This window comes from Ictalurus punctatus, chromosome 23 (genome assembly GCF_001660625.3).
Source record: "Ictalurus punctatus breed USDA103 chromosome 23, Coco_2.0, whole genome shotgun sequence".
In the NCBI taxonomy this organism is placed as follows: domain Eukaryota; kingdom Metazoa; phylum Chordata; class Actinopteri; order Siluriformes; family Ictaluridae; genus Ictalurus; species Ictalurus punctatus.
In genome coordinates this window covers 8,950,773-9,022,861 of record NC_030438.2, presented here as the reverse complement: position 1 = coordinate 9,022,861, position 72,089 = coordinate 8,950,773, and the positions used below count along the sequence as shown (strand labels likewise).

The following is a 72,089-nucleotide window of genomic DNA, read 5'->3' as shown; positions in this document are numbered from 1 at the left end:
AACAAGTAATGTCACAACCAAAGATACTACAAGAAAAGTTCCCCATAGTACAGCTTCAAATCCTTCTACTACTACCAAACTTGTTACAACTAGTAATGTCACAACCAAAGATACTACAAGAAAAGGTCCCCATAGTACAGCTCCAAATCCTTCTACTACTACCAAACTTGTTACAACTAGTAATGTCACAACCAAAGATACTACAAGAAAAGGTCCCCATAGTACAGCTCCAAATCCTTCTACTACTACCAAACTTGTTACAACAAATAATGTCACAACCAAAGATACTACAAGAAAAGGTCCCCATAGTACAGCTCCAAATCCTTCTACTACTACCAAACTTGTTACAGCTAGTAATGTCACAACCAAAGATACTACAAGAAAAGGTCCCCATAGTACAGCTCCAAATCCTTCTACTACTACCAAACCTATTACAACAAGCAATGCCACCACCAAAGATACTACAAGAAATGGTACCCATAATACAGCTTTTAATCCTTTTACTACTAAAAAAGCTGTTACAACAAGTAATGTCACAACCAAATATACTACAAGAAAAGGTCCCCATAGTACAGCTCCAAATCCTTCTACTACTACCAAACTTGTTACAGCTAGTAATGTCACAACCAAAGACACTACAAGAAAAGGTGCCCTTAGTACAGCTTCTAATCCTTCTACTACTACCAAACTTGTTACAGCTAGTAATGTCACAACCAAAGATACTACAAGAAAAGGTCCCCATAGTACAGCTCCAAATCCTTCTACTACTACCAAACCTATTACAACAAGCAATGCCACCACCAAAGATACTACAAGAAATGGTACCCATAATACAGCTTTTAATCCTTTTACTACTAAAAAAGCTGTTACAACAAGTAATGTCACAACCAAATATACTACAAGAAAAGGTCCCCATAGTACAGCTCCAAATCCTTCTACTACTACCAAACTTGTTACAACTAGTAATGTCACAACCAAAGATACTACAATAAAAGGTCCCCATAGTACAGCTCCAAATCCTTCTACTACTACCAAACTTGTTACAACTAGTAATGTCACAACCAAAGATACTACAATAAAAGGTCCCCATAGTACAGCTCCAAATCCTTCTACTACTACCAAACTTGTTACAACTAGTAATGTCACCACCAAAGATACTACAAGAAATGGTACCCATGATACAGCTTTTAATCCTTTTACTACTAAAAAAGCTGTTACAACAAGTAATGTCACAACCAAATATACTACAAGAAAAGGTCCCCATAGTACAGCTCCAAATCCTTCTACTACTACCAAACTTGTTACAGCTAGTAATGTCACAACCAAAGACACTACAAGAAAAGGTGCCCTTAGTACAGCTTTTAATCCTTCTACTACTACCAAAGCTGTTACAACAAGTAATGTGACAACCAAAGATACTACAAGAAAAGTTCCCCATAGTACAGCTTCAAATCCTTCTACTACTACCAAACCTATTACAACAAATAATGCCACCACCAAAGATACTACAAGAAAAGGTACCCATAATACAGCTTTTAATCCTTTTACTACTACCAAAGTTGTTACAACAAGTAATGTGACAACCAAAGATACTACAAGAAGAGGTCCCCATAGTACAGCTCCAAATCCTTCTACTACTACCAAACTTGTTACAACTAGTAATGTCACAACCAAAGATACTACAATAAAAGGTCCCCATAGTACAGCTCCAAATCCTTCTACTACTACCAAACTTGTTACAACTAGTAATGTCACAACCAAAGATACTACAATAAAAGGTCCCCATAGTACAGCTCCAAATCCTTCTACTACTACCAAACTTGTTACAACTAGTAATGTCACCACCAAAGATACTACAAGAAATGGTACCCATGATACAGCTTTTAATCCTTTTACTACTAAAAAAGCTGTTACAACAAGTAATGTCACAACCAAAGATACTACAAGAAAAGTTCCCCATAGTACAGCTTCAAATCCTTCTACTACTACCAAACCTATTACAACAAGTAATGCCACCACCAAAGATACTACAAGAAAAGGTCCCCATAGTACAGCTCCAAATCCTTCTACTACTACCAAACTTGTTACAACTAGTAATGTCACAACCAAAGATACTACAATAAAAGGTCCCCATAGTACAGCTCCAAATCCTTCTACTACTACCAAACTTGTTACAGCTAGTAATGTCACAACCAAAGACACTACAAGAAAAGGTGCCCTTAGTACAGATTCTAATCCTTCTACTGCTACCAAACTTGTTACAACTAGTAATGTCACAACCAAAGATACTACAAGAAAAAGTCCCCATAGTACAGCTCCAAATCCTTCTACTACTACCAAACCTATTACAACAAGTAATGCCACCACCAAAGATACTACAAGAAAAGGTACCCATAATACAGCTTTTAAACCTTTTACTACTACCAAAGCTGTTACAACAAGTAATGTGACAACCAAAGATACTACAAGAAAAGTTCCCCATAGTACAGCTTCAAATCCTTCTACTACTACCAAACCTATCACAACAAGCAATGTCACCACCAAAGATGCTACAAGAAATGGTACCCATAATACAGCTTTTAATCCTTTTACTACTACCAAACTTGTTACAACAAGTAATGTCACAACCAAAGATACTACAAGAAAAGGTCCCCATAGTACAGCTCCAAATCCTTCTACTACTACCAAACTTGTTACAACAAATAATGTCACAACCAAAGATACTACAAGAAAAGGTCCCCATAGTACAGCTCCAAATCCTTCTACTACTACCAAACTTGTTACAACTAATAATGTCACAACCAAAGATACTACAAGAAAAGGTCCCCATAGTACAGCTCCAAATCCTTCTACTACTACCAAACTTGTTACAACTAGTAATGTCACAACCAAAGATACTACAATAAAAGGTCCCCATAGTACAGCTCCAAATCCTTCTACTACTACCAAACTTGTTACAACTAGTAATGTCACAACCAAAGATACTACAATAAAAGGTCCCCATAGTACAGCTCCAAATCCTTCTACTACTACCAAACTTGTTACAACTAGTAATGTCACAACCAAAGATACTACAAGAAAAGGTCCCCATAGTACAGCTCCAAATCCTTCTACTACTACCAAACTTGTTACAACAAATAATGTCACAACCAAAGATACTACAAGAAAAGGTCCCCATAGTACAGCTTCAAATCCTTCTACTACTACCAAACCTATTACAACAAGCAATGCCACCACCAAAGATACTACAAGAAATGGTACCCATAATACAGCTTTTAATCCTTTTACTACTAAAAAAGCTGTTACAACTAGTAATGTCACAACCAAAGATACTACAAGAAAAGTTCCCCATAGTACAGCTTCAAATCATTCTACTACTACCAAACCTATTACAACAAGTAATGCCACCACCAAAGATACTACAAGAAAAGGTACCCATAATACAGCTTTTAATCCTTTTACTACTACCAAAGTTGTTACAACAAGTAATGTGACAACCAAAGATACTACAAGAAGAGGTCCCCATAGTACAGCTCCAAATCCTTCTACTACTACCAAACTTGTTACAACTAGTAATGTCACAACCAAAGCTACTACAAGAAAAAGTCCCCATAGTACAGCTCCAAATCCTCCTACTACTACCAAACTTGTTACAGCTAGTAATGTCACCACCAAAGACACTACAAGAAAAGGTACCCATAATACAGCTTTTAATCCTTTTACTACTACCAAAGTTGTTACAACAAGTAATGTGACAACCAAAGATACTACAAGAAGAGGTCCCCACAGTACAGCTCCAAATTCTTCTACTACTACCAAACTTGTTACAACTAGTAATGTCACAACCAAAGTTACTACAAGAAAAGTTCCCCATAGTACAGCTTCATATCCTTCTACTATTACCAAACCTATTACAACAAGTAATGCCACCACCAAAGATACTACAAGAAAAGGTACCATAATACAGCTTTTAATCCTTTTACTACTAAAAAACCTGTTACAACAAGTAATATGACAACCAAAGATACTACAAGAAAAGGTCCCCATAGTAAAGCTCCAAATCCTTCTACTACTACCAAATTTGTTACAACTAGTAATGCCACCACCAAAGACACTACAAGAAAAGGTGCCCATAGTACAGCTTTTAAACCTTTTACTACTACCAAAGCTGTTACAACAAGTAATGTGACAACCAAAGATACTACAAGAAGAGGTCCCCATAGTACATCTCCAAATTCTTCTACTACTACCAAACTTGTTACAACTAGTAAGGCCACCACCAAAGACATTACAAGAAAAGGTGCCCATAGTACAGCTTTTAAACCTTTTACTACTACCAAACTTGTTACAACTAGTAATGTCACAACCAAAGATACTACAAGAAAAGTTCCCCATAGTACAGCTTCATATCCTTCTACTATTACCAAACCTATTACAACAAGTAATGCCACCACCAAAGATACTACAAGAAAAGGTACCATAATACAGCTTTTAATCCTTTTACTACTAAAAGAACTGTTACAACAAGTAATGTGACAACCAAAGATACTACAAGAAAAGGTCCCCATAGTACAGCTTCAAATCCTTCTACTACTACCAAACCTATTACAACAAGCAATGCCACCACCAAAGATACTACAAGAAATGGTACCCATAATACAGCTTTTAATCCTTTTACTACTAAAAAAGCTGTTACAACAAGTAATGTGACAACCAAAGATACTACAAGAAGAGGTCCCCATAGTACAGCTCCAAATCCTTCTACTACTACCAAACTTGTTACAACTAGTAATGTCACAACCAAAGCTACTACAAGAAAAAGTCCCCATAATACAGCTCCAAATCCTCCTACTACTACCAAACTTGTTACAGCTAGTAATGTCACAACCAAAGACACTACAAGAAAAGGTGCCCTTAGTACAGCTTCTAATCCTTCTACTACTACCAAAGCTGTTACAACAAGTAATGTGACAACCAAAGATACTACAAGAAAAGGTACCATAATACAGCTTTTAATCCTTTTACTACTAAAAAACCTGTTACAACAAGTAATATGACAACCAAAGATACTACAAGAAAAGGTCCCCATAGTACAGCTCCAAATCCTTCTACTACTACCAAATTTGTTACAACTAGTAATGCCACCACCAAAGACACTACAAGAAAAGGTACCCATAGTACAGCTTTTAAACCTTTTACTACTACCAAAGCTGTTACAACAAGTAATGTGACAACCAAAGATACTACAAGAAGAGGTCCCCATAGTACAGCTCCAAATTCTTCTACTACTACCAAACTTGTTACAACTAGTAATGTCACAACCAAAGATACTACAAGAAAAGTTCCCCATAGTACAGCTTCATATCCTTCTACTATTACCAAACCTATTACAACAAGTAATGCCACCACCAAAGATACTACAAGAAAAGTTACCATAATACAGCTTTTAATTCTTTTACTACTAAAAAAACTGTTACAACAAGTAATGTGACAACCAAAGATACTACAAGAAAAGGTCCCCATAGTACAGCTTTAAATCCTTCTACTACTACCAAACCTATTAGAACAAGTAATGCCACCACCAAGGATACTACAAGAAAAGGTACCCTCAATACAGCTTTTAATCCTTTTACTACTACCAAATTTGTTAAAACTAGTAATGCCACCACCAAAGTCACTACAATAAAAGGTACCCATATTACAGCTTTTAAACCTTTTACTACTACCAAAGCTGTTACAACAAGTAATGTGACAACCAAAGATACTACGAGAAAAGGTCCCTATAGTACAGCTCCAAATCCTTCTACTACTACCAAACTTGTTACAATTAGTAATGCCACCACCAAAGATACTACAAGAAAAGCTACCCATAGTACATTTTCTTGTCCTTCTATTACTACCAAACCTGTTACATCAAATAATGCCACCACCAAAGATACTACAAGTAATTCTGCCCATAGTACAGCTTCTCATCTTTCTACTACTACCAAAGATTTTAAAACTAGTAATGCCAGCAATAAATATACTACAATAAATACTTCCAGTACTATAGCTTCTAAACCTTTTACTAAGACTAAAGCTCTTACCACTAGTTATGCCATCACCAAAGATACTACAAGAAATACTACCCATAGTACAGCTTCTAATCCTTCTACTACTTCCAAATTTGTTTAAACTAATACTGTCACCACCAAAACAATACTGAAAGAAAAGCTACTCATAGTAGTAGTAATGTCACCACCAAAGATACTACAAGAAATACTACCCATAATCCTTTTACTACTACGAAAGATGTTACAATTAGTAATGCCACCACCAAGGATACTGCAAGAATAGATTCCCATGGTATGGCTCATAATAAATAAAGTCACTCCAAGAATACTATCGATAGAACATCTTCTAATCCTTCTACTATTACCAAAGGAGTTACAAGCCATAATACCATTACAGTGCAAGTACTACCTCTACTACATCTGTTGGACTGAACCCTATCGTCTCTCTCATCATCATCACTTTATTTTACCTCTTCAAACACAAACATCACATCCGACTCCATTACTACCGCCCTGTCTCAATCACAAGTCGCAAAAAATTCCACGTCAAAATCTTCAACTGTGCTACTTCCTGCCACTGTCACAGCAACACAGAGGTTATTCCTGCGTTCAGCTAAATCCGTAGCTTTCTTTCCAGGTATGTTTGTTATTCATGCTTTTATTTTTTGTGCAGACACAACTTAGTTAAGCATAATTTAGTTTACTTGCCTGAGCAAAAAAATTTGTTTTTTCATGGTCAGAAATATAATTTCCTAAGCTGATAAGGAATATAACATTTAAAATCTGCTAGTAGTTGTAAACCAAATATATTGTTTTCCGAGAACCAGTATTATCATGTATGCAAGGCTAACTTAAATACTTTTTAACAATATTACAATAATGCCATTCTTCACCAGATTTACGCCAATTTACATAAAAATACAGAAAATATGCACCAGATTTATGTGATGATGTAGATTTTTCTCATAGACTTGTTAGTCGTGGAAATAGCCAACTATAACTAGCTGACGTAAACTGAGAAATCTGGAGAGTATAAAGACATACATGATACATTAACTTCATTGTACTTAGTTTAGTTGCTGTATGAAATTGTGTGAAAGTGGTTGTATTTTACTAAAATGTATTGTTGTTTTTGGACTCCTGGCTGGCTCACTCTTGAGTGACTGGCTGATCTGGCACAGACAAAGTTTCAGAACACTGAGACCTTAAAATCTTTTTTAAATTATTTGCTTTTTTCCCCATTTCAGTGCCAGTTGTTGTGAAGTGCAACTATTTGCAGTTATGTGCTGACAACAGTAAGCAAGAACATTCTTTTACTGCTAATTTTACTTTTGCTCTTTATATTTTTGTGTTGTTTCAAAATGACTTCGATATTCCTTTATATTCTCTTTCTGTAGCATGGCATTACTGGATGTTTTTCATTATCGAGGTAGAAGGAGGCACTAAAATTATACAAGATTATACAGGTATAACAACATACCTGGTTATGTACACACATACCGTATTTAATTAACGTTAGGGTTAGAGTTTAGGGTTTAGGGTTTTCTTACCATAAATTTAAACTTTCTGTAATTTAATTTGAATAAAAATGGTAAGAGTGTAAATATATATCAAAGGCTTGGACTGGAAAATACCGTCAGTCAAATCTGATCTAATACTAATCCAATGTTTAAGGACAGTATAAAACCCGATACCAAAATTCAGTGTTGGATCATCATATAGACCAAATAGACACTCTAAGCCCTTCTTTGTGCTGCTATGTAAAATATATTAGCACCCTTCTACCCCATCTCCCAGCAGAAATGAACCACCACTGAGCTGATCTGGTTGGGGGTTTATTCTTTACGTGTGTAACAATCCAATAGTTGAAATGGGTCTAGTATTATTTTACATTCTTTTATAAATTGTATATTATCACAACTGGTTTAAAAATAGTTAATTTTTTTATACCGACGTGTAAATAATTTTTAGCCGACTAGCAATGTGATTTGCCTGTAACTCTGAAATATTCCTTTTGTATGTCATCATCATTTGCAAATTAACATTAGTCCTACCCCAGAGTCTGAATAAAGTTGAACACATATTCTGAATAAAGCTTCTGAACACAGAGGCTACTAAATAAAATAGTAGCGTATTGTATTATATCTCCTTGTGTCATAGCCAATTCAGCGGTATGGAATTGTTGCCTTACCTGAGATATTCTTAGTATGCTAACCTCATTTTGTGGTGTGGTGCTGGTATGAGTGTGTTGTTATTGCTGTTGCTGGGTTTTAATTGCTCACATTTGCTTGAAACTCCAAACCCGTCATTAGTGGGACAAAACAAACAAAAGAATTTATTAATATAACTGTATACGGTATACTGAAAACTATACATACATTTCAAACCGCAATTACCACCAATGAGAACAAGACACAGATTAGTAAGCTATGGCCAGAATTCCTTCTTGGATTCTACACTACTAGTGGGGGAAATAAGTATTGGATGCGTCAACATGTTTTTCAGTAAATATATTTCCAATGAGGTTATTCACATGAAATTTTCACCAGACATCAGTATTAACTCAAGAAATCCACACATATAATGAAATCCAAACATTAAAGACTATAAATAAAGTTGTGTGTAATATAGCGGAATGACAGAAAAAGTACTGAACATGCTAATTGAAATGTATTTAATACTTAATGGAGAAGCCTTTGTTTGTAATGAAGCTTCAAGACGCTTCCTGTATGAAGAAATTAATGGGCCGCAGTATTCAGGTGTGATTTTGGCACATTCTTCTAAACATATTGTCTTTAAATCTTGTTCAGTTGGATTCGAGTCAAATGATTGACTGAAATTGAGTGTTTCCTTTGCTTTATGCTTTGGATCGTTGTCCTGCTGGAAGTCCACCTACGTCTCATCTTCATCATCCTTGAGGATGGCAGCAGATTCTTCTCAAGAATCTCCCGGTAAAGGGCTCCATTCATCGTTCCTTCAGTTATATGAAGTCTGCCAGTATCATGTGATGAAAAACAGCAACACCATGATGCTTACACCTCCAAACTTCACTGTTGGTATAGTGTTTTTAGGGTGATGGTGTGTACTATGACAGCCAAAATGGTAAATTTTGCTCTCGTTTGACCAGACTACACTCTCCCAGTATTTCATAGGCTTGTCCAGAGTTGTAGCAAACTTTAAACAAGCTTCAACATGCCTTTTCTTTAGTAATGGAGTCTTGTGGGGTGAGCATGAGCAGTGGGGTGCATTCCCTATTGTTTTCTCTGTGACGATGGTACCTGCTGCCTCCAAGTGTTTCTGGAGCTCTTTCTGAGTGGTCCTTGGCTCTTGAGCTACTCTTCTGACTATTCTTCTGACTCCCTGGTCAGAAATCTTGTGAGGAGCTCCTGTGCGTGGCTGGTTGATGACGGAGTGATGTTGCCTCCACTTGTGGATAACGGCCCTAATGATCCTTACTGGAGGATTCAAAAGTTTTGAAATACATCTGTATCCGATTCCATCAATATGTTTCACAACAATAGGTTGTGAATGTCTTGGGAGAGCTCTTTGCTTTTACACATCATGAGATGTTTCTTGTGTGACACCTTGGTAACGAAAAGCCTTTTTATAGACCATCAATTTACTAACCCAGCTGATATTAATCTGCACAGGTAGGAGGTATAATTACTTACAGGTTTCAGCTGGTTCCTTGCTTTACCTTGCCTTGGAGAACTGGTTTTTCTTACCATATTCAATACTTTTTCTCGTGTCATTCCACTTTATTACACATAACTTTATTTATGGACTTTAATGTTGTGAATTCTTTATGTTTCCAGAGTTCTTGAGTTAATACTGATGTCTGGTGAAAATTTCATGTGAATGTCATTGGAAATACATTTACTGAAAAAAATGTTGACACGTCCAATACTTATTTCCCCCACTGTTGAACAGGGAGAACAAACTCTGCGCACACAGGGAGGAGACAGATGTCATTAGACTTAGTAATTACAGTAATTGCTTCGAGTCATTGTACCAAATATCTGGAATTTTGTTATTTGTGCATGAGGTGTAACCATCATCTGTGCTAGCTGATAGTAATTACAGATTAGGAACACCAGCCAGTAACCTATAACATCAACAAATTCTACACTTCTATACTCACGGTCATTGACATGAAACAAGATAAAACACTAATTTGGGCATCACTCTTTATATCAGTTCTCAGATCTTTTCAGCACCCATACAAATTGAATATATATGCAATGCAATATCCATATATGCAAATGAGATGCCTAATGTAACTACAGCTGGCACAGATAATGGTTACACCTCATGCCAAAATAACTTCACAGCAAAATTCCAGGAAGGACTTAAGATATCAAATCAGATACTATAAGGGTGGTTCTGGCTCAGGTGGTTGAGCGGGTTGTCCACTAATCGTAGGGTTGGCCGTTCGATTCCCGGCCCACATAACTCCACATGCCGAAGTGTCCTTGGCCAAGACACTGAACCCAAAGTTGCTACTGATGGCAAGTTAGTGCCTTGCATGGCAGCTCTGCTACCATTGGTGTGTGAGTGTCCTTGTGAATGGGTGAATGAGACACAGTGTAAAGCGCTATATAAGTGCGCCATTTACCACTTACTATAGCTAGAATCTGATGCATTTACTAGGAGCAATTACTGTAATAACAAAATTGAATGACTATATCCTGAGTCATGTTGCTTTTATTCATTACAGGACATTAACCTGGACGGTGAAGATGCTGAATTTTATGTCAATCTCAAATATTCTGCTAAACGTAGACCCAAATGCGATTGCTTTTATGATTACATAAATAATAGCTAATTAAGTGCCATCTCCTCCATCACAGAAGCACTACCTGCACAGTGCTGCTTCAGTTAAGCCCATGTAGACCCGGCAGCTCCTACATCAGAAAAGCAGTAACAGCACTTTATGAGTTCAACTAATCGGGGAGGCGAAGAGAGTGGGTGAGTGAGAGACCAAACCGGATTTCATTATGATTAATTATTTACGGAGAAGTTTATGAAGTAGGATGGATAAGAAGTGAAATACCTTCTAGTAACCTCCGACAATATCTCTGGAATTTATTATGCATTGCTCTAACACTAATTTGTCTCTGTAGGAAAGGTCTGTGCTTGGACGATGCCACACTGCCACCTGGAGATGGTATTGTACATTACAGCTCCTCCGTACTCTTCTCTGAAATTTGCCAGGAGATGATGGGCAATGTCACATGGTATGATGTCATATTTACTCATTTTAGTGTACAAATATGATATTCTGGTTTGGTTAGAAATGTTACTCAAGACCTTCAAATTCCAAAATTATTCTAAGTTATGGGTGGTATTTAGCGCACTCATATGTAGAGAGTAGGAATTCTGGATACTGATTGGTATACTAACTTGACCCCGGAGCAGCCGGAGTAAACCCCCGAAGCACAGAGAGAACACGCAAACTCTACGCACACAGGGCGGAGGCGGAGGCGGATGTCATTAAATTTAGTAATTACAGTAATTGCTTTTAGTCATTGTACCAGACATGTGATCTGACCTCACACAGTGCTAATTAGCTAATGAGTTTAATCAGGGGCGTTGTTTAGACTAACAATGACAAATAACACACTGTATTGTAATGTTCCTATAATATATATATATATTCTCTCTCTCTCTCCCTCCCGCTCTGTCTTATAATCCACTAGATGCAACTAAACCATCATTCCTCAGTGAGTATATACATGCACGCACACACAGACCATTTAATTGAAAAGATTTCCTATGTTTAGGTCATTTTTTCGGTATTTATAATATATATAAATAGACACACATAAATGGTATACCCTTCCTCATACCCTTTGTTGTGTATAAAAATTGCATGAAATAAGCACGAGCGAGACCAAGTATGATTAACTTGTAAGTTTATTGAGGTTCACAGACTAAGTATGAACAGTATGTAATTTTATTGAGAATTCACAGGACTGGTGGGAGTGTATTCCTGAGGGGAGCGGTAGGGAGAAAACGAGTAATAAAATGGGGTGCGTCCTGGGGACGTGGGATAGCCAGCCGAGGTGTACTGCGGAGAGTACTCGGGACTGGCAGGTGAGAAAAGGGGAGAATGGTCAGAGCCCAGATTAGAGAAGGTGACATCATCCCCAGACTGAAAGCTGGAGGGAGGGTCAGACAAAGGGTCTATCTGTGTAGAGGCGTCAATACACACATTCGCGGGGCGGATTCTGTATCTGAGAGGTGGGGGGATCCCTGCATTTCCAGAGGGGGTGCGAAGAACGTATAGCATAGTGATGTCAGCAGTGAGATGCCCGAGCTGATAGCGAGTGTTCAGATCCAAATCCAGCCCCTCCAGTAAAGGAGAGAAGGAAAAGTGACGGGCACCTAGGCACACAGAAGCGAATAAACGGTATTAGGCGGATATTGATGAATTGGACTCACACTTTAAGATTAACACTATGATTTATTATTTACAGAGAAATATAAGAGCTGAGGAGTGCAGGCTGAGAAACACACACACACAGAGGCACACACTCTCACACAGTCAAGGTCAGGCATGCAGACATAACACACACACACACACACACACACAGAGGCCAATGCCGCCACGCACACACATATAGAAGGAAAGCAGAACATTATAACTTTATAAGAATAATAAAAGGAGTATTAAGATATTATAAGGATAATATAAGGAGACACTTGCAAGCAGTATAACCATATATGAAACAGAAATATAGAGCAAATATGAAAGGAAAAAGCATTATAAACCAGAAATACAGAAAAATGTGAAAGAAACTTCCTCATAATGCACTTGAAGGTGGGGAGGATTCTTGTCTCACGAGAAAAAGTCAGGAGTAACACAGACGAAGGCCGTAATTTTTAAGAGAGAACCAAGATGGGCTGTTTATAAGGGTAGTTGAGTCAAGGTGCACCTGCGAGATAACCGTCGATGGGAACGGCTAGGGTCGCAAGATAACCATCGATGGGAACAGCGGACCCCGTGAGACCAAGGTCTCTCCGAAATGTTGAGTCTCGTACCTATTGCTATTATGGGAAAGCTCTTTCAAAAACCTAATGGTGTTCGGGGAAGGCTCTTTCTAAAACATACTGGTATTGTGAGAAAGCTCTTTCTAAAACATACTGGTATTCTGGGAAAGCTCTTTCTAAAACATAATGGTATTGTGGGAAAGCTCTTTCTAAAACGTATTGGTATCATGGGAAGGTTCTTTCTAAACATATTGGTGTTATGGGAAAGCTCTGTTAGTTTGGGTGTAGAAAACTGTATAAATAAGGCAGCTTCAGCTCCAGGTGTGAGAACACTTCTGAGAATTCTCATCGGTGTGGATCTTGTGTGGTGGAACGGAACCAATAAATCTGGAACCTTGCTTCTTCTCACTCACAGCTGGTGTCTTATTTTTCTATCTCCAACTGGGTTTGCAGATATGAGTATTTGCTTCTATGTTGAATTTTTAAGTGTCTTTGGGTAATAGGCTAAATTTGAGCCAGCACCTTCCTCATACTGCTCATACTTTCTGCTCCTTTAATATGAAGTCAATTCAATGAGTCATTTGGTAGAAAGAGAAAAAGCTACTGGGAAGTTTTTGGAGGCTACAATGAACAGATAACTTAAGGCTTGTAAATGAGCGCCTTCAGCAGTGTAACTAAACTTTTGGTCCTGGTTACAAATAAATATAAAATTCCTTCCTCTAAATTGTGTAATAGTTTCACCCTAGCCTTCGCAGATTATTCTATGAAACCAGCTACAGCTAACATCTTGATTAACCCTTGGTGCAAGTTTAACATTTGATTCCCATATAGATTTTCCTCACGTACATTCTAGCTGGAAAGTGATGTCATCAGATATAATGGTGTCACTTAACATAGTGTCATTTCTGGTAATTAGCTGATTATCTATCACACAGTATCTCTAACCATTATTTCTTTTCTTTTCTTTTCTTTTTAAAGTGCCCAAGGTCAAGTACTGGCTTTACTGCTACATGAAAGCTGTACAATTCCACCTTTTCAGACTGGTGCGAACCTGCAACTTAATTGCAGTCACACCCCTCCCACGAATACAACATCCTCCCTCCCTCGTTAATGTTGCGTTCAACATCACAATAGCAACATAAATACTGCCACAGCCGGACATGACAGGACTGCAAGAAAAGTCTACACTATACAATCCAACACCGGCAGATGGGACACAAGAGACCACAACGGCAACAGTGTCTGCCAGCAACACGACAGAATCATAACGTGACAGGACCAAAAACACCACACTATACATTACAAATACATCATCATCATCATCATCATCATCATCATTATCACTACGTATCTGAACAGAATCAAACACCACACTATACATTACAAATACATCATCATTATCATCATCATCACTACGTATCTGAACAGAATCAAACACCACACGAGACATAACAAATACAACATCGACATCGCTCCGTAGAAAGATCAAATCAAACACCACATGACGCCAGCCTACATCCTTTCCATGAAAGCTTCAGCATATCCTGAGCACCTAACAGCTGAAGCTTACTGTAAAACCAGTGGATCACTTTCAGATCTCCTCTAAACTCAGGAACCGAGTTCCAGAGAACTTTGGGAATACAAAAACTGTAGATGTTTTGTTTGAAGTTTTGAAATGTGAGAATTTAGCTTATTTAACATATTTCTAATGAATTTCATTTTCTATGTATGTTTATATTTAATGTGCTTGACCACAAATATTTAAATGTTTTATTTAACATACTTATTTAACTCACACTTCTTGCATCGTTTATCTTGTTAATATTTCCCTGATTTGTAGTAATTCTCATGAATGTATAGTTTCACAATTAGATTTCTGATTTATAAATGTTACATTATTAATTAAATCAATGTATTATTATTATTAATTGAAGAATTGTTTCACTAATGGACTTTATCATAAATGCTGATTTTTTTTTTTTAATTGGTGTACAAATAAACTATATCTACACAAACTCTCAGTGGCCATTTTATCAGGTACATCCACCGTTTAGGATCACTTCTTAATTAAAATGACAGATCTAAATGATAAATATTTATTAAAATAAACATTAAGGTTGTTAGTACTATAAAGAACTGTACACACACCATAAACAGTGCAGACCTAACAGCTGAACACTGAGCTGATGAAGGCACATGATATGAACATGAACATGCAAATATGTCGGGAATAAAGCATTGTTGTGCTGTAATAGGAAAATAAGCAATGACAGGGTGGTGTGATGAAGTGGAGATACTGTTTCCACCTTGAATTCGAGTATTGTCCACGGTGTTTTGTTGCTTATTAAAGAAAAGCAACAACGCATACTTTTTATCTGTTTATAGTTACATTTAAAAATAACAGCATAGTTCCTTTTCACGCTTTACATCATATCAGCTTCTTTCAAGCGTAAACTCTTCTGTCCTGAAGATGGAAAAATTACAGCTGTACTACTGACACTGGAGACTCCTTCTATAAATGCTAAGTAAACTTTACCACATCAGTGAAGTCCCTGTATGAGGGCATTGATATAAAGTAAATCCTTGATCTGCTGTCCGGGCTGCTGTAATAAAAAATAAATCAACACCTTCTAACCAATCAGAATCGAGAAGTCAAGAGCGCTGTAGTATAAAATTCATTAACAACGGACTTTATAAGGTTTATAAGGCCTAATTACGTGTGGATGGTGAAGTTGTTTCCCTTCCAGTTTCAACAATGTCAAAGCCACAGGCATGTGGAACAATAGATTTACTGATTTCCAGCCTCAGGGGGAAGGGTATTCAAATCAATATTTTTTTATTTTATTGTGATTTTATGAATATATTAATGCAAATCCTACAATGCATGCCACACAGTGTATGTAAAAGTGTATAGCATGTAAATAAAGAATTTAGGTTTAGTAATTAGCACGTATTTTCCACGTCTCGTCCTCAAAAATAAACATGAAAAAAATCCACATTTTGCTCTATTTTTATATCTCAGTTAAATCTGGCAAACAGTGACATGATTCACATTTACCCCCCTGTCTTGGTAAGACTCACGGACTCATAAGAGACTCATAAGAACATCAACAAACCAGGAAGAGATGCGCGGCAGTAAACATGAATACATAAAAATAAACCCAGAGATGCTAAACCGGTCTGCACACCTCCATACCATCTCACATGTGCCAGGGACATCAAAAGCATCTGAACATTATGTCCTCTGGCTCTATTATTGGCTCCGTCACATCGCTAAAGATCTCACTTTTCTTCACAAGCTTTACGGATCACGCTCTTTTATCCACGTTTCATCACAGCTCCATGTACTTGCTCTATGTAACTATCTTTGAGTTGTCCTCATTCCAGTCTGATCTCCTTGCACAAAAACACAACACCACAAAGCCCAGAGCTTAATATGTGCTCTTTGTAATCCTCACAAACAATGATTGGGTTAAATTTTTTGGCAGCCAGTGCACGGACATCCTGGAACTGCTTGGATCCTGACCACATCCTGATCCTGATCCCAGAGACTTGGATGCAGGAACAGTCGCTGCATGAGCTCCTTCATCTTATTAAATCCACCAGAGAGACACCAAAATCTCTTGGAACCACAGTGATGAGGAGCACAAAAGTGTTTTGGTTGTAGGTAAGATCAAAGATAAATACAAAGGTTGCATTGATGGAAAGTTTAATAATTACTGAGAGAAATAATTAAAATACAAAATTTCTGTTTGTCTTTAATTTATTTATTCATTTTCATATGGTTATTTACATGTGATTCATTTACATGTGATTCATTTACGTCTGAATCATTTACATGTAATTCATTGCTGTTGTGTCGTCGTTGTCCCCCCCCAGTAACTGTTTCTACATGTCTACATACATTCCCCTCCGAAACTTTTGGAACAGCAAGGCAAATTCAGTTGTTTTTGCTGTAGACTGAAGATGACATTTGCGTTTGAGATCAAAATATAAATTTAGAATTTCAGCATTTAGTCCCTCGTATTTATATGCAGATGTGTTACACGACATAGAACATAGTACCTTTGTGCACAGGTGTGTCCTGTTAGAGTGATTGCTTAAACAATAAATAGCTCTGAACTTGTACTCTTGATTTAAGCCTTCAGGTTCACCTGTGAATACTGCATTTGTTGTTAAACCAGCATAAAGATCAGAGAGCTGTCTATGGGTCTTCATGTGCTGTCTACATCACCAATAACCTCCATAGGGCAGGGGTGAAGGTCTCACAATCCACCATTCAAAGAAGACTTCCGGAGCAGGAATGTAGATTCACAAGATTCAAACCACTCATCAGCAGTAAGCATCAGAATTCATAAAGAAATACAGAGATGATCCACACACGTTCTTGAACAATCTCACTAATCTGTATTGATGATGGAATGGAACTCTTGTGTGTGTGTGTGTGTGTGTGTGTGTGTGTGTGTGTGTGTGTGTGTGTGTGTGTGTGTGTGTGTGTGTGTGTACATATTTTTCCACCACTTTGTTATTTTAATATTTATAGTAACTATCACATATTAAAATAGTGACCAGCATATATATATATATATATATATATATATATATATATATATATATATATATATATATATATATATATATATATACACATACATGTGTGTGTGTGTGTGTGTGTGTGTGTGTGTGTGTGTGTGTGTGTTATATAACAAATATTTATAAATATCTTTAATTCTTATCATTTGAATCATTTTATGGTGATGATGCCACTATCCGTGTGGCGTGAATAGTTTGCTTTCTGATTATCCATACCCTCATAAAGGATCTGATCTTTATGTTAATAGAATGTATTTCTGGGAATATGCAGTTAGTGGTAATATTGGTTATTATTATTATTATTATTATTATTATAGTTTCTGCTCATTCTCAGTCACACAGTCATATATGAAATATCTGATCTAAAGAACCCACGCCAGGTTTTGGGAGGGTGTGTCCGGTTCTCATCCTGCTGACAGACACCTCTGGTGAAGGAGCAGCAGATTTATTATGTTCTGCTGCTCCACCTGCGGCTGTGACTCACGTTACAGACGCAACGAGCGCGAGACAGAGGTTTGCGTTTAGACGGGCGCGTTTTACTGCACGAGACGAAAACGAATCGCACTTTCGGTCCACCCGAACGAGTTTTGTCGGCCCGAGTGAGTGGAGCACATGAAGAACCGCGGAGGGTTCTCCCGGAACAGGGGCGCGCGCGCTGTTCTCACAACGTAGGATGTGCGACTTTGATGAAGGACAAATGCGGCACCAGGTGAGCGCGAGCGGGGTTCAGACACTGTAAAGTAAAGTAATTAAAGTACACTGAGACATACAGGTACCGAACTTTCCTTGTTACTGAGATGGAACCATCAAGGCTGCACCTTTAGTACCTTTAGCGTGTATGTTTTAACCTGAAAGATGCATGTAATGTACCCTTAAAGCTTTAAAAACTATTTTTTTAATGTACACTATATCCACTTTTCCAGATGAGATTTAAGGTATTGAAGGTACAGAAGGTTTAATAATGATGGTCTGTAATGGTACAGCTTGGTAATTTGTGTTTTTCTGCTGTACTTTTCCTTGCCTCTGGCATGGTACTGTCAAGGGGTCAAGGGTACATATTTAGCATCTTCAGTAAGTTGTTCTTTTACTTTAATTAAAGCTAATTATGTACCATAAATCCTTTCTAAAGGTCACTATATATACAGTTCCAGGTGGTGTTTTTATGTATTCAGGACTTGACTAAGAAAGGTACAGTTTAGTACTAGATTCTTTTATAAAGTGTATAAGTATGTACTACGTTTTTATTTACAAGCAGGAGACGTAAGAGTGCTCTAAAGGTAGACAGGAGGCTCTTTAATAGCCTACATACTGTACATTTCACCTGGAAAGGTGGATTGTACCTTTAAAAATAAATCATTTAAAGCACATAATTGGACCGTAATTAGTTTTTAGAGTACAATCTTTCTTAAAGGTGGATATATGGATGTTTCTAAGTAAAACATTGACAGTACAAAAAAGTGTACCCTTGTTGACAGTACCACCCCAGCAGCAAGGAAAGGAACTAAACTGTAAAAGTAGAAATGTTGACCATTGGGGTTGAACCTTCATTAAAATAACTCCATAGAACTCGGTGCGATACCATTAAGGGGACATCTTTTGTACTTTTAGTATGTATGTAAGTCACACAGACGCTTCGATTTAATCCTCAGCTTACACTGGAACGCTTTCTCATCTTGTCTTTCATAAACAAAATCATCTAAATAGTCCTGACGCACCAGTTCCACCAGTTTAGCACGGCGCACTGATTCCTTCACACGGTCACATACACACCCTTTATTAGAACGTTCGGTTTGAAGTTCCTGACACCAAACAGCAGTCATGTCGTGTTCTTCTTTTTCCACTTACATCAGTTTACATTCAGCTCTCATGTAACACAAATGTTACTCACCAACTGGGATTCAATTTGCATTCACCTTTTCCCAGGAACTATACCGGAAATATGTATAAATATAAATTTGGTTAATAGTTAAATCCAGCTGAAGTTAAATCCACTAAAATCAAGAACAGAAAACAGCAAGAGCGTCAGGTCCTACCCGGTAAATGTCCAAATAAATAAATAAATGTTTAAATAAATGTGTGAATGAACAAATAAATATTAAAATAAAACGTTAAAATGTCTAAATGTCTACATAAATGAATTAAATAATTTTTTAAAAATACAAAGAGCAAAACAAACATCTGCAAAAATGACCGCTTTCTTGCGATGCCTCTAGGTAAGGCATAAACCCTGTGGATGGAGTGGTTGATCAAGTGGAGTTTCCATCACAGAGTTGATTATTTTCCTGTAACAGAATATCCCCAAGTTCCCTACACCACAGCAATTTAAAAACAACTGCAATTTTTTATTTGTTAAAGAACAACATGTATATGGCGACGATGTTATACATGGTAAGCTCTGCCCCTGGCCATATAATTTATAATCGGCAAAAAGTACTTCTTATACATCAGGAACAATGTATTTCAACTCAGCATGACAGCTATGTGAAAGATTTGTTAAGCAAAGCAAACCAACTTCCTGTAAGTCATTGAGAGACAGACTGAATTTGAATAATATATTTATTTTCAGAAGGTTACAAACAAAAACCTGTTATTGAACCTGTTATAAAACCAGCAGCATCTCCCTGTAACACTCATGAAAAAATACAAATAAAAAAAGATCAGCTCCTGTTTCAAACTCTTTTGTAAATAGAGAGAGAAAGGAGACATGAGAAGGAAAGGATATGAGCCAGAATGATGGAAAGTGCTTCTGGCTATTTGGAGATGATGTTCGTCACACTGCAGGGTGCTTTCAATGCGTTCTTCTCCACTAAACTGCAGCCCACCTCAGTGAACATAAAATGGTGCAGTTTTTTTTTTTTTTTTTTTTTAAATCCACTTTCCTTCAAAGACACATCTTTCCCTCGAGTCCACCCGACAAAAAAATATTTATAAACGAGGTCATGAAGGTTTTTGTAACAAAGAGAAAAGATCTCATGAATTCTGCATCGTGATTGGTCAGAAGCCCTGACAGTAGTACAGCTGCAAATCAGAGGTTTAATTATATTTATAATAATTATCACACTCATTCTAATACGTTATTACAGTACAGTACAGTACAATACAGTAACAGCTCCTTCACGGGGACTTGTATAATCCTTGACATGGTGTTGATATAAGTTTTCCTTTCCTGAAGTAAGGAGATGTTTAAGTAACAGTTATGGAAGGAGTCCCCAGTGTCAGAACTTTGTAACAGTCAGGAGTAAAACAGTAAATTTAAGTTTTTCGATATCTTTTATGCTTCTTTGTGGTATCTCAGTAACATGACAAGCTGTGTTGTTGTTTTTTTTGTCTTATTAACTTTAAGAGAGAGAATAGAGAGAGGGATGGTGAGGTAACAATTGTTTATAGCTGCTATAACGTAAGTGAGAACAGGAACTTCAGGAATTTCATGGACGTTCCACAACATTAAATATAACTATAATCGCATAAAACATACCATGTGAACTTCGTTAATATATATATATATATAGATTTTTAAGTCTGATTGTTGGAAAATTGCTGTGGTGTAAGAGGAATAAACCACGTTTAGACATGCTGTTGTGGGGAAATAATAAACTTGTGTTGGTCACAGCACCAAACAACAGTGTTTTGGGGTTTTTTTTAACTTAAATCTAAAAAGTTGCTTAATATTTATTAAGTTATTAGACAGTGCATACAATTTTTATGACTGACATATTTGTCTCTCTTACAGAAGGATGCCTCAAAAATACAGAAAGCTTTTTTCCGGACGAGAGAGGACGTCCACTTATCTCCTCAGCCTTTGGATTCTGATCCCTCTATTAACTCAAGGTACAAAGGCAAAATCTATGCGATTAGAAAACGAACGCAAACGCGCATTCTGATCTTTAACGCCAGTCTAAAAATGTCTCATTCTCTTGCAGGAGAGATAAATATGATAACAAATAACAAGCAGATTAACAATACAGCTATTTAAAGATATGAAGATATCTTTGAACGGTTATGAATTTTGACACGTGTTCCCGCGCTAAGGAAGAAAAGATTCATCTGTTTCTGCCATCTCGCAAAGAATCCGTGTATTTTATAAAATACGTAAACGAACACATCCTTAGAACCTTTTCTGATAAACATCAGTCTGGAATTTGGTGTAACATGACCAAAACCTAATGTGCACACCACATCATCACACACACCTACACTGAAATTCTTTAGACTTGTTGCAACAATGGAATTTGTTACCATTGTGACAAGGATTACGAAAAAAACATGCCTGTCATTTTAAAGCTCTCCAGCCTTCACAGTTAAATAGCACTGGAGGTGTGTGGTGAGCGTGGACTAAAGGTGGATTGAAGGCCTGAGATGCTTCGAGTTGAGACAAGCATTAATGTAGAAAACAGAAGCATTAACCGATTAAAGAACCTTTGAGGAACTGTTCCAACGTAGTGTCTAGGGTCTAGCTTTCAATTCTGTTCCGTAAGTGAAATTTTTCTGCCGAAACCATTAAGGTCTGAGACATGCCATCGTTTGATATGTGGTAAATGTGGTCCAGGAAGCGTACAGATCTCTGGGATTTATTTAATTTGTTTAATCTCACATTGGCTAGCAGAGGTGAGAACGTGGCATTGCTATGGTTAACCAAGGAAATTAATCTGATATTAAGCAGCAAACTTTTATCCTATAATCTTTTCACTGGGCTGGAATTATGTGAGATCACGTGATTACGTGTTATCCTGGTGTGATATGTTTATGAAGAAAAAACAGTTCTTCAGTGAGCTGCTGACCTTAAGCAGATAGCTATGGGTGAGTTATAATAGACAGTGCGTTGACTGAGGAACAGAAGGAGCAACTCTTCTCGTGATAAGAAGAACTGTTGCGTTTTCCCAGAAAGGCCACCCCCACGTCTTCTCGTATTCGGCTGTTTTGCCGGGTGGATTTATTGGCCTCCGGTGTTATCACTGCTTTATATCATCATTCCTTCTGAGAGGCACCAACAGCCAGTGACCATAGTTCAAGGAACAGAGAGACCGTGTTATCATTAAAGCGCCGAGCATTTCATACACACAAACGCAAACACAACCATGCCCACATGCAGACCTTTTTTGCATACAATTCTCATCCTATGTCTTTCAATCACGAGCTTAACAAAACATCGCATGTCATGGCGGTTCATTGCTGTCGTACACGAGCACAAGGAAGACAACAGAATTAAGACGGTGGAATGCAGTCTGAGCCGCTGTGGCTGCCCACATGCTTAGAAACGTGAGCGAGAAATTCTTTCTGATTGTTGCACAGATGTTATTATCATGATCAGAAATGGGTGACGTGCCACAACATCGGCGGAACATCCAGAATCCGACCAGTTATTTTGGAAATTCGTAATTTCTGCAGCGTTCTGATATCCAGACGCAAACAAAGCCTTGAAATGCCGGTTTTATTTCTTACAAATGGTTTATTTCACCTCAGATGTTTTGGAATGCCTGTATTTTAGCATTTTTATTTAACAAACTTCATCTTAAACACTCAAAAGTACGGATATCTTGACAAGGAAGCTGAGCGGACGGAGAAATTATTATCATTAAATGTTTAGATCTAATCTAATTGTTCCCTTGATAAAGCACTTATTGAGAGTTTAGAGACTCACAAAGTTTTCGGTTTCTTTATTTAATTTGGTATACAACATTTTATAATGTATGTATATTTCAAAAACAAACAGCTAATTAAATACTATACTAGAGGTAAGGAATTAGCCGATAGCAAGACTCCTGAGAACAAAAGCACCAAAGGCCAAAATAACACGTCAGCTTTGTTGTTTGCTTTAATGAAACGGAAAATTTGGGGCGTGTCTACTAAAGAGTGCAATATATGTTCATGACGGCAGTGTCTATGTAAATAAATTAATTTATCTAATGAACTATGATGCAAAGTCATCTCAGCAAGTGAAAATATCTTGAATATAGTCAAATTCATTTAGTATTTCTTATTATAAGATTACAATAAACCAAATATAAGATCATGGAACCTATTTCTAGACTCATTGAAATGACTAATTATTATTAAAATTATTCGATTGGCCGCCCATTTAGCTTCTTTCTAGAAATAAACACTTAAAATGAGAAAATTATTTCAAACTTCAAATGAGTACAGAAGACTTGAAATAGGTTTAATAATCTTATATTTGGTTTATTGTGCTCTAATAATAAGAAATGCTCAATAAATCTGACTATATTTAAGGTATTTCTACTTGCTATGATGTCATTTTTTTGCAATGTACAGTGACTGGATGCATAAATTAATACAACTAAAAGGCAGGTATTACATGCATAAACAATTTTCTAATATTTACTGTAAAGACAAAAAAAAGATCATTATTCTGTTATTGTTTCTGAAGGGTGAAGGTCTGTCTCAGTGTTTTAAAATAGTGAGAAGATTCTTAAAGTGTTTGTTCAATTTCAATTCAATTCAATTTGATTTGTATAGTGCTTTTTACAATAGACATTGTTTCAAAGCAGCTTTACAGAAATATCAACATGGTATACAGATATTAAAGGTGCGAATTTATCCCAACTGAGCAAGCCACTGAGTGGCGACGGTGGCAAGGAAAAACTCCCTAAGATGTTTTAAGAGGAAGAAACCTTGAGAGGAACCCGACTCAGAAGGGAACCCATCCTCATCTGGGTAACAACAGTTAGTGTGAAAAAGTTCATTATTGACTTATATGAAGTCTGTATGGCGTTAGGAGCAGTCTTAGTCCCAGCAGTCTGGAATTGGAGTAGATTAGAGCTCCACCCAGAGGCAGGACATCCAAAACGGACCAGGCAGGTCCGGAGAGCAGAAAGGATCTGGATCTCTAGTATCTCCATAAAATCGTGTGTGGCTCGGCAGAAGGAGAGAGGGAGAGAAAAGATTATTAGGACTGGGAATTAGCATAATAGAAAGTCTAGTCAGGGTAGACTTGAGTAAATAAATACGTTTTAAGCCTAGACTTAAACACTGAGACTGTGTCTGAGTCCCGAACACTAATAGGAAGACTGTTCCATAACAGTGGGGCTCTATAAGAGAAAGCTCTTCCCCCTGCTGTAGCCTTCACTACTCGAGGTACCATCAAATAGCCTGCATCTTTTGATCTAAGTAGGCGTGGCGGATCATAGAAAACCAAAAGTTTGCTTATATACCGTCTTGCGAGACCGTTTAGTGCTTTATAATTTAATAAAAGTATTTTATAATCAATGCGAGATTTCACTGGGAGCCAGTGCGGTGTGGATAAGATCGGTGTGATATGGTCGTATCTTCTGGTTCTAGTTGGAACTCTAGCAGCTGCATTCTGGACTAACTGGAGCTTATTTATATTCCTACTGGAACATCCAGACAGTATGGCATTACAGTAATCTAATCTAGAGGTGACGAATGCATGAACTAGTATTTCTGCATCATGTAGTGACAATATGTTTCTTATTTTAGAAATATTTCTGAGATGAAAGAAGGCTATCCTAGTAATATTATCTACATGAGCATCAAATGATAGGCTGGAGACAATAATCACTCCAAGGTCTTTAACTGCTGCACATGATGAAACAGAAAGTCCATCCAGAGTAACCATGTGATCAGAAAGCTTATTTCTAGCTACACGTGGGCCTAATACAAGTATTTCTGTTTTATCAGAATTAAGTAAAAGGAAGTTAATTAACATCCAACGTCTAATGTCCTTTACACAGTTCTCAAGTTTACAAAGCTGCTGTCTGTCCTCTGGCTTCGCTGAAACATACAACTGTGTATCATCAGCATAACAATGGAAGCTAATTCCATGTTTACGAATAATTTGACCCAGAGGTAGCATATATAAAGTAAAAAGCAGTGGGCCTAAAACAGAACCCTGTGGAACTCCAAAGGTAACCTCGGTATGCGTGGAGAAGTCTCCATTTACATCTACGAATTGATAACGATCGGTCAGATAAGACCTGAGCCAGGAGAGGACTGTTCCCTTAATGCCAACAACATTTTCTAATCTATGAAGGAGAATAGTATGATCTATAGTATCAAAAGCTGCACTAAGGTCGAGTAACACAAGCAGCGAGACACAACCCTGATCAGAGGCCAGTAGTAGGTCATTTACTACTTTAACTAACCCTGTCTCTGTGCTATGATGAAGTCTAAATCCTGACTGATACATTTCATAAATGTTATTCCTATGTAAGTACGAGCATAACTGCTTTGCTACAACCGTTTCTAAGATCTTAAAGATCTTAGTTTGTTGAATTCTGGATTTTGATTGGTCAGAAGGTTTGAACATTAGTTGTAGGTGAAATATAGACTCATTCTCCCATTTCAACATGACACCCAGAAATTAATTTTCCCATCTAGTCAGCACTAGAGTCTCACAGAAAGTTAGCAACCCTATCGACACTTCTTAATAATCCGTTCGTTCTAACCCTGATCCTTTTTTTTGTAGTAGCACTATCTTAGCCTGGTTGCCACCTGCAGCGATAATCAGAGACATATAAAGAATATATTTTGATCTCACTGTGATCTCTGCTCTGGAAAAACATTCTTACTCTGACGTTAGTTTAGATTACAGGTAGAATTAATCCCCCACCTCTCACCTCATCGTGGTTACAGAAGATCTGTGGTTAGTGTTTGTATACAACTGCAGGGTGAGTCCTGAGATGTGGGAGGAGATCAGGGCTATTTTTAGGCTAATTGACATTTCCACCCTATTGTAGTGCGTTTAGTGAAGAACGCAAAGAGACATTAAGCAAATGAACTAAATAAAGTTGAAGGTCATATTAAATTTTGACTAATTGCTAATTGAAAATAAACAAACTGCACCATAATAATGCAAAAGGAAATCAGCATTTCAGAGAACCTTTAAAAAAAAAAAAACAGCTTCAATTATTTTAGCAAAACAAGGTTTGAACTGGACTTAAACTATGTAATGCTAGTCTAGCTAGCTATCTAATATTTCCTAGCTAGTCTGATATTTTACATATATAACCCACGTTATATATTTCTTTCTTTATTTCCTTCCTTCTTATCGGATTATCATTGTTCATTTTTAACGAGTCCGTAGTGTATAACCTGATATATTATTTTTGTGCTTAGCTGAATTGAACACGGTTTTTTTTAAATCATTTTGACGCTTTCACATTGGCAATGAAAGATTAAAAACACAGTATAACTATAACTATAATATATGTATATATCTAACTAGAAAATTGTAGCAGCCCCTTTTACAGTAGTTTATTACTACCAGTAAATTCTCCTATAAAAAATAATCCGTACAGTCTGCTATTAGTGTAAATAAATATTACAGTAATACAGCTTTAAATATTTCAAAAGTTAAGTTTTGTTTAAAAAAAACCAACAACATAGCTTCAGTTATTTTAGCAAAACAAGGTTTGCATGAATTACAGTGATGATCCAGCTATAATTGACTTTATATTTACAAGAGAATTGTTTTTAAGGTGGGTGAACATTCTAAAGAGACGTTCCCAACCAGAGGAGCGCAGAGTCCTGGAGAAACCGGAAAAACTACTCGCTATGTCATCATGTTTTGTTCTGATAATACGTTTCTATTACCTTTTGAACAAGAGTTCCGAAATGTTTCTCAGGAACATATTTAATAATAATAATAATAATAGTAATAATAATAATAATTATTATTATTATATATAAGCATTTCAAATACAGCATTTTATCTCCTTTCCACAGATTTACCTGCACATTTACATTTATTCATTTAGCATACGTGTTTATCCAAAGCGACTTACAAATGAGAAAATACAAGCGAAGCAATATATCAAGCAGAGAACAATACAAGTAGTGCTACCATACAAGATCCATTAATTGAGTTCCAGAAGAAGCAAAGTGTGCAGAGTAGAGGTGTAAGTGCAATAATTATTTATTTATTTGTTTATTTATTTTTTATGAGTTGGTTAGGTGTTCACAGAAGAGGTGGGTCTTTAGTTGTTTTTTGAAGATGGTGAGAGATTGTGCAGTCCAGATTGAGGTTGGAAGTTCATTCCACCATTGAGGAACAGTTAGTGTGAAGGTTCTGGAAAGGGACCTTGAGCCACGCTGAGTAGGCACAACTAAGCGTCGGTCACTAATCGATCGCAGAGTGCGTGAGGGAACGTAAGTCTTCAGGAAAGAGTTGAGGTAGGAGGTGTTGTTCCAGATAAGGTCTTGTAGGGGAGGATCAAGGCCTTGAATTTGATGCAGGCGGCTACAGGAAGCCAGTGGAGGGAGATGAAGAGTGGTGTGACATGGGTTCTCTTGGGCTGGTTGAAGACGAGGCGTGCTGCAGCGTTCTGAATCATCTGAAGGGGTTTGATAGAGCTGGCCGGGAGGCCCGAAAGTAGTGAGTTGCAGTAATCCAGTTTTGAGATAACAAGAGCCTGGACTAGTATCTGTGTAGCCTGTTCGTTGAGGTAAGGTCTGATTTTCTTGATGTTGTACAGGTTGAACCTACAGGACCGTGCAGTTGTTGAGATGTGGTCTGTAAAGGTCAAGCTGTCATAAGAATCACCCCAAGGTTCCTGGCTGTCCTGGTTGGCTTGAGTGTGGTTGAGCTGAGCTATACGGTGAGGTTGTGGTTGATTGAGGGACAGGCTGGGATGACGACAGCTTAAGATGGTTTTCCCTCATCCAGACCGAGATGTCCGACAGGCAAGCAGAGATGCGTGCAGAGACGGATGGATCGTCAGGCTGGAATGACAAATAGAGCTGGGTGTCGTCAGCATAGCAATGATATGAGAAGCCATGATGCCTTTCATTCTTTCTGGTTTTGTCTCTTATCCGTTCTTTGTTTGATTGTGTCTTCTCAGCGGACAGTTACTTCATGAGCGATACCAAGGCCGTGCTGCAGGGATGCACGGACCGGTGGACCCTGCAGGAAACTATACCAAAGCTCTTCCAGATGACCGTGTGTGTGGACATGCGCTTATTGACCGCAGGAAAGTGGAAGGCTTTCCACTACACAGCGCCTCGCTCACCGTACTATGACCTCGCACTGCAGGGTGACAGCAATGGCGTGTACGCCTGGCTCCTGGGTGTGCAACACCGCTTCCCTGTACACCTGCAGCTGGAACATTGGCACCAGCTGTGTCTGCGCATTGACTCATTACGCAACCGCTTCAGCCTGACCGTCAGCAGCAGTCAGAAGACATATGAACGTACGGTGTTTGCTCACGCCATGCAACCCAATGGCAAACTACAGCTGGGATGTCAGCCCTGGGAAGTCATCTCAGGAATAAGAATGGCCACCATGGAGCTCTATATGTTCAGAATGTGGGGCGACGTGAAGGAGCATGCAGTCTGCGAGGACGGCACGATTGTAGGCTGGGAATCAAGCATGTGGAGAATCAGTCGAGCTCAGGCCCTCGTCCAGGACGACACACTTTACTGCGGTGAGCATGATAAATAGGACTATTATTGCATGCATTGTTACAAAAGCAGCCCGATATCAAAGCTGAAAATCTGCCAAAACATTCATACCTTTTCCTAGCTAGCAAGTGATAAGATCGGTAAACCATCTCCCATGCTGGGAAGTTTTGGTATAGGATTTGCAAAATGTAAATTAGGTCAATAGACTGTGGATATATATATATCGCTAAAGTAAATAAAATGCAAAACACCTAACACCCAAATCCACGGATAAACGGATGGAACATCAGGTTTAGATGCATGAGCATAAAAAAAATTTCACCAAATATGCATTTAAAATGAATTTCAATCCAATCGTCATTGATTGGATGTGTGTCATAACACACAATGTTCATGAGTCCATGGCTACCAAAGTTGGTCATATAACAGTAATATATAACATGAGGCATTTAAAATGGAAAATGAAGAATGATACAAGGTGTATATTATGTATGATATAGCAGTCTGAATACCTTCTTGCTAACTAGACATATTTGACTACAGATGTAAATGCCTGTGCTTATCAGAATACAATCAGGATATAAAGAACAGTACAGGTGAAAATGTGCAGTTTTAGTCTCTAGAACACACACACGCCTGCTTTCTGTGTCTTTCACCATTTCATTACTTTCTGTGTCTTTCACCATTTCATTACTTCATGCTACCACATTTTGCATGAAGCCATTTCATGTAGCTGCACATACAGTTAACGTATGAAATGCATGAATGTGTTGCATATTTGTGCTTTGTTTTTGTCCGGTCCAAAGCTTTCATCCATTTTTCAAAATGGATGTGATTCTTATCTTTCTGCATGGCTTTCCTGTAGGCGAACTCAGTCTTTCAGACCTTGTATGGTTGAAACGCAGCAGTGTACAGGGAAATAATGCAAATGGTAAGTGCCATTTCATCAGCATGTCATTTTAATGAGTATTGCTAATCTGTCCGTCTGCGGTCTTGGTAATACATATGTGTCCAATAAATGTTCAGAATGAGCTACTGTGTTGATATTTTAAACATTTTATAATGTGTTGTAAAGCGTGTGACATGAATGGAGTGAGGGGAAAGTGGACTTTTCTCTGCTTTCTCTGGAAAAACACACATTACAGGTGTTTATAAGCCTTCATGCCACAGTACTGCTGAATTCTGGATTCTGAATGATCAATAAGATGTCGTCAGAAGGTAATTTTCAGCTCTGACAACAGTACAACTGCAAATCAATGTGTTATCGTTTCTATAGTAACAGCTCAGATTATAAATTGTACAGTAAAGTCGTCGATATGGTTGGAAAGGAGATTTGGATGATCTGATTATTTAACATTTGTAGAAGGCATCTCCAGTGTCAGCACTTTGTACAGTATCAGTCAGAGGTTAAGCTGTACCTAAGGTTCTGACATCTACAGGACAGAGTTTAAGCTTTGCATTTCGTTAACAATAAACAGATCAAAAAGTAAAACCTGTTCTTTAATAAATAAAATTTCTAGTCGTTGGGTTATAACAGGAATAAAACACTTTGTGAAGTACTGTTATAGGAAAATAAACCTTGCGGTGGCAACAATAGCCACACAATCACACCACCTCATTGTTTTACTCCTTATACAATAATTTGTCGTTTCAGGTGACACATTTTTTCATTTAATGATTCCGTTTATATTTTTCTACCAGTATAAATCTCTCTCAAACTTTCATAACCACAGTGTTTTTCATGGAGAATAGTTCTCTCTCATGTGGAATTGTTAGTGACCTTTGAATTTCAATTCTCTCGCAGATGTAATCAGAAGGAGTATCAGAAGTTCCTCCTGGATGACTGGTAAGTGTATAAACTGTTCTGACGCAGCTTAAGTTCTCTTCACATATGCATATTACCATCCTACACTAGGAATGTAACTCAACGCTGCTGTCTGTATCTGTATCTATAATCTGTTTAGTGTGACAAATATACATATCTGTATTGGGTTTGAGCTGGAAATGGGCATGGTCTACACCAGAAGTGTTTTTTCCTCATTACCCCTTCAAATTTGTAATAATTGCAGAACACAACTCCTGAAATTGTAGAGTTCCTCAGTGCTTCAGTGCTTCAGAATCAGGCATAATCAGCCAGTTTAGATAGATACAGGGACAGTGGTGGCTTGACAGTTAAGGCTCTGGGTTGCTAATAGGAAGGTCGGGGGTTCAAGCCCCAGCTCTGCCACTGTTGGGCCCATGAGTAAGGGGTGCTGTATCATGGCTGTCCCTGCACTCTGACCCCAACCTCCCAATATGCTGGGATATGTGAAGAAAAAAGAATTTTGCTGTAATGTATATGTGATCAATAAAGACTCTATCATTTTCATTATACAGTATGGGCTACTAGAGCAACCCACTGATGACAGACAAATACTGTGCATCCTATTTATATCTATATTTGTATCTGTTTAGGATTCATTATCTATTCATTTCAAATTATGTGCTTGTATTTGGTTACAACCCTACTCTACACCAAGTAAACCTCAATAGAAAGTTCATCAGTTGTTGCTGTGTTTTAGTCCCTTATGTATAAGATTCTTTTAATGCCATATCCTAAACCTTAAATAGCCATATGTTTCCATTCAAGCTGCGAATTTAACTTTAAAAATCGGAATATTGCATAAAACATTTGCGAATAAATCACTATTTCTATCCCAATGAGAACAAAAGAACTAAATCAACACTTCTGGGGAATCTGCCATAAAATATCAATACAAATGGAAGTTGCTGCAACCCGAGAAGACACTGTGGCTCTTCTTTCCAATGTATTATAATGACTTGCACTTTCGAGCACGCAGATGAAACGCTATCAGAAACGCCATGTTTTCTTGCGAACGGAGGTGGATGCCTGATATTTGGGAAGGGAATCATGTGAGACAGTTCTGGGAGGTAATTATTCAGAATCATTTCGATGGCAGATTTTGGCTCAGGCATTTCAGAATGACACAACCAACATTTCAGATGCTGTGCAACCGACAGAAAAGCACACTGCCATTGCACTGTATAAGGTGGCCACATGCTCTGAATATTCACATCAGTCAGTTATCCAAAACAGGTTTTTCTGAGGCAAAGTCACATGATTTTACTCGAGGAATTATATGTTTTCAATGTATTTTATGTGCATGTCTTCTAATCAAATAAAAAAAATTATCCACCTCAATTGAGTACATAAGTATTTTTATGCACATTCTTGTTAATGTGATATCTCAAAATTTGCAGAAAAATATGTGGATGGTAATATGGCTAATGTTCTCATTCACATTTGCATTTATAGGAATGGATTTATTATTCCTATAAAACCTGTTTAAACGAAATTTTCCTTTTGTTGTTCCCTATACAGGAACTACTGCAGTCGTTACTACTACTACTACAAACACAACAATTACATCACCCACTAACACTACAAATCCAACCACTCCTCCAGACACTACAAACACAACATCATCCACTAACACTACAAATACAACCACTATTTCAGGCACTACAAACACAACATCGTCCACCAACACTACAAATTCAAACACTAGTTCAGACCCTACAAACACAACATCATCCACTAACACTACAAATTCAAACACTACTTCAGACCCTACAAACACAATATCATCCACTAACACTACAAATTCAAACACTAGTTCATGCACTACAAACGCAGCACAATCCACTAACACTACAAATTCAAATGTTAGTTTAGACCTTACATACACAACATCATCCACTAACACTACAAATTCAAACACTAGTTCAGACCCTACAAACACAACATCATCCACTAATACTACAAATACAAACACTACTTCAGACCCTACAAACACATCATCCACTAACACTACAAATACAAGCACTACTTCAGACCCTACAAACACATCATCCACTAACACTACAAATTCAAACACTAGTTCAGGCACTACAAACACAACATCATCCACTAACACTACAAATTCAAACACTACTTCAGACCCTACATACACAACATCATCCACTAACACTACAAATTCAAACACTAGTTCAGGCACTACAAACACAACTCAGCCATTACTCACTAACACTACAAATCCAACCACTTCTCCAGACATTACAAACACAACACTGACATCATCCACTAACACTACAAATCCAAACACTACTTCAGACCCTACAAACACAACATCATCCACTAACACTACAAATATAAACACTACTTCAGACCCTACAAACACAACATCATCCACTAACTCTACAAATTCAAACACTAGTCCAAACACTATAAACACAACATCATCCACTAATGCTACAAATCCAAACACCAGTTCAGACCCTACATACACAACACCATCCACTAACACTACAAATTCAAACACTAGTTCAGGCACTACATACACAACATCATCCACTAACACCACAAATTCAAACACTACTTCAGACACTACAAACACAACATCATCCACTAACACTACAAATTCAAACATTACTTCAGACCCTAAAAACACAACATCATCCACTAACACTACAAATTCAAATACTAGTTCAGACCCTACATACACAATATCATCCACTAACACTACAACTCCGAACAATAGTCCAAACCCTACAAACACAACTCAGCCATTACTCACTAACACTACAAATCCAAACACTACTTCAGACCCTAAAAACACAACATCATCCACTAACACTACAAATTCAAATACTAGTTCAGACCCTACATACACAATATCATCCACTAACACTACAACTCCGAACAATAGTCCAAACCCTACAAACACAACTCAGCCATTACTCACTAACACTACAAATCCAAACACTACTTCAGACCCTACAAACACAACATCATCCACTAACACTACAAATTCAAACACTAGTTCAGGCACTACAAACACAACTCAGCCATTACTCACTAACACTACAAATCCAACCACTTCTCCAGACATTACAAACACAACACTGACATCATCCAATAACACTACAAATCTAAACACTACTTCAGACCCTACAAACACATCATCCACTAACACTACAAATATAAACACTAGTTCAGACCCTACAAACACAACATCATCCACTAACACTACAAATTCAAACACTAGTCCAAACACTATAAACACAACATCATCCACTAATGCTACAAATCCAAACACCAGTTCAGGCACTACATACACAACACCATCCACCAACACTACAAATTCAAACACTAGTTCAGGCACTACATACACAACATCATCCACTAACACCACAAATTCAAACACTACTTCAGACACTACAAACACAACATCATCCACTAATACTACAAATCCAAACACTACTTCAGACCCTACAAACACAACATCATCCACTAATACTACAAATGCAAACACTAGTCCAAACCCTACAAACACAACATCATCCACTAACACTACAAATTCAAACACTAGTCCAAACACTATAAACACAACATCATCCACTAATGCTACAAATCCAAACACAAGTTCAGGCACTACATACACAACAACATCCACAAACACTACAAATTCAAACACTAGTTCAGGCACTACATACACAACATCATCCACTAACACCACAAATTCAAACACTACTTCGGACACTACAAACACAACATCATCCACTAACACTACAAATTCAAACACTAGTTCAGACCCTACAAACACAACATCATCCACTAACACTACAAATTCAAACATTACTTCAGACCCTAAAAACACAACATCATCCACTAACACTACAAATTCAAATACTAGTTCAGACCCTACATACACAATATCATCCACTAACACTACAACTCCGAACAATAGTCCAAACCCTACAAACACAACTCAGCCATTACTCACTAACACTACAAATCCAAACACTACTTCAGACCCTACAAACACAACATCATCCACTAACACTACAAATTCAAACACTAGTTCAGGCACTACAAACACAACTCAGCCATTACTCACTAACACTACAAATCCAACCACTTCTCCAGACATTACAAACACAACACTGACATCATCCACTAACACTACAAATTCAAACACTACTTCAGACTCTACAAACACAACATCATCCACTAACACTACAAATACAAACACTACTTCAGACCCTACAAACACATCATCCACTAACACTACAAATATAAACACTAGTTCAGACCCTACAAACACAACATCATCCACTAACACTACAAATTCAAACACTAGTCCAAACATTACAAACACAACATCATCCACTAATACTACAAATCCAAACACTACTTCAGACCCTACAAACACAACATCATCCACTAATACTACAAATGCAAACACTAGTCCAAACCCTACAAACACAACATCATCCACTAACACTACAAATTCAAACACTAGTTCAGGCACTACAAACACAACTCAGCCATTACTCACTAACACTACAAATCCAACCACTACTTCAGACCCTACAAACACAACATCATCCACTAACACTACAAATCCAAACACTACTTCAGACCCTACAAACACATCATCCACTAACACTACAAATATAAACACTAGTTCAGACCCTACAAACACAACATCATCCACTAACACTACAAATTCAAACACTAGTCCAAACACTATAAACACAACATCATCCACTAATGCTACAAATCCAAACACCAGTTCAGGCACTACATACACAACACCATCCACCAACACTACAAATTCAAACACTAGTTCAGGCACTACATACACAACATCATCCACTAACACCACAAATTCAAACACTACTTCAGACACTACAAACACAACATCATCCACTAATACTACAAATCCAAACACTACTTCAGACCCTACAAACACAACATCGTCCACTAATACTACAAATGCAAACACTAGTCCAAACCCTACAAACACAACATCATCCACTAACACTACAAATTCAAACACTAGTTCAGGCACTACAAACACAACTCAGCCATTACTCACTAACACTACAAATCCAACCACTTCTCCAGACATTACAAACACAACACTGACATCATCCACTAACACTACAAATCCAAACACTACTTCAGACCCTACAAACACAACATCATCCACGAACACTACAAATACAAACACTACTTCAGACCCTACAAACACATCATCCACTAACACTACAAATTCTAACACTAGTCCAAACCCTACAAACACAATATCATCCACTAACACTACAAATCCAAACACTAGTTCAGGCACTACAAACACAACTCAGCCGTTACTCACTAACACTACAAATACAAACACTACTTCAGACCCTACAAACACAACATCATCCACTAACACTACAAATTCACAGACTAGTCCAAACACTACAAACACAACATCATCCACTAATACTTCAAATCCAAACACTAGTTCAGGCACTACAAACACAATATCATCCACTAACACTACAAATTCAAACACTAGTTCAGGCACTACATACACAACATCATCCACTAACACTACAAATTCAAACACTAGTTCAGGCACTACAAACACAACATCATCCTTTAACACTACAAATTCAAATACTAGTCCAAACCCTACAAACACAACATCAACCACTAGTACTACAAATCCAAACACTAGTTCAGGCACTACAAACACAACTCAACCATTACTCACTAACACTACAAATCCAACCACTTCTCCAGACATTACAAACACAACACTGACATCATCCACTAACACTACAAATACAAACACTAGCTCAGACACTACAAACACATCATCCATTAACACTACAAATCCAAACACTACTTCAGACCCTACAAACACAACATCATCCACTAACACTACAAATTCAAACACTACTTCAGACCCTACAAACACATCATCCACTAACACTACAAATTCTAACACTAGTCCAAACCCTACAAACACAATATTATCCACTAACACTACAACTCCGAACAATAGTCGAAACCCTACAAACACAATATCATCCACTAACAATACAAATCCGAACAATAGTCAAAATCCTATAAACACAACATCACCCACTAACAGTAGAAATCCACATACTACTTCAGACCCTACAAACACATCATCCACTAACACTACAAATACAACCACTTATCCAGACACTACAAACACAACACTGACATCATCCACTAACACTACAAATCCAAACACTACTTCAGACCCTACAAACACAACATCATCCATTAACACTACAAATACAAACACTACTTCAGACCCTACAAACACAACATCATCCACTAACACTACAAATCCGAACAATAGTCCAAACCCTACAAACACAATATCATCCACTAACAATACAAATCCGAACAATAGTCAAAATCCTATAAACACATCATCCACTAACAGTAGAAATCCACATACTACTTCAGACCCTACAAACACATCATCCACTAACACTACAAATCCAAACACTACTTCAGACCCTACAAACACAACATCATCCACTAACACTACAAATTCAAACACTACTTCAGACCCTACAAACACATCATCCACTAACACTACAAATTCTAACACTAGTCCAAACCCTACAAACACAATATTATCCACTAACACTACAACTCCGAACAATAGTCGAAACCCTACAAACACAATATCATCCACTAACAATACAAATCCGAACAATAGTCAAAATCCTATAAACACAACATCATCCACTAACAGTAGAAATCCACATACTACTTCAGACCCTACAAACACATCATCCACTAACACTACAAATACAACCACTTATCCAGACACTACAAACACAACACTGACATCATCCACTAACACTACAAATCCAAACACTACTTCAGACCCTACAAACACAACATCATCCATTAACACTACAAATACAAACACTACTTCAGACCCTACAAACACAACATCATCCACTAACACTACAAATCCGAACAATAGTCCAAACCCTACAAACACAATATCATCCACTAACACTACAAATCCGAACAATAGTCGAAACCCTACAAACACAATATCATCCACTAACAATACAAATCCGAACAATAGTCAAAATCCTATAAACACATCATCCACTAACAGTAGAAATCCACATACTACTTCAGACCCTACAAACACATCATCCACTAACACTACAAATCCAAACACTACTTCAGACCCTACAAACACAACATCATCCACTAACACTACAAATTCAAACACTACTTCAGACCCTACAAACACATCATCCACTAACACTACAAATTCTAACACTAGTCCAAACCCTACAAACACAATATTATCCACTAACACTACAACTCCGAACAATAGTCGAAACCCTACAAACACAATATCATCCACTAACAATACAAATCCGAACAATAGTCAAAATCCTATAAACACAACATCATCCACTAACAGTAGAAATCCACATACTACTTCAGACCCTACAAACACATCATCCACTAACACTACAAATACAACCACTTATCCAGACACTACAAACACAACACTGACATCATCCACTAACACTACAAATCCAAACACTACTTCAGACCCTACAAACACAACATCATCCATTAACACTACAAATACAAACACTACTTCAGACCCTACAAACACAACATCATCCACTAACACTACAAATCCGAACAATAGTCCAAACCCTACAAACACAATATCATCCACTAACACTACAAATCCGAACAATAGTCGAAACCCTACAAACACAATATCATCCACTAACAATACAAATCCGAACAATAGTCAAAATCCTATAAACACATCATCCACTAACAGTAGAAATCCACATACTACTTCAGACCCTACAAACACATCATCCACTAACACTACAAATCCAAACACTACTTCAGACCCTACAAACACAACATCATCCACTAACACTACAAATTCAAACACTACTTCAGACCCTACAAACACATCATCCACTAACACTACAAATTCTAACACTAGTCCAAACCCTACAAACACAATATTATCCACTAACACTACAACTCCGAACAATAGTCCAAACCCTACAAACACAATATCATCCACTAACAATACAAATCCGAACAATAGTCAAAATCCTATAAACACAACATCACCCACTAACAGTAGAAATCCACATACTACTTCAGACCCTACAAACACATCATCCACTAACACTACAAATACAACCACTTATCCAGACACTACAAACACAACACTGACATCATCCACTAACACTACAAATCCAAACACTACTTCAGACCCTACAAACACAACATCATCCATTAACACTACAAATACAAACACTACTTCAGACCCTACAAACACAACATCATCCACTAACACTACAAATCCGAACAATAGTCCAAACCCTACAAACACAATATCATCCACTAACACTACAAATCCGAACAATAGTCGAAACCCTACAAACACAATATCATCCACTAACAATACAAATCCGAACAATAGTCAAAATCCTATAAACACATCATCCACTAACAGTAGAAATCCACATACTACTTCAGACCCTACAAACACATCATCCACTAACACTACAAATCCAAACACTACTTCAGACCCTACAAACACAACATCATCCACTAACACTACAAATCCGAACAATAGTCGAAACCCTACAAACACAATATCATCCACTAACAATACAAATCCGAACAATAGTCGAAACCCTACAAACACAATATCATCCACTAACAATACAAATCCGAACAATAGTCAAAATCCTATAAACACAACATCATCCACTAACAGTAGAAATCCACATACTACTTCAGACCCTACAAACACATCATCCACTAACACTACAAATCCAAACACTTATCCAGACACTACAAACACAACACTGACATCATCCACTAACACTACAAATCCAAACACTACTTCAAATCCTACAAACACAACATCATCCACTAACACTACAAATCCAAACACTTCTCCAGACACCACAAACAAAACATCATCCACTAACACTACAAATACAAACACTAGTTCAGACACTACAAACACAACATCATCCACTAACACTACAAATACAACCACTTATCCAGACACTACAAACACAACACCATCCACTAACACTACAACTACAACCACTTATCCAGACACTACAAACACAACACCATCCACTAACACTACAAATTCAAACACTAGTTCAGGCACTACAAACACAACTCAGCCATTACTCACTAACACTACAAATCCAACCACTTCTCCAGACATTACAAACACAACACTGACATCATCCACTAACACTACAAATACAAACACTAGTTCAGACACTACAAACACAACATCATCCACTAACACTACAAATACAACCACTTATCCAGACACTACAAACACATCATCCACTAACACTACAAAGTCAAACACTAGTTCAGACACTACAAACACAACATCTTCCACTAACACAACAAATACAAACACTTCACCAGACACTACAAACACAACATCATCCACTAACACTACAAATACAACCACTTATCCAGACACTACAAACACAACACTGACATCATCCACTAACACTACAAATCCAAACACTACTTCAGACCCTACAAACACAACATCATCCACTAACACTACAAATACAAACACTACTTCAGACCCTACAAACACAGCATCATCCACTAACACTACAAATACAAACACTACTTCAGACCCTACAAACACATCATCCACTAACACTACAAATTCTAACACTAGTCCAAACCCTACAAACACAATATCATCCACTAACACTACAACTCCGAACAATAGTCCAAACCCTACAAACACAATATCATCCACTAACAATACAAATCCGAACAATAGTCAAAATCCTATAAACACAACATCACCCACTAACAGTAGAAATCCACATACTACTTCAGACCCTACAAACACATCATCCACTAACACTACAAATACAACCACTTATCCAGACACTACAAACACAACATTGACATCATCCACTAACACTACAAATCCAAATACTACTTCAGACCCTACAAACACAGCATCATTCACTAACACTACAAATACAAACACTTCTCCAGACACTACAAACAAAACATCATCCACTAACACTACAAATACAAACACTAGTTCAGACCCTACAAACACATCATCCACTAACACTACAAATACAACCACTTATCCAGACACTACAAACACAACACTGACATCATCCACTAACACTACAAATCCAAACACTACTTCAGACCCTACAAACACAACATCATCCACTAACACTACAAATACAACCACTTATCCAGACACTACAAACACAACACCATCCACTAACACTACAAATTCAAACACTACTTCAGACCCTACAAACACATCATCCACTAACACTACAAATTCTAACACTAGTCCAAACCCTACAAACACAATATCATCCACTAACAATACAAATCCGAACAATAGTCAAAATCCTATAAACACAACATCATCCACTAACAGTAGAAATCCACATACTACTTCAGACCCTACAAACATATCATCCACTAACACTACAAATACAACCACTTCTCCAGACACTACAAACACAACACTGACATCATCCACTAACACTACAAATCCAAACACTACTTCAGACCCTACAAACACAACATCATCCACTAACACTACAAATTCAAACACTACTTCAGACCCTACAAACACAACATCATCCACTAACACTACAAATTCAAACACTACTTCAGACCCTACAAACACATCATCCACTAACACTACAAATTCTAACACTAGTCCAAACCCTACAAACACAATATCATCCACTAACACTACAACTCCGAACAATAGTCCAAACCCTACAAACACAATATCATCCACTAACAATACAAATCCGAACAATAGTCAAAATCCTATAAACACAACATCACCCACTAACAGTAGAAATCCACATACTACTTCAGACCCTACAAACACATCATCCACTAACACTACAAATACAACCACTTATCCAGACACTACAAACACAACATTGACATCATCCACTAACACTACAAATCCAAATACTACTTCAGACCCTACAAACACAGCATCATTCACTAACACTACAAATACAAACACTTCTCCAGACACTACAAACAAAACATCATCCACTAACACTACAAATACAAACACTAGTTCAGACCCTACAAACACATCATCCACTAACACTACAAATACAACCACTTATCCAGACACTACAAACACAACACTGACATCATCCACTAACACTACAAATCCAAACACTACTTCAGACCCTACAAACACAACATCATCCACTAACACTACAAATACAACCACTTATCCAGACACTACAAACACAACACCATCCACTAACACTACAAATTCAAACACTACTTCAGACCCTACAAACACATCATCCACTAACACTACAAATTCTAACACTAGTCCAAACCCTACAAACACAATATCATCCACTAACAATACAAATCCGAACAATAGTCAAAATCCTATAAACACAACATCATCCACTAACAGTAGAAATCCACATACTACTTCAGACCCTACAAACATATCATCCACTAACACTACAAATACAACCACTTCTCCAGACACTACAAACACAACACTGACATCATCCACTAACACTACAAATCCAAACACTACTTCAGACCCTACAAACACAACATCATCCACTAACACTACAAATTCAAACACTACTTCAGACCCTACAAACACAACATCATCCACTAACACTACAAATTCAAACACTACTTCAGACCCTACAAACACATCATCCACTAACACTACAAATTCTAACACTAGTCCAAACCCTACAAACACAATATCATCCACTAACACTACAACTCCGAACAATAGTCCAAACCCTACAAACACAATATCATCCACTAACAATACAAATCCGAACAATAGTCAAAATCCTATAAACACAACATCATCCACTAACAGTAGAAATCCACATACTACTTCAGACCCTACAAACACATCATCCACTAACACTACAAATCCAAACACTTATCCAGACACTACAAACACAACACTGACATCATCCACTAACACTACAAATCCAAACACTACTTCAAATCCTACAAACACATCATCCACTAACACCACAAATACAAACACTAGTTCAGACCCTACAAACACAACACCATCCACTAACAATACAAATCCAAACACTACTTCAGACCCTACAAACACAGCATCATCCACTAACACTACAAATACTAACACTACTTCAGACCCTTCAAACACATCATCCACTAACACTACAAAGTCAAACACTAGTTCAGACACTACAAACACAACATCGTCCACTAACACTACAAATACAAACATTTCTCTAGACACTACAAACTCAACATCATCCGCTAACACTACAAATTCAAGCACTAGTCCAAACACTACAAACACAACATCATCCACTAACACTACAAATACAACCACTTATCCAGACTCTACAAACACAACACTGACATCATCCATTAACACTACAAATACAAACACTACTTCAGACACTACAAACACAACATCTTCCACTAACATTACAAATACAACCACTTATCCAGACACTACAAACACATCATCCACTAACACTACAAATACAAACACTAGTCCAGACACTGCAAACAAAACATCATCCACTAACACTACAAATACAAACACTAGTCCAGACACTACAAACACAACATCATCCACTAACACTACAAATACAAACACTAGTTCAGACACTACAAACACAACATCATCCACTAACACTACATATACAAACACTGCAAACATGACATCAGCATCAGTCAAGGATGATACAAATTTAAACATTACTTCTGACCCTACAAACACAACAGAATCGAACACTACTCTAGGTGTTACAAACACATCGATACTGAATGTCACACATCCAAGGAACACAACAATGGCCAGCACTACAACTGACCCAAACACCACAGAATCCAACAATAATGATCCAAACAACATAACACTAATCACATCTACAGCTACCCCACTCATCACAAAACCTAATGAAGCATCAGTCTCATACCCCACCATGACAACAACAAACACCACTCTCGATGCCACAAAGAGAAACTCCTTTTCCTATAACGTGACAGCATCAAACATCACTCCAGGTGTTACACCAACAGTGAATATAACATATCCAACAACACTGATCATGGCCACAGTTTCCCCAACTATCACACAACTAAACGGAGCATCAGGCTCACACCCTACGATGACAAAATCAAACACCACTCTCAATGTTACAGATACAACAATATTATCACCCTATAATACAACACAACCAAACACCACCTTAGATGTTACAAACACCTTAACAGTGAATGCAACAAACCCAACGACCACAACACTGAACACCACTACAGTTGCTCCAAACACCACATTATCTACAGAAACGTCAGTCTCATCTATAACAAACATCCCATCAAACACAACACCAATTAGCCCAACCACTTCCATAATTCTGTTTAATTTCACCACAGAGCAAAACACCACGGCTTATCCGCTTAGAAACTTCACCACACCAAGTCCACTTAACGTTACACAAACTATAACTAATACTACACTAGATATTTATCATAATTTTACATCAAGTCCTCTAAATACCACAGCCAGCCCCAGCAATTACACCACAGCCACTGTCAACAACATAACCTTACTCAACACAACAATGCTTCCTAATATTACTATAACCAACAAGACACAATCTGTCGAAATGAACACTACCAATACTACAACTACAACAGTAGCACCAAACAAGCTCACTGCACAGACAGCAATGAATAGTGCCAACACCACCATCTCCTCCACCACCATCTCCACCACCTCCACCACCACCAGAAGCAGCAATGGAACAAATATAGCAGGTTAGTCCACTGAGTTACTTCCAATCTGTTCTGCTTGAGTCTTAGATTTTTCCCACAATATATGATTTAAGCATTTTCAACAATGCTATAATAAATGTGAATATATGAAACCACATGCATGAGGCCCACTGCGTCTATAAGCAGCTCTTTATATAACAGTTCATTCAGTGTATTCAAAATAATGAAAGCTATATATAAATACTGTTAGGCCACAAATCTGAATAAATGAAGTATTTCCATAGAAACTTGGCAATAAACCTCCCCACCAACATCTCATTTTAAAAGGATAAATGGCCATCTCTTACCTCATGTTGCAGAGACCACAACAACAGTGAGCCCTCAGTCTGTGGCGAATCAGCTTCTCAACCAGTCTCAGGATGTTTCGACACTGAACTCCTCTCAAGTGCAGAACGTAGTCAGCAAACTTGAGGATATTCTGTCAGCGCCAAGCATCAGCCTGGATGTGGGTCAGGGTGCTCTGTCTGTCGTTAACAAAATGCTTGATGCTCCTCAATCAGCTTTGGCCACCTCATCCAACCGGTAAGATATGTCAGAAACCTCCACATTAAACAGAGGCGCTAGAGAGCAACGCAAATGATTGAGTAAAAATATATTTGAATTTGGGATGGATGGATGGATGGATGGATGGTGTAGTTTATGAATTCTTTCTTTCCAGCTTGATCAAGGTTGTCGATGAACTGGCATTGAAACTGGTCATTCCGGATAAATCAGCAACACTAATATCGTCATCGCTTGCACTGGCGGTGACAAAAATCGATGGAAGCAACTTTGCAGGAATGTCGTTCTCCTTAACCAGCCCATCATCCATAGAGGTAAAGAGTGAGAGTTAGTTTGAATATCTAAAAAGGCATGAGTCGTTGCATTATAAAATTTAAAAGCCAGTCATGTTCCAATATCCAGTGCAGGTTAAAGTCCATTTTACCTTAATTATAAAATACTGAGTGACGAAGCAATGCATAGTGGAGTTAACACACCAAGCTTGATTCATTTGTATAACAGCGTGTCCCAAAGTCTTTTATTCCTCTTCTATCCGAGTAACTGGCCAATGCTAGCAATGTTTTATTCAATCAAAAATGATCAGTATAGCTATATTTAATAGTGTGGAATGTCCATAACGCAAGTTAGTTCCTGTTCTTACTTACGTTATAGCAGCTATAAAGAGTTCTTTTCTTACCAGCCTATATATTTTTCTCTTTCTTAATGATAAAAAGAAAACAACAACAACAACAACAAAAAAAACACACCTGAAGTTCAGCTTTACCTCTGAGTGTTTGTGGTTGTGTGTTTCATTCCAGATGACAAGCAGGAGAAGGAGGTCTGTAGATAGTTCTTCTCTTGCGGGTTCCATCACACTCCCCGCCTCTCTGACAGACGGTCTCTCCCCAGACCAGAAGAAACAGGCATCCCGACTTCAGTTCACATTCTTCCAAAAGAGCACACTGTTTCACGTAAGGAATACTGAGAGAGAAACGTCCTATAGTAGCCATTTATATAAACAAGACCCATATCTTCTTCAACGTATAGTATGTGTTGATCATTGCAGGACAGATACACTAAACAGCAGCTGAACAGCTTCATTCTGGGGACGAGCGTTGCTAACCTGTCCATCACAGGCCTGAGAGACAACGTGGAGTTCTCTCTGAAGAATACAACCCCTATAGTGGTACATATCCAGTCACTCCCTCACTCACTCACTCACTCACTCGTATAAAACATGGCACTGTTTACTGTTGGGTTTCTCATTTCTTCTCCTTCTCCTACAGGGAAATCTGACTTGTGTTTTCTGGGACTTTAAGCAAAACGGTAAGATACCCGATCATCATTTAGGCCAAGCTTGTTACACTAAGGTCATTGAACTGTCAGAAAAACGGTACGAGCTGTACCATTGCTTGTAATGGTACGCTACATTCACTGTCAGGTGATAGATACGTATTTAAAGTACAAGAGCTATACAGTACTCATAAAAAATCATTATTCAACTTTTAAAAAAGACACTGCGTTCACTTTCCCAGGTGAAAACAGGGAGGAAGGATGAGCAAGGGTACAAATGATGCCTCCTTGTGTGTACCAGATATACAGGCAATAGTACAGTTTGTGACCTTTTCTCCTGAAAGTGAAATGCGCATTAACTGATATAATGTATTGTAATGTAATGTATTGTAGGCGGAGCAGGAGGTTGGAACAAAAGCGGCTGTTTTCTCCTGAACAGCACAGATAAAGAGATGAAGTGCAGCTGCAACCACCTGACCAGCTTTGCAGTGCTAATGGTGAGCATCGATACGTGTCCAACCGAACATCCGGTCTAAAGGAACGATGCAATAGGAATGTATATGGAGGAATTCATATAAATATGAATGCTTCATGTCTTATTTGAATTACACAGTGACCCATCAAAAACTGTTTGGTATCTAGATGCACTTGTTTTGTTTTTTTCATTTGTAAAGGACATCTCCAGAGGTGGAGTTACTGACCGAGTTCAGGGAACCATCCTAACCTTCATTACTTACATTGGATGTGGGATTTCCGCCATCTTCCTTTCCATCACCCTCCTCACCTACCTGGCCTTTGAGTGAGTCCGACAAACCTTCCACATTGTCTTCAAACATAAAATGTTGGTGAAGTCATGCTTCCTTTTTATTTACTCATCCTCTCGTTCTTCTTTCCTCAGCAAACTCCGCAGAGACATTCCATCCAAGATCCTCATCCATCTGTGTTTTGCGCTTTTCCTACTCAACATGGTCTTCCTGATAGACTCATGGCTGGCGCTCTACACCAATGCCGCCGGCCTCTGCATCTCCACGGCCTTCTTCCTGCACTACTTCTTGCTCGCCTCCTTCACGTGGATGGGTCTGGAGGCCTTGCACCTCTACCTGAGTATCGTCAAGGTCTTCAAAAGCTTCATATCGCATTACATGCTGAAGTTCTCTCTGGCGGGATGGGGTGAGTTCCTACTGAGAACCAGCTGTTGGAGATGCATTTGGACGGCGATTTGGTTTGCTAACGGCGTGTTTATGCATTTCAGGTATACCGTTAATCGTTGTCATCATTGTGATTTCGGTGGACAAACATAACTACGGCCTGGTTGCGTACGGAAAGTATGCGAATGGAAGCACAGACGATTTGTAAGTTGGAGCATTATGGAAAATAAATACAACTTACTGAAGATCGATACAGTTTTTAAAGCCGTCATGTGCTTGTTTTTCATTTCAGCTGCTGGCTGAGGAACGATATAGCCTACTACGTGTCAGTGGTGGCCTACTTCTGTGTGATCTTCGTGGCCAACCTGATCATGTTTGTGGTTGTCATGGTACAGCTGAGACGCATCAAACGGCAAAACCCCCAAAATAATCAATACCGCAAAGGGATCCAGGATCTACGCAGCATCGCCGGTCTGATCATCTTACTCGGCCTCACCTGGGGATTTGCTTTTTTTGCTTGGGGTCCCGTCAACTTAGCGTTCATGTACCTCTTCACCATCTTCAACTCCTTACAAGGTGAGAGCTATGAACATCTGGTACTTGTACGAGTCAGCTCGTAAGAAGCATAACTTACTATTTGTTCTATTTATTTCCAAAGGTTTTTTCATCTTCATGTTTCACTGTGCGGTGAAAGAGAATGTGCGGAGACAATGGCGAACCTACCTCTGCTGTGGCAGGTTCAGACTGGCAGAAAACTCGGGTACAATGTCAGACATTCACATGCAAACCAATTACCAGTCGCACGTTGCACCACCTCTCTCCAGTGCACTATGAAATGATATTTCCCTACATCCTGTGTTGTTCTAAATCATTCATGCCTTGTGTGTGTGCAGATTGGAGCCGGGGAGCAACTCAAAACACCAAGAAGAGTTCAGTCATCACAGCCAACATCTCCCATTCCTCTTTTAACCCTTCAATTCCTTCAAGGAACTCCTCAATGAGCAGTGACAGCTTGGGCTTACCATCAAGCATCAATCGTCAGTTCTCCTGCAATCAAATATCAGCCAAAAGCACCTTATACCACAGCGCTGTTACATTTCAGATTCTGATTCAGATTAATTCATTTAATTAACAGCAGCTCAGATAGATTAATGCACTCGGTTCTAATACATAATCGTTTCTATATGAACAACCCATTCTCCGGGACTTGCATATCAGATGCTCTACAGGTTGTTGTTTTTTTTTTTAAGTGTATAATTCTTTTGATATTTGGTGAGGCTTTCTTTCTCATTTATGGAAGGAGTCTCCAGTGTTTACCTCCAGTGGTAAAGCTGTCATTTTTCTGAAGCATCTCCAGGACTTCTCAGTAACACAAGACGACTAGTTTTATTTTGTCTTATTAACTTCAAGAGAGAGAATAGAGAGAGAGGGCTGGTGAAGGAACGACTGTGTGTAGCTGCTGTAATGTAAGCGAGAACAGGAAGACAACATTCCACAACATTAAACGTAACTGTAAATGAATAAAAATTACAACTTGACATTCTTTCATACATTTTTTTAAATGGTAATCGTTGGGAAATTGCTGTGGTATAAGGACGTTGTTATAGGAAAATAATCAACCGGAATTCCGCCACTCTGGTGTTGATTACTTTCCTACAGCAGCATAACCTGGAGTGTTTTTATTTCTAACGTATTCGTACAGATTCTGTTGGGGATTCTGCATATTTTTGATGACGTGTTATGTATTTCCGTGTTTCAGCCTCACCAGTGAATGACAGCGGGTTCACGTCTTTAGACGAGTCCAACAACCTTTTGAACGATGGCTTGACTCGGCGCTCTGTACGCTGACATGACCAGTCCATTCACCAATGACTCTAGGATTCCAGGATGTATTCCCATCATGATCTGTATTCCCGGGAGAGCTTCTGGATGTACCGTGACCCTGACCAGGATAAAATGGTTCTACACCACGGATGGGTTTTTTTTTTTTTTTTTTTTTTTAAACAATGAAACCATCAGTTTGTGAGTTTCAGAATAAAAAAAAAAAAATCGGAGCCAAAACCCTTGAGGGCATACTCCAGTGTGTATGAAGAATAAGTTTTTCAGAAAGCAGTATTATACATTACCTACTACTGAGTCATGAAACATAATTTATAAAAGATCTCAGAGACTGAAATACTCTGTTCCTGTTCTGTTTAATGCTTTTATAAATTAGTCTTTAATGTCTTTAAAGAGGTGGTGATGTGTGTTAATAGGGTGTTAACCTTTGGGAGATTATTATTTATGAAAACTAAAAATGATCATTTTTTAAATTTGTAAACTGGAGAAACACTTACGTGTGTTTATTCTATTAAATGAATAGTTAATCAGTTTGATTATGTATTGGAGGTAGTATGCCTTTCCTGATCGAACAGATTTATCTGTGATGGAATGGCATCCCATCCTGGATGTATTCCCACATCACATCCAGCATTTCTGGGACAGGCTCCAGATCCACCGTGACCCTGACCAAGATTACTAAAGATAAAACAAATTTTAAAAAAGATTTTGATTACTCATGTTTACTCAACACCTAAGTACATCCTAATTTGATTCTTTTATGAAGGAGTAATGTTACATTTTAATTCTATGATTATTCATATTTAATATAATTTCTTGAACAAAATGGATAAAATATGTAAGGTTTTTGGTCCTGAATTTCTTTATTTTGGCTCTAAGATGAAAAGTCTCTGTATGACATATATTTATCAGGATTGCCCAGTCATGTCTGGGAGAAATGATGTATGGTCTTAAAAGTTATTTTGACTTATAAAAGGTTTAATGTGACATCTTGGTTCATTTTGTTTTCGAGCAAACAGACAGTGGAGATTTAATTTTTGACTACCTTTTATTTCTTTCTATGTTTTTTTTTACTTTGCACTGTAAAGCACTTTGAACTGCATTTTAAATGTATTAATAATACTAAATAAAAGTATATTCTTCTTCTCCTTATTATTATTATTAGTAGTAGTATTTTATAAAGGTCGCCCCTGGTGGATAAATTAAGAAGCGCACAGAAATGAGAGGTTATTGTTTTGGGCAATTTCTGGTCATTTAAAATATATATATATATATATATATATATATATATATATATATATATATATATATATATATATATATATACACATCTGCATTTAACCTTTAATATTTGTTTGAATAAATCTATTAAAAATTTAATAGTTCCAATAATATTTACAAATAATATTTAAATGTCCTCAAAGTCCTACTTCAACTAAGACCAATTTTTAGAGAATATTCACAAATTCATATATATATATGCTTTGATAAACAAGGACTATGTTGCTTGATGTACATTAACAATCAACTGGAAACGGGAAAATAAACTCCTCTATCCTGAAGATGTCGAAAAAAATGAAAGTGTCAGTGACACTGGAGACTCCTTCCATAAACTCGTTTTTGAATAATCTATTTATGTGGAAGGTTTGTTAATAGTCACAAGATTATTCTGACGTAAACCAATCGTCATGATTCACACTTGTGTGAAAAAGGCGTCCTGATCAGTTTTCCCCCTGATTTTGGGTCGTGTTTTTTGGTTCAGGTGTAGATGCTCCAGTAGATGATGTTAAAAGTGAGGTAGGCGAGAGGAAACAGGATCCTGGAGTACGAGTCGATCATGTAGCTATTGCTCATGAGCAGCTGGAGATGGTGTCTCAGAGGCGGTGTTTTCCGCAGACGCGTGCCCAGTGTAAGAGGAGCCTCGGGTACGATGGAGTTCTGCGAGGACATCGGAGGTTCCACAGCGAGGTCCGTCAGCTGAGGGAAGGTGCTGAGGTCAATGTCTGTGTCATGGAAACAGCCGTCAAAGGCCATGGCCTGGGAAGTGTCAAATCTGGAGAGCTACGGACAAGAAGGAAGCATCGTTACAAAAACTCCTAAGAATGTGATGTTAACACCTGCAATGAGTTTAAAGCTGATAGGTTTTTCACCAGCAAAGGGCGACATTTCAATAGTTAAAAAGAAAATCGTGCTGTATTAACTGTATTAACTTGTAAATAAATCTGATTATAGACCATTCACAAAGCCACGCCCACTTACTATATCAACTTGTAAATAAATCTGATCCTAGAGCCTTCACAAAGCCCCGCCCACTTACTGTATTAACTTGTAAATAAATCTGATCCTAGAGCCGTCACAAAGCCCCGCCCACTTACTATATTAACTTGTAAATAAATCTGTTCACAGACCCTTCACAAAGGCCCGCGCCCACTTTCTATATTAACTTGTAAATAAATCTGATCATAGACCCTTCACAAAGCCCCGCCCACTTACTGTATTAACTTGTAAATAAATCTGTTCACAGACCCTTCACAAAGCCCTGCCAATTACTGTATTAACTTGTAAATAAATCTGATCATAGACCCTTCACAAAGCCACACCACTTACTGCATTCACTCATAAATAACTCATCAATAAATTTTAGCAAAGCATCAACTGAAGCGTAAAGGAAGGTAATTAATATGCAACATTAAACTGCTAATGACTGTAAGAGGAGATCTCGACCTTTCCCTTCTTCATCTTCTTCATCTCCTCCACGGTCGTGAAGTAGTTGACAGCAGCGTACTCGATGACTGACAGGAAGACAAACAGGAAGCTGACCCACAGGTAGATATCCACCGCTTTTACATAGGACACCTGGGGCATGGACGCCGACACACCCGTGATGATGGTCGACATGGTCAGGACGGTGGTGATTCCTGGATTGGAACAAAAATAAAAGATTTATGAAGGTCCAGTTCTATAAAATTCCTTACAACAGTAAACTTTTTCGTGCTTAAACTTCATTTAGTGATCCATTTATGGGTATAAATAAGTGAATAAAAATCTATTTGAATTAGTTTAGTTATATATACTATACTATAGTTTAGTTTCCTATTTTTTCTATACAGTTATCGGTTCTGTTACAGAACTTGTCCAAGCACAGTTTGCTCAAACGCTTAACTGGGTCCACATGTGGACCGTCATCATGTTGTGGCTCGTTTGATTTGGTGTAAACTGTATTTTAGTATTAATATTTTTGATTTCGGGTTCGGTAGCCGCAGTGGGTTTAGTGTAAACCACAGTGTAATCAAAGTGAGAGTCCAAACACAATAGTGTGGTGTGTGTGTGTTTGTGTGTATGAGTGTGTGGTACCAAGTGAGACGCGAGCAGGCACGGCCCGTCTGTCGATCCAAAAGGACACCCAGGAGAGGACGACCATTAACATCGTGGGAAAGTAGGTCTGCAACATGAAGAAGAAAATGTGTCTCCTGAGGATGAAGTTGATGTAGAGTCTGTTGTACCAGCCTGAGAGGAAACCGAGACAAAGCCGGCAGTTACTCAACATTTTCCCCAAAGGAAATATGAACCTGTCCCAAAAGGAAGATATGGGGAAAAAAACCACAAACAGTACCGGTACTGCTGTAGAAAGCCAGGCCGCTGGAAGGGTTGAACTCCTCTATAAAGAACTGCGAGAGAACAATCTCATCAGTTCTCAGAGAGTCGTTTCCGTTCTTCCAGTACAGCATGAGGTCGTTTTCATTATACGCGTCTGCGGGATAACAAATGAGGTTTTATTCCAATAAAGTACAACATCTCATTACAAATGACCAAAGGGACATTTTGGTATGGCGCTTGGAGAAAAGTATTTCATAAAATTACATTTGTGCCAATGTTAATTCTTGGTTTTGAACTTGTTCGAGGGAAGGTTTGCCTTTAAAAACATATAACTCAAAATACAAATTAGAGAAATTCAAACTGAAAAAAAATACTTTGACTTAAATACCACAAGTTAATTCAGTATAATTCAAATATACAAAATCCATATTTAAATACTTTTGTCAGATTCCAAGCAAGAAAACCCATCTCCAAAAACCAGGATCTCGACCTTCTCCTTAACTTTTCCCTACTGATTATTACTGAAGTATTATTCAGTATTATTAACATGATATAATAATAAAGTCAGACTGTATCTATTATGTGTGTACATGTGTGTAAGTGTGTGTGTGTGTGTGTGTGTGTGTGTGTGTGTGTGTGTGTGTGTGTGCATGTGATTACCACAGACTTTTAGTTTGCACCAATTTCATTTATATTACGAGTCTAAGGGCAGATGTTCAACACCATTAGTTTAAGGTGTTTGTACATAAATGAAGCTTTAAATCTGTCAAATAGTTTTTTTCTACAGGTGGAACTGCTTTTTCAGAGGGAAGAAGTCGTGGTGTTTGTGTGAGTCTGACGGCGTATGGATACCACAAAACCTTCAGGACCGTGTGAAGTAACCGGAACTACTCCAGCGCTGGAGACTTGGATAGATCGAAAAGAAACATTTTAAAACTTTCTCTGAATAGATCGAGGAAATTCAACACCTGTCTTTATTAGTGACTTTGCCGTGAACGTGCTTTCTGTTCTTTTCTTTCTTCAGAGTTGAAATTTTCATCTGTGGACAGAAATGAGGTGGAGAAATTCTGGAGTAGTGTTTTTTTTAAAAACGGCACACGGGGTTGATGTTTTGCGAAGATGATTTTGTCGATTTTAACGTTAGAACGGTGTTTTATTTGAATTATTATGAAGGTAAAAACACTCACAGCTCTCCAGCTCCAGAGAACAGTTCTGGGTGTCCAGAGGAAAACTGCTGAAGTCCATGGAGCACTGAGCCGTCACTGTTATCCTGCACCAGGAGATAAATTCAGCTTTTACATATAATCAGATCTTCACGAGGATTAGTAGGAGCATTAGTACTATAAATGTGGCACTTCACGTGGCTCCAACAGTACAATGTACTGCTTCATACCTCACAAAGTTAATTCTGCAAAACTAAAGTCATTTTGCATCTCATAGGATTCATTTCATTACAGTAGATGAATTTACAGAATGATGGACTCCGCGAACACAAGAGGTCACCTGACGCTGTACAGAACATTGCCGTCTGGGTAAACCCTCAGCATGATGTTCTCCATGGTAGTGTCGTGAATGAACGAGCGCTTCGAGTGGACGAAGAAGACGTCAGGAACCCAGATCTTCTTCACCAGCCGGGAGTCGAAAGTGCGGCTCAGGTTGTTTCCCGAGGGAAAAGCCAGACGCTCGTCTTTCCAGTAGTGCCTCAGGTATAGCGTCATGGTAAAGTCCTGAAGAACAAACAGGAACCAAACTCACACCAGCATTCAGATCCAGAGTCACGGAGCCAGATGTTCGATACGTAAAGCGATGGCGTGTTTACCATGTTGACCTCTGAGATGCTGTCTAAACTCTCCACCTGTACGTCGATACCCACGGGAATGGCAGAGCCTGTAGACAACAACACAACGTAGTTGTGGAACGTGACATCCAGACGAAGTGTAAAGACTGAGAAAGCGTGAACTTTGTGAAGTCTACGCTTTCTCCACCTGCACACAACATCTGTAGAACTCGTTGAAATAGAAGAAGCAGAGGTATTGTTTCGAGGGTCTTTGTTTGAAAGGGTACAATGCGAGGTCCGACGTGTTGAAATGCACACCTAAATGTAGTCTAAAAGGTCAGCATGCTAGGTGTCTGATATCACCGTGACAGTCTTGCTTTAAATAAATTAGCATTTAGTACATCGCTTTTGGTTTCATAGATTAGCTGTAAAGTTTTGGGTGAAATTCGGTGAAACCATATACGTAATATCAGTATTTATTTAATCTGATTTTAAGAGAAGCTTCTATTCATCCAATTGTGTGTGTGTGTGTGTGTGTGTGTGAGAAAGAGAGAGAGAGAGAGAGAGAGAGAGAGAGAGAGAGAGAGAGCGTGTGTGTTTATTACAATAAAATACTACGCAAATCCATGAATGTTGTATTCCTCTTACATCATTTTCCCATGACTACAATGTTTTCTTTATTAAAGAACAACACATCGTACTTTTATTTTTGTCTGTTTATAGTTACATTTACTCCGGTGGAATGTACGAGAAACAAGTAACATTCTCACTCACGTTATCGCAGCAATAAACAGTCGTTCCCGCTCCAGCCTCTCTGTTTATCTCTCTCTTTTAAAGTTACAGCGTTACCTCTGACTGTTACAAAGCGCTGACACTGGAGACTCCTTCCGTAAATAAGTAAGTAAATAAACCTCTCCTTACAGAAAATGTCATATCAGCATTTACGCTCACATTCAATCCGTTTACGTAGAGCTTCCGCCGTACGAGTCTCTGTGAATGAGCTGTTACCGTAGCAACGACTGAGCACATTAATATAAACCTTGTGAGAGAGAATTAATCAGCACCTTCTGACCAATCAGAATCCAGAAATCAGCAGCGCTGTGGTATGAAGGGAGAATAATAGCGGGCCTAATACAGAACTTTTTGGGACGCCATATTGCAACTTACGTGACTTTTACTTAAGTCTGGGTATTAAAAAATAGATTTTGGTTAAAAGTTAGAAGAAAAATCAAACAAGAAATCATGTTTCCTTCATGTACACCTCAAACGGTGTGTATGTTTAAGGAATTAAAGTCAAAATAGTGAGAATATTTACTGTGAGAACCAGATTTTAATGCTAGATAACACTGTCGGAATAATCAGAGTTGACTCTAGACACGTCACTTACCCTCCTTTTACACGTTTTACACGTTCTGTACAAGATCACATATACAACTAGAACAGCTCACACATGTCTAGACACTAATCGTACGGTGTAGTGGTCCACAGAGCAGACTAAAGGCAGCTGTGCCGTTCTAGACATCTGGTAAAGGTTAAACTCGGAGCCGGTTTGTGGTTCGAGGTTGTGGTGATGGTGGGAAGTGTGTATTTGTGGACCTGGCAGCGAGAAGGCGTGTCAGTGGGAGAACAAGGAAAGCCTGAGTTTTAAAGTTCTAAAGGTTTTTAAATCAGCGTCTCGGCAGACAGATCTGCTTTCAATTACATCCGTATAAACGTGCTAGTGTGTGAAGCCTGGTCTGGGGGATCGCAGGTGAGTGCAAAAGTCTGCGCACCCTAAGGACAAAATAAAGAATACAAAGCAATTTAGTGTGGTGTTGGGTTTCACGTTTCAGCTTTTCTAACCCCAATCAATGATAAATGTTTCCTTTTGCATCCTTTTCAATCCTTTCCTTTGGTTTTTCATTTTTTGGTCGTATTGTTGTCTTTGGTGTGAAATAAAACACAACAGGAGTTACTGTTCCCACCGTGAAGCTGATTCATAGAACAGCACATCCCAAAGTCTCTTATTCCTCATAAAGCACAACGATTAGAACAACGATTACGATTTTTATTCGTTAAAAAAATGACCAGAACATAATTTTATCAGTTTATATTTGTGCTTAACGCTGTGGAACGTCCATGAAACGAGTTCAGGCTTACGTTCTAGCAGCTATAAACAATCGTTCCTTCACCAGCCCTCTCTTTATTCTCTTAATAAACCAAAATAAACACTTATATAACCAATAGGGTTGTACGGTACAGCGGTACTACGGTAGTATCGCGATTCCAAAGCTTCAAAATACCGCCGATGCCACTTTTTTTTATAAATGCTAATATTGTCAATACAGTAGTACCGTAAGTAATGTTGTATGTGCGGCAGTTAATCCTATTTTCGCCAACACATCTTTTCATCACGCTGTTTTTCAGAATACACAAAGGTTAGTGACACTTCGTTTATTGTAAATTCTTTACCTTAATCTTTAAAGAGCTCCGGTTTGCTAGTAAGCGAGCTAACGCTATGCTAACCGCTGTGTATAAACACTACAACTAGCCGTATTTGATAGTAAGCTGGCTAACACTTCCAACTATATGATTTTTTTTTTTTTTTGGAGTTCGTTTCCAAATTAAGTTATTGATGCCTAGTGATGTGTTTATTCTTAGTTTTCTGAGGACAATTTCCATTTGCGTGATTTCATTGCTCTAGCGAACAACAATAGATGAAATATGTGGCACATTGAATTAGTCACTTGCCTGATTGTATGATTGTTCTTGAGTTGTATTTCCAACATTCCTTCTCATTAATAAAGTCTTAAGAGGAAAATTCGTAGAAAGTTTGTCTGTTTTCATTTATATCGATGTAATTATGTAAATTTGGTTCATTTTGTAGATTTTAATGATGAATTAACACAATATTGCGTGGTATTGTGATAATTTAACTGGTAAAGTATCGTACGATATGTCGATGGTATCGAGACAAAACTAGGTTCTCCTCAAAGCCTAAACTCTTCTGTCCTGAAGATGTCAGAAACCTCACTTAGAAGTTACCTCTGACTGTTACAAGTGCTGACTCTGGAGACTCCTTCCATAAATATGAACATCTCCTTACAGAAAACATCACCATATCAACAACAATACGTTTTTTTCATCTGGTTTTTTTTTTTTTTTTTAGCTTTCATGTGGCTCGTCTGCTATCGAACACCTTCTGACCAATCCGATTTGTCCAATTTGAACATCATAAGAACCTCATGTTTTGTAGTCACCTGCATACACACTTGGAATAAAGGGTTCCTCTGCTGTTCTGTGCCTAGTTGAGAGTTCTACGCTGCTCAGAAGAGTTCTCCGAACCCTTTCTGAAAGGGAAACACCTTGTAATAGAATGTTTAAGCAGAAACAAACCAAAGGAAGTGGAGATGTACTAGAAATTGCGTCTCTTCTCCTTTAACTTTCTCTCTAACCTGAAATTAAATGCTTCTCTCTCTCTCTCTCTCTCTCTCTCTCTCTCTCTCTCTCTCTCTCTCTCTCTCTCTCTCTCTCTCTCTCTCTCTCTCTCTCTCTCTCTCTCTCTCTCTCTCTCTCTCTCTCTCTCTCTCTCTCTCTCTCTCTCTCTCTCTCTCTCTCTCTCTCTCTCTCTCTCTCTCTCTCTCTCTCTCTCTCTCTCTCTCTCTCTCTCTCTCTCTCTCTCTCTCTCTCTCTCTCCCCTGCACCTGCTCTAACAAACCTGAACCATAATCCAGATTAACACTCATGAACCTACATCTGTGACTCAGGTAGCTGTTGTCTGATTTGTATAGCACAGAATCTGGGTCAGCTCTAAATTTAGGCCATTTGGGTTATAAACTTTGTGTACGGAGCACTTTACTGTGTTTCCTGTGAAATGACACGTGTGATGATGGAAAGAGGAGAGAACCAGGGAAGCATTAGGAGAAGTCTTGCGGTCGATTCTGACCTCCGAATCCCGGTCGCATGGCAAAGTCATGTTCCTCGATCCTCAGCAGCTGCTCGGTTTTGATCAGGAGCGATTTGGTGCTGTCCTGCTTTTTTAGCTTGTGGTCAATCCGGCTAGGTGTGAGAGAGAGAGAGAAAAAAAGAGGTCGCGGATTAAACCAATGACGCGTGATCCACATAAACGCACACTGGAATTATTCTTTCTTAAGTGGCACACAGTAAAGTAACAACACTTAATTATCATTTTACTGAATTTGTGACTTTTATTTCTTCTATTTTTCATTTAAACTTTTCAAATGAATCTTTTCCAACACGATGCTGTCAAATTCTGGATTCTGATTGGTCAGAAGGTGTTGATTAATTCTCTACAGCAGCAGCTCTGACAATAGTGTAGCTACAAATCTCAGGTTTACATTGCTGATTGAAAGTTTGTGAACCCTTTAGAATTTTCTATATACCTGCATAAGTACGATATAAAACATCTTCAGATTTTCACACAGTTAGAACCCAACTATACAAGTGAGACAAAAATATTATACTCGGTCTTTTATTTATTAAGGAAAATGATCTAGTATTACATCTCTCTCTCTGTGAGAGGCAAAAGTATGTGAACATCTAGGGATGACGATCAGGTGTGAGTGAGTGAGCGCTCTGTTTTATTTAAAGGACAGGGTTCTATCAGAGTCTGATCTTCACAACACGTGTTTGTGGAAGCGTGTCACGGCATGAACAAAGGAGATTTCTGAGGACCTCAGAAAAAGAGTTGTTGATGCTGATCAGACTGGAAAAGGTCACAGAACAATCTCTAAAGTGTTGGTTGATTCCTGTCGGAGCTGCTGGTCTAGATTGTTTTAATGGTGTTTGTCTATTTTTAATTTTTGAGGTTTTAGTGCATTTTGGAGTGCAACCAAAAAGAAAAACACTTTTTTAAATGGTTTGAGGAGGCGCAAAAATACAATTTTTCGCATTTTTCGAATTCCACAATCATCTGGATCTCACATTAACATTCGTCAACAGTCAACGATTTCATAAGGCTGTTTGTGTTTATGTTCCTGTGCGAGGCTATATAAAGTGCAGATGAAAAGCAGAAGGTTTGAGGCTCCCCTCCTCGTCTGAGGGATAATTAGCAGGGACAAGGAGCAGAAACCGTCGCTGCATAAAGCCAAGATCAAGACCAGGATGAAAATAACATTTCAACCGACCATCAACACTCCCTTCATAAACTGATTGTGTTCCTTTAGGAAAAATAAATAAATAAATAAACGAAAGCTCTGTAATTACTCGAGATTTCATGATTTCTAAGCAAAGACTAGAATAGAGTGAGAAGAAAAATGCAGAGATCCCGGATTTACCCTGGGTGTCTGTGTTTGGCGTGTTCTCCCAGGTACACATCCTTGTTCTTCCTGCGGTTTGGGAAGCGGTGGTTGAGCAGCGTGACAGGCCACAAGCAGGCCAAACACAGCAGCCTGAGGCTCAACAGAATCAGCTTCATGCTCAAGCCAAAGTCTGGACCTTTTCCTTTCCTTCAGAACCTTCAGATCGTGTCGCAGTCTTCCAGAGACGCTCAGCGTGGTCCTGAGATTCCGTCTCGGCCATCACCTGATCCCAGTCCCAGTCCGGTTTACTCTAGTTACCTCTAGAGAGATAGTAGATGCAGAAGGTCAGACTCAGTCCAATCCTGAGCTTCTCAAAATCTGATGTCTCGAAGGTCTGTAGCTCGCTCTGCAGTTCACTCCGGACGCTCACACGACTGACGGCAATACGATTTCATTCTCACAGTAATGAAAGATTGGAATTAATTCTATCCTGAAATCCTCTTATGTATGTGTGTGTGTGTGGGCATGGAAATCTTTCTGTAACCTACAAACACACACACACACACAGTGCTGCACCTAATCAGGATTTTCACAGAACAGGACTAAATGTGTGTTAGCTCAGTTTAAGGACAGTAAACACTGTATACCACATACCTGTACACACCCTTTTAGTCAAACCTTTGTGCTAGCTCCATTTGCCAAGATAACCGCTCTGAGTCTTCTAATAAAGCCTGATGAGGTTGGAGAATACATGGCAAGGGATCTGAGACCATTCCTCCATGCAGAATCTCTCCAGATGCTTCACATTTCGAGGTCCACGCTGGTGGACTCTCCTCTTCAGTTCACCCCACAGGTTTTCTATGGGGTTCAGGTCAGGGGACTGGGATGACCATGGTCTTTTCTTTCAAAATATTTTTTAAAAATTGTAACTTTTTTTTTTTTTTTTTTTACATTTCTTCGTTTAATTATACTTCATTATTTCCTCAATTTTAAATACTTTTTCCCCTCTCCCTCTCATTAACAGTCTGTAAAAACTAAACGTAGCTGTACATATTGTTAAAATCTTTATTGTCCTCTGATGAGAGAAAGAAAGAGAGAAATAGAAAGAAAGAAAAAGAAAGGATGCAGTGGAAGTGAGAGAGAGAGAGAGAGAGAGAGAGAGAGAGGGAGAGAGAGAGAGAGAAAAGTGGAGAGATGTAAAAACAGATCATCATAAGAACACTGTATGTCCAGTAATTCCAGTATGTGGTCTAATCTGGTGGATTACAACCTGAAGATGAGGTCAAGTGATGTGTGATGGTTTCAGCGCGCACATACATACACACACATACACACACACACACACACACACACACACACACACACACACACACACACACCCTTTCACCTGTAACCGGTTCCCATAGTCCTGGTTAAGAAATCCAACAATACAATGCGGATTCAAACCTCCAGGAACAATAAATGTGTCCACAGGAGAAAGATGTGAGAGAAAATCTCACCAGTGTTACAATGTTTATGTAATGTTTATGGAAGGAGTCTCCAGTGTCAGCGCTTTATAACAGTCAGAGGAGAACAGTAAAACAGTAAAAAAAAAGGAATGTTGTAAGAATGTACACGCACTCAAACCATCATCACGATGACCAGTCACGGTTTACATTACAGGATGTGCTTTATGGTGTGTGTCCGAGTCCAAGGTTTGATACTTAATCTGCTCTGCTGAAGGAAGTGTGACTAAACTCCGCCCACGAGGAGGAGGCGTGAGAAGTGACTACTCACCCTTCTTCTGCCGTTGCACCACTGATAGTTTAATGGGTGTGTTTGGAGGAAAAAACCTGTACATCTCGTCGTAGCTGAATTCCTCATTGCAATCAACAAACAGCAGCTGCTCAGTTCAGGAGTGTCTCACACACACACACACACACACACACACACACACACACACACACACACATGCACACGTGAGTAAACTTTATTTACCTTTACTTTTTACTCATAGACAGTGCAATTTAATCACTAATGTGTTCTATTTATGTTAAAATGAGCATAAAGTGAGGATTAATAACTCCAGTCTGATTATGTGATGTTAATGTTGATTTTTGTACTTTTTGTTGTTTTTAACAATCTGATCTAATCTGATCTGATCAGAAAGATTTTAAATGCTGAACCCTTAAAGAACCTTTTTTCCCCTAAGAATGCACTAAAGTACCAACAGTTACACGTTGTGTTATACAATCCACGTGTTAAAGAACCCTCTCTGATATAGAAACGCTTTGCTGTAGAACCCTACAGCACGTAGAACAGTTCTCCAAGAGAGACCACTGAAGGACCCATAAAGCTTCTACATTAAACATGTATTTCTAAGAGTGTACCAAGAGTGTAATGGTAAAAAGGGTTTCTACTCTAAACCATAAAGATGTTCTAGGTATTAATCAGAAAATAACGAGTCATAATTTGGAGATTGGACAGCTTACTCACCCAGTTTCTACATTTACATTTATTCATTTATTCATTTAGCAGATGCTTTTATCCAAAGCGACCTACAATTGAGGAAAGGAAAGGACGTGCCTAGGGGAAAAAATTCTCAAAGAGAGTTTTAAACCCAATTAAAATGTTTTACAACTTTATTTAAATGTAATAATCGCCTGAAATCAGACGTAAAAAGCGACACTAAAATCCAATCTCGCTGTAGGTCAGGTAATTATCTGATCCATGCCGATACCATTGTGAAGGAAATGATTAGATAAGCATGTGTATATTTTTCTTTCTGTACATTACTCTGTGCAAATTACTGTCATCACTGAGGTTTGGCAGCGTGACAGCAGCAGTTAACCTATGGGGGAAAGTAACACGACAGACGTCCAATACGTCTGCGTTTTTTCCCCCCGCACCTCTTTGCTCTGATCACGAACAGCTGATGAGTCACAGGTAACATCCAGAAGTTTGCGATAAAAGGCATAACCATGCGTGTTTGTTCATTTCATTCCTTCTGAGACAAACTTGTAAATATTTTAGTTGTAGTTAATGGGGATGAGTATGACTCATCCATATGAGGTTATGTAATTAAAACTGTGCTCAGTAATGACACATACAGGTCACTGACAAACACCAAAGACATCAATTACGATAGAAAAGGTCTGAACAAAAATAATTAAAACGGAACAGGAATATAAGTTATAGAGCGACAAAGAAGAAATAAGTGTTTGCTTCTTCAAAATAAATCTAGATCTGTGTTGGAGTTCAATCCAGTAAAAACGTGTTCATTCTCTCAGAGAGAAAAGTCCTGATTGCTCTTGTTTTTATATCTTTAATGTTCCTTCAGTTGTTCCTCTAGAGAACACTTAAAGCTTCTAAACCTACGACAGCGTTTCCCTACTATAAAGGGTTCCAAATAGAACCCAATTCCAAGGAACCCCTAAACAGTTGGTCAAGTACCAAGAGCTAACTTTGAAACATCTGACAAAGTTCTAGGTATTAAAAATAAATCATTTATTGAGCTTAAAGTTCATATTAAGAACTAAGTATAATAATAATAATAATAATAATAATAATAAATAATATAATTCTTGTGATCCAATCCGTTGCTCCCAGGCTAGGACCCAAATCCGAAACAAACCCGACCCAATTAAAGGGTTACACTTGGAAACCTTTCCGATAGGAAAACACTATTCTAGGGTTCTACATGGACAAAGGTTCCTCCAGAAAGACAGCTGAAGAGCCAGTAATGGTTCTAAAAAAAATTAATTGTTTACAATGTACTTAACACAACAATTGGATCTGGATCACTGTTTCCTCTGAGCTGTCTGAAATAATACTCTAGTATTCTCTAGCAAAAACTCTAGAACAGAAGAATGTGCATAAATGTATGATTAACACTTCTGTCCATCATCTTCATACCTCAGAGACTCCAGCAATGAAAACATCTGCAGCACAAGTCTGGACTTGCGTGCTTTTCATGTGGTTTCTTAAAAAGGCGGATGGAAAAACTCAAGGTGAGATCAGATGACATTTGTGTTTAAGGTGTAAAAAAAATCCCAAACTGATGTGTCACCACCGATAAGATCATCACACACAGAGGAAACGGTGCAATTAAAACCGTGTAGAAAGAAGTCAAAACACTGAAACGTGTGAAGATGTTTCTACACACGGTCTCATGAAGGTTTTGTTTAGTATTATGATGAAATTATATTGAATCAGTTTCAGCTGCATGGAAACAAGCTCCGCCCACAAGCCTATTGTTTACATGTCGTATGCATATGACACACCTCTCAGTTTTCATTTACACTGATCAGCCATAATATTAAAACCACTGACATGTGAAGTGAGTAGTGTTGATTATCTCGTTACCATGACACCTGTTGAGGGGCGGGGTTTATTTATTAGAGAGCAAGAGAACAGTCAGTTCTCAAAGTTGATGTGTTGGAAGCAGGAAAAACTGGCAAGCGTGAGGATCTGAGCAAGTTTGACCAGGGCTAGATGATGAATCACATTTTCTTTTACACGTGTGTGTGTGTGTGTGTGTGGTTTACTTGGGGAAGAGATGGCACCAGGATGCACTATGAGAAGAAGGCGAGCTGGCAGAGGAAGTGTGATTCTCTGGGCAATGTTGCGCTGGGAAACCTTGGGACCTGGCATTCATGTGGATGTTACTTTGAGACGTACCACCTGCCTAAACATTGCTGCAGACCGAGTACACCTCTTCATGGTAACGGTGTTCCCTAACAGCAGTGGCCTCTTTCAGCAGGATAATGCTCCCTGACACACTGCAAACATGGTTCTCCAAGTTCACCAGATCTCAATCCGATCGAGCGTCTGTGGGACGGTCTGGACAAATAAGTCCGATCCACGGAAACCCCACCTCACAACTTACAGAATTTAAAGGATCTGATATTGACGTCTTGGTGCCAGATACCACAGCACACCTTCAGAGGTCGTGTGGGGTCCATGCCTCGATGGCTCAGGCATATTAGGCAGGTGGTTTTAATGTTATGGCTGATCAGTGTACATCTTATTTACATAAATATCCTCATTTCTGTAGGTGTCGCAATGTAGTGAGCCAATGAAAGACAGGCATTTTATATGTAAAAGATTTCACCTGAACTTTACACACACTTGATCATACAGATACACCAAAGAAAAACTCCATTCAGAATGAATGTGTCTGAATTTGCATTGTGATTATGAATTACAATCAGCTTTAGCCGTACTGTACGTAACTTTAAATGTAAAAAATGAATGAATAAGGGTCACTTTGGCTAAAATCTGATTAAATTCAGCATAAAATCATTTTAACTGAGGACAGTCCAGAACAGCAGGGAGTTTTTAACGACACGCTGTGAATTTCACTGAATTCATGATCTTAGGCTTGAATCCAACATCATTCATCTTCATGAGTAAGCGTTTTTATCACCACCACCATCTCAGGTGCGGCGTTTTCTCTCTCAAGTGTCAGGCTCTCCATAAAAGTTTTTGAAGTAAAAATCCCCAAGAAGAAAGTAATGGATTTTCACTCCATTGTACAAAACGCATTAGAATTTTAGACCCACTGCATCATTGAATATTTACACAGTTCTAGGGAGTAACTCGGTTTCGTATTTGTCTCAGATTTCCACACAATTACCAGTAATCCTGAAATGAAAGAGGCTATGCTGTAGAGGATTAGACTGTAAAAGGAGCATGTTTAAGAGCTTTAAACTTAACCCTGATGTTTTTTTTTCTTCTATCAGATGTGCATGTAACCTGTCAGTACTCTGAGGACTGTGTCCTTCCCTGCAGCTTTACCCCCTCGGGCCGAGAGGAGATCCGCTGGTTCAGACGGGACGCCCTTATTTACAGTCATCCACAGGGTACAAACAGTCACAATGAGCTTTTTATGGGAAGGACGTCCATTTCAGCTCACGAGCTATCACTTGGGAATGCGTCGCTCATCCTGCAGCGCTGCATCCTGAAAGACAGGGGGCGCTACAGATGTGAAGTGACTAAGGGGGAAAAAATGGACAGTTTCGTTGTACTGAAAGTGGAAGGTGAGTCACAGTTATCGACCCAAACAGCACGTCTTAGGGTCTTCTATTCCTCTTACGCCCCAGAAACTTTTCAACGATTAAATGTTTTTTATTTATTAAAGAATCTACCACTTTTTCTCCAGCCCCTATCCGCTCAGTGAATCTCGAGATTACTCGTCTGAGCGGTTTTGAGGAGCTCAAGTGCTCCACATGCAATGTTTACCCTGCTCCTCACGTCTTCTGGTCCACGAATCCGCCCATTCCAGTGGAGGAACTCAAATACACAACAAGAAAAATGGCCGACAAGCAGGGGCTGTACGTCATGGAGAGTAGACTGAAGAGGCTGGGACAGCGTAACAACCTCACCTACATCTGTATCGTCACCTCGTCCTATGCTGCACAGACGTGGACCACATCGCTGACGGAGACAGGTCTGATCATCGTTTATAATAAATAAGTGTTTATTCTAACTCACATTAGAGAGCCACAGCAGAGTGCAGATAGATTCTCGGGAGGAGAAAACAATTACAAAACATTTTGACTAACTGAACAGGCAGAGAAACTCAGAGACACTTACATGTGCTATGAAGAGTTGGTCTCACGATATTATTCACCAGGGCTGGGTGAAAAAAATAATATTGATCCTCCGGTTTTAATCGATCTTCAATTTAATGAAACGATTCACCTAGCTATTACAAGCTATCTTACTAACATTAATAATAATAATAATAATAATAATAATAATAATAATAATAAAGACTACATTTGTTTTTCAACATTTAGTCTAATGAATAGGAAAGAGCGTGTCTGAGGTTTGGCTTCGGAGACAGAAAGTTAAAGTCAAGCCTTAATACTGGATAACAATAAACATCCTGAAACTAAACTGTAGTTACACTGAAGATTAAAATATTGATGTTGAGAGATCTCAGATTGAACATACTCCTCATTTCCTTCACTAACAAGGTTAGGTCTTCACCCTGCTAGCACCGCCTCTCTCAGTAGATTAATTCTGATTGGTTAGGAGATAAAAAACGTTAGACGTCACTCAACGCTTTCCAAAAAAAAAAACAACAAAAAAAAAACCCCACACTCAATCACTAGTTCCCTATTCATGCTCATTACATAGGGTATAACATAATGGTGTTATATAGTGCACTATTTGAGACAAATCAGGTTAAGCATCATTTAGGCAAAAGGTTCAGGAATACTATATAAATATAAAAATGTAAAATATATACATTATATATACAAATATAAAAACTATTTGCACAGAGGTTTGTTCTAACAGCACTTATTGACACATTTCTGGTATTTCTTTCAGTTCACAATAACGTCACACTCAGATCAAAGGTGTACTCATTCTCCACCTGGACCGAAATAAACTCAGCTGAAGGTCAGGACATCACCATCCCCTGTAGAAGCCCCTGGAACCTGCAGAACTTTACACTGACCTGGTCCTTCACTACAGCAAACATGTCCACCATTATCTACACTTATGACAGCAAGACACAGCAGATCTCCAACCGCTGGAACGGCACGGCCTGGCTCGAACCCCGACGCGTACAGGAAGGCGATGGATCCCTGCGACTGTGCAGTATCCAGAACCTGGAACACATGGGGGTGTACACCTGTAACGTCTCAGCTATCCAGAAGAACTACGTGGCACAAATCAGGGTCAACATTACTTCAACACAAGAGTCTGAAAGTACGCTATATCAGTTTATCTGATTTCCATTTCCAACAGTGGAGTAAAGTAATATCAGTGACCTGGACAAAACTTTGTTGTGCAAACTAGTCTAAATAATAATAATAATAATAATAATAATAATAATAATAATAATAATAATAATGTCAGCGAAATTGCTGCATTAATATTTTTGTTTAAACGTCAAAAAGTTAGATCCTCAAAAATGAACAACTCCGAGTAAAAAGAGGCGGACATGTCGATCCAGACAGGACTGAAATGATCAGATGACTGCAGATGGAGTTGGTGGAGAAACACCTGGTAATTTGGTCTGTAATCTTCTCAGAGGAGAAGCAAGAAAAACACGCCACACCCGATCCAGACGAAAACAAAATCACAGAGTAGCACCTGAAAATTATGAAATGACTCCAGGTCACTGTGTAGGTTTAATCCCATCTGAATAGAGCTATACATTAGCATTACTTAAAACACACAAACACACACACACACACACACACAGGAGCTCATGTATTAATCTTGTTTGTCAATATTTTCATGGCGAAATTGAGCTGAAAACCTCCACCAAGTTTCCGACCTCCGCTTTCATTTCCTTCATTTATTTTACAGAGTAATATAATGAACTTCGCTCTAAACATGAAGCGGGATTTTGTGTGCTGCTATTGTGAAATAGAACGACGAAACAAGCCACATTTAAACGTCTTTGTGATATTTGCGCTATCCTGACACACTACACAAATGTAAGAGTTCAGCAATAATAGTAATGCCAGATTTCTCAGTACACCTACTGTTCCTGCTCTAGTTCTTCCTGGACGGCTGTGGCTCAGGTGGTAGAGTGGGTTGTCCACTAATTGTAGGATTGGTGGTTCGATTCCCAGCCCTTGCTTGGGCAAGACACTGAACCCTGAGTTACTCCTGATGGCAAGTTATCGACGTGTGTATGAATGAGAACCAGTGTAAAGCATTTTTGGAACTGCTAAGGTTAAAAAAGTGCTATATAAGTACAGACCATTTACCATTCTACGAGAGCATCAGGTGACTCAGTGAAACAAAAGAAAGCATGAAAATTGAAAAAAAAAAGAAAGTGCAGCAAAACAGAAAATGTTCATATGAGAGCCACTTGGCCGAAAGGTTTGGGGAGAATTAAAATTTTTTTTTTTTTTAAAAAGCAAAAGTGGGACGTAACAAAATCTGAAATCTGAGTAAATATTTGTGAAGATTCTACTTTTCTCTCCAGTTGCTGCTGATGTTTCAGTCCGTACGGGATTTCTTGTAGTTTTTTGTGATCGTTGCGGCCAAAAAAGCGGGATTTTGCTGCGGGTTTTCTCAAAATTTGTGAAATCTGAGGTAATTTAGAAAAATTGCACGCTCCTTCGAATATCGCGGATAATTTACACAATCACAAAATTGTGCAATCCTGATGGGACTGGTCAAATAAATTGTAGTGAACCTGTTTCCGTATTAAATTAGAAAAGAAAATAGGACTATACGCATTTTCACTACTGATTTAACACCTACTTCTCTGGATCGGATTCATTTTACTTCCTCGTTGTCAGAACTGAGTTTCCTCCTTTATTTTTCTCACAAGTTGGAAAGTCAGTTTTCTACCAGCTGATCGATCTCTCTTTCTTTCTTTCTTTTTCCTAGATGAGAACCTGAGGATGAACACCGCCTCCAGACCGTGGTGGATCCCTGTCGCCGTCGTACTCGCTCTAATGATCATCTTTGCAGCCTTAATAGTAGGAATAGTCAAATTACAAAGTGAGCAAAACAAATCTGACACTATTAGTAAATATCGTATAATGTATTTGAGCTATATAATAACATATTAAATGATTGATGTTCTATAAATTTAACCTAATAAATAATGAGTCTCAATTCCTCTACCTAGACAAGTGCTCAAAAACCAAAACCGAAGGAACGGCCAGATATTCCAAGGAGGTTAAAGGTAAAAAAAAATAAATAAATAAAAATTGTAATAAATTAAAAGTAAATAAATGAGTTTGGGTGAATTTTACAGATGCATCTGTCGTTCACAGTCACTGTAGACAAGAGTGAAGAAACGAAGGAAGAAGGAAGGCGTTTAACATCTGATCCAAGTAAAGAGCACACGTGAGGAGCACTGCATTTCCGCAACGACGTCAGAGAGCAGACGAACCCGAGAGCAGAACCTGAGCCACATGTGGTCAATCTCTGCTGTTTATAATCACAGTGATGGATTTTTTAACTTTTCTTTGAAGTTACGAGACTGAAATGTTCTCTCATTTGCACAGAAATCTGCGAGAAGCCAAGCTGCAGGTGCACCAAACATGATGCCAACAATGTGGCACGGAGTATAACTGAACACATGTTACAGACTACAACTTTGATTAAAGAGTGCTAAATAAATGAACTCAGATTTAAACAGAAAAATGAAGCGCATGGTAATAAAAACAACAGTTAGAGTGGAGTTATATAGGCCAGAAAATATGGAGTAAATCCAAATTAATTTCAAATTTTATATTTATTAAGTATCTGAGCAAAAGGCATTTAGATTATAGTAAATATCTGGGGGGAAACTGGTTTATTTTTACTGAATATATTACGGACATTGATTTATATTGACTAATTATGTGGGTGAAAATGATTTGGATTCACTCAATAAAAGAGGTTATATATAAGAAACTCATATTTGAGCACATTCTGCTTAATTCAACACATTTAGAGTGCTATTCTTATTTATCTGTACTTTTATCGGTTCGTGCAACTTTGTCTCATTTTTCCAAGTGCGAAATGCCAAAATATAATAAATAAAATGACAGAACAACAATAAAATGCATTTGGTCTTGTAAGAAAACAGACAGTAGTGCTCCCCTTGCTATTTCACTGGGACTTGAACAATTAATGTATGTTGTTTATTTGTGTAAATTCACGTTTCTCAGTGAAAACAGGTGAAATCATCCCTGCATACCTGCTGTACACAGTGGAAGGTACAAAAACAGGTGGCTGTGCCAATATTAAGTCTAGAACATGATGCCACTCCTCTGAAATCTGAACGTCCATCTGCAGCACTGAAACCTGAGCGTTTAACAAAGCCTTCAAGGAAACCATGTGGCTGCTGACAGTGCAGTAACTATTCCCTTTCACTCTGCAAAAGTCCATTTTCTTAAAAGAGTAGTTTATTCTTGAGGCTGTGCAGTTTTGGGGACAGCGTTGAACAATCTGGTGCAAAATGCATTGAGTGGAAGCGTAATTCAATTCAATTCAATTTGATTTGTATAGCGCTTTTTACAATAGACATTGTCTCAAAGCAGCTTTACAGTAATATCAACATGGTATACAGATATTAAAGTTGCGAATTTATCCCAACTGAGCAAGCCACCGAGTGGCGACGGTGGCAAGGAAAAACTCCCTAAGATGTTTTAAGAGGAAGAAACCTTGAGAGGAACCCGACTCAGAAGGGAACCCATCCTCATCTGGGTAACAACAGTTAGTGTGAAAAAGTTCATTATGGATTTATATGAAGTCTGTATGGCGTTAGGAGCAGCTGTAGTCCCAGCAGTCTGGAATTAAAGAAGATTTGAGCTCCATCCAGAGGCAGAAAGGATCTGGATCTCTAGTATCTCCATAAATTCGTGTGGGGCTCGGCGAAAGGAGAGAGGGAGAAAAAAGATAATTATGACTGCGAAGTAGTAGAACAGAATCTAGTCAGGGTAGGCTTGAGTAAACAAATACGTTTTAAGCTTAGACTTAAACACTGAGACTGTGTCTGAGTCCCGAACACTAATAGGAAGACTGTTCCATAACAGTGGGGCTCTATAAGAGAAAGCTCTTCCCCCTGCTGTAGCCTTCACTACTCGAGGTACCATCAAATAGCCTGCACCTTTTGATCTAAGTAGGCATGGCAGATCATAGAAAACCAAAAGGTCGCTTAGATATTGTGGCGCGAGACCATTTAGTGCTTTATAGGTTAATAAAAGTATTTTATAGTTAATGCAAGATTTTACTGGGAGCCAGTGCAGTGTGGATAATATCGGTGTGATATGGTCGTATCTTCTGGTTCTAGTTAGGACTCTAGCAGCTGCATTCTGGACTAATTGGAGCTTATTTATATTCCTACTGGAACATCCAGACAGTATGGCATTACAGTAATCTAATCTAGAGGTGACGAATGCATGAACTAATATTTCTGCATCATGTAGTGACAGTATGTTTCTTATTTTAGAAATATTTCTGAGATGA

The 72,089-nt window shown here is 38.3% G+C and overlaps 4 protein-coding genes and 1 long non-coding RNA gene across 8 annotated transcripts in view; 4 read left to right on the top strand and 1 right to left on the bottom strand.

Moving 5' to 3' along the window:
* The window catches only part of LOC124626229 (adhesion G-protein coupled receptor G4), a 17,487-nt gene extending 10,430 nt beyond the window's left edge, over positions 1 to 7,057 (top strand). Inside the window, exon 6 of the mRNA XM_053674689.1 lies at positions 7,023 to 7,057. Coding sequence (XP_053530664.1) covers positions 7,023 to 7,057 — 35 coding nt within the window. The remainder of the gene's footprint in view (positions 1 to 7,022) is intronic.
* Positions 7,058 to 7,659: 602 nt separating this feature from the next.
* LOC108256112 (uncharacterized) lies at positions 7,660 to 15,057 on the top strand. The gene is made up of 5 exons (XR_001810225.3): positions 7,660 to 9,004; positions 10,904 to 11,021; positions 11,177 to 11,290; positions 11,753 to 11,776; positions 14,025 to 15,057. It is a non-coding gene; the product is annotated as an uncharacterized LOC108256112 (long non-coding RNA).
* Positions 15,058 to 18,079: 3,022 nt separating this feature from the next.
* On the top strand, positions 18,080 to 50,709 carry LOC108256567 (uncharacterized). The gene is made up of 19 exons (XM_053675030.1): positions 18,080 to 18,348; positions 21,370 to 21,467; positions 28,457 to 29,038; positions 29,881 to 29,946; positions 30,820 to 30,861; positions 32,398 to 44,775; positions 45,093 to 45,315; positions 45,452 to 45,608; positions 46,092 to 46,244; positions 46,340 to 46,459; positions 46,560 to 46,599; positions 46,960 to 47,063; positions 47,241 to 47,365; positions 47,465 to 47,736; positions 47,819 to 47,918; positions 48,007 to 48,290; positions 48,373 to 48,474; positions 48,608 to 48,751; positions 49,474 to 50,709. The coding sequence occupies exons 1-19, from the start codon at positions 18,326 to 18,328 to the stop codon at positions 49,560 to 49,562; spliced, it is 15,102 nt and encodes a 5,033-aa protein (XP_053531005.1). The 5' UTR covers positions 18,080 to 18,325; the 3' UTR covers positions 49,563 to 50,709.
* Positions 50,710 to 50,865: 156 nt separating this feature from the next.
* LOC108256477 (gamma-aminobutyric acid receptor subunit rho-3) lies at positions 50,866 to 62,088 on the bottom strand. Its single transcript, XM_047150358.2, has 10 exons — positions 60,832 to 62,088; positions 60,204 to 60,487; positions 58,853 to 58,965; positions 54,970 to 55,037; positions 54,654 to 54,877; positions 54,338 to 54,420; positions 53,167 to 53,304; positions 52,908 to 53,060; positions 52,278 to 52,471; positions 50,866 to 51,614 (listed from the first exon to the last, which is right to left on the bottom strand). The coding sequence occupies exons 2-10, from the start codon at positions 60,341 to 60,343 to the stop codon at positions 51,312 to 51,314; spliced, it is 1,416 nt and encodes a 471-aa protein (XP_047006314.1). The 5' UTR covers positions 60,344 to 60,487; positions 60,832 to 62,088; the 3' UTR covers positions 50,866 to 51,311.
* hhla2b.1 (HERV-H LTR-associating 2b, tandem duplicate 1) lies at positions 62,011 to 70,682 on the top strand. 4 transcript variants are annotated; one of them, XM_017453394.3, is made up of 8 exons: positions 62,011 to 62,125; positions 64,067 to 64,156; positions 65,891 to 66,187; positions 66,310 to 66,597; positions 67,488 to 67,871; positions 69,516 to 69,629; positions 69,760 to 69,816; positions 69,908 to 70,682. In XM_017453394.3, exons 2-8 carry the CDS (start codon positions 64,078 to 64,080, stop codon positions 69,982 to 69,984), a joined length of 1,296 nt encoding a protein of 431 aa, XP_017308883.1. In that variant the 5' UTR covers positions 62,011 to 62,125; positions 64,067 to 64,077; the 3' UTR covers positions 69,985 to 70,682. The 4 variants fall into 4 exon arrangements, with proteins under 4 accessions (XP_017308883.1, XP_053531008.1, XP_053531006.1 ...); XM_053675033.1 differs by having other exon boundaries at positions 64,703 to 66,187; XM_053675032.1 differs by lacking the exon at positions 62,011 to 62,125 and adding an exon at positions 63,073 to 63,092.
* Positions 70,683 to 72,089: the final 1,407 nt, after the last annotated feature.

What these genes read in the sequence shown, in the direction of transcription:
- LOC108256567 (XM_053675030.1), top strand. Translation starts at nt 18,326, where the DNA reads ATGAAGGACAAATGCGGCACCAG. An exon ending in AAAAGAGCACACTGTTTCAC is followed by an intron (nt 46,245 to 46,339) that starts GTAAGGAATACT and finishes TGATCATTGCAG; the next exon opens with GACAGATACACTAAACAGCA. An exon ending in CATCTTCAACTCCTTACAAG is followed by an intron (nt 48,291 to 48,372) that starts GTGAGAGCTATG and finishes TTATTTCCAAAG; the next exon opens with GTTTTTTCATCTTCATGTTT.
- LOC108256477 (XM_047150358.2), bottom strand. Translation starts at nt 60,343, where the DNA reads ATGAAGCTGATTCTGTTGAGCCTCAGGCTGCTGTGTTTGGCCTGCTTG. An exon ending in GCCAAACACAGACACCCAGG is followed by an intron (nt 58,966 to 60,203) that starts GTAAATCCGGGA and finishes TCTCACACCTAG; the next exon opens with CCGGATTGACCACAAGCTAA. An exon ending in GGCTTTCTACAGCAGTACCG is followed by an intron (nt 53,061 to 53,166) that starts GTACTGTTTGTG and finishes GTTTCCTCTCAG; the next exon opens with GCTGGTACAACAGACTCTAC.
- hhla2b.1 (XM_053675031.1), top strand. Translation starts at nt 64,030, where the DNA reads ATGATTAACACTTCTGTCCATCATCTTCATACCTCAGAGACTCCAGCA. An exon ending in GGCGGATGGAAAAACTCAAG is followed by an intron (nt 64,157 to 65,890) that starts GTGAGATCAGAT and finishes TTCTTCTATCAG; the next exon opens with ATGTGCATGTAACCTGTCAG. An exon ending in CGTTGTACTGAAAGTGGAAG is followed by an intron (nt 66,188 to 66,309) that starts GTGAGTCACAGT and finishes CTTTTTCTCCAG; the next exon opens with CCCCTATCCGCTCAGTGAAT.